This window comes from Cryptomeria japonica, chromosome 1 (genome assembly GCF_030272615.1).
Source record: "Cryptomeria japonica chromosome 1, Sugi_1.0, whole genome shotgun sequence".
In the NCBI taxonomy this organism is placed as follows: Eukaryota; Viridiplantae; Streptophyta; class Pinopsida; order Cupressales; family Cupressaceae; genus Cryptomeria; species Cryptomeria japonica.
This window is the reverse complement of record NC_081405.1, coordinates 57,062,644-57,134,732: the sequence shown is the minus strand read 5'-3', so window position 1 is coordinate 57,134,732 and position 72,089 is coordinate 57,062,644. Positions and strand designations below refer to the sequence as shown.

At 34.3% G+C, this 72,089-nt stretch overlaps 1 protein-coding gene and 6 non-coding genes across 7 annotated transcripts in view; 2 read left to right on the top strand and 5 right to left on the bottom strand.

Moving 5' to 3' along the window:
• The window catches only part of LOC131063202 (uncharacterized), a 3,715-nt gene extending 3,299 nt beyond the window's left edge, over positions 1-416 (bottom strand). Inside the window, exon 1 of the mRNA XM_057996991.1 lies at positions 1-416. This exon is cut by the window's left edge and continues 919 nt beyond it. The gene's annotated coding sequence lies outside the window, so the exon portion shown is untranslated.
• Positions 417-23,760: 23,344 nt separating this feature from the next.
• On the bottom strand, positions 23,761-23,841 carry TRNAL-CAG (transfer RNA leucine (anticodon CAG)). The gene has a single exon. It is a non-coding gene; the product is annotated as a tRNA-Leu (tRNA).
• A 143-nt stretch (positions 23,842-23,984) lies between these two features.
• Positions 23,985-24,058, top strand: TRNAV-UAC (transfer RNA valine (anticodon UAC)). The gene has a single exon. It is a non-coding gene; the product is annotated as a tRNA-Val (tRNA).
• A 4,461-nt stretch (positions 24,059-28,519) lies between these two features.
• On the bottom strand, positions 28,520-28,593 carry TRNAV-UAC (transfer RNA valine (anticodon UAC)). Its single transcript has one exon. It is a non-coding gene; the product is annotated as a tRNA-Val (tRNA).
• Positions 28,594-34,244: 5,651 nt separating this feature from the next.
• On the bottom strand, positions 34,245-34,317 carry TRNAR-ACG (transfer RNA arginine (anticodon ACG)). The gene has a single exon. It is a non-coding gene; the product is annotated as a tRNA-Arg (tRNA).
• A 489-nt stretch (positions 34,318-34,806) lies between these two features.
• TRNAL-CAG (transfer RNA leucine (anticodon CAG)) lies at positions 34,807-34,887 on the top strand. Its single transcript has one exon. It is a non-coding gene; the product is annotated as a tRNA-Leu (tRNA).
• A 30,739-nt stretch (positions 34,888-65,626) lies between these two features.
• On the bottom strand, positions 65,627-65,699 carry TRNAR-ACG (transfer RNA arginine (anticodon ACG)). Its single transcript has one exon. It is a non-coding gene; the product is annotated as a tRNA-Arg (tRNA).
• Between the last annotated feature and the right edge of the window lie 6,390 nt (positions 65,700-72,089).

Genomic DNA, 72,089 nt, shown 5'->3' with positions numbered 1-72,089 from the left:
GGCAGTTGCCTGCCACTCTTTCTTAATTCCTCCCCTTTGCTTTTCGACTTCCAGCATATCTGAAGGACAGCCGGTGGGAGCCATTGTGGAATGCTTTGGCAAAGATCTCGTGAAAAGAACAAAAAGGAAGTTGTGGGTAAGATTGCAGAAGAGAAAAAGATGGATTCGTTCCCACTCCAGTGGGGTCATCACTCAATTTCTTCCAGTTGTTTAAAGTTGTGTCGAAATGCTTGGATTGGGCCATCCAGATGTCTTACACGTACAGAGGAGGGAATCAGACAAATGAACCAGAGTTACTTTAATTTTGCTTTGAAATTTCACGTGTTTAGATTTTAAACTCAAAGCTGCCTGTAGCGTACGACTGAAATGAAATCTGTTTAAGACTCCTACACCACCCACCTGCTCAAGCGGAGCATTGCAGACATGAAATCCAGGCTTGCTCACATTTAGTGTAATTTTGAGTCGGGTTGCCAACATAAAAATCATGGGAATTTGTTATTCATTGGAATCATAAAAAGCGCACTAGTTTGATAAAAAACTAGAAAACTGTTACACTCAGAATGATAGCCAAAAAGTAATTGTAGAAACCAATAAGCAGTTATTATTTATCAATACCTCCAAAAATTCGTTAAAAAAATATTAAATTAACACACTATCCCAGTTCCCTTAATAAAGATTTACAAAAACCTAAAATAAAAGTATAGAATTTATAGCCGCTACATTTAATTGAGATTAAATATGGAAATTAAGATTAATTAAATTTGATAGTTCAAAATTTAATGATGGAGTTTACTCCTAAGAAGTAGATTCATCAAGGTGTTAGATTTTTGGTGCTTGTCAAAATAAAGACTCCATATTCTACGAAGTGAGTGTTCTTTTATAAAATTAAATATACCATTCATGTTGCAATGCAATCTAGATGTTAGTTAGAGTATAATGTATAATGAATTTAGTATTTGTATATCTAAAAGATCATGGGATGGGATGGGATGGGATGGGATGTTTATGTGATGGAGGTTCATATAAATGAAATATTTTTGCAGATGTAGCGTCGTAAATTGTCACCGGTCTAATTTACACCTCATGTTTGTGCTCCCACTTTAGCGTGTCTTATCTTCATCCCTTCTCTAGGTCCGGTTTGACCCCATTCTCTAGCTTTTAGGTCATGAACACCCATTGGTGGGTCCCATGGTGAGGCACCTCTCCCCCTAACACCTTATTTTGGTCATGTTTGTAGAGGGACCAAGGCATGAAACACCTTGGTCTGGACCAAAACGTCATGGTCCAAATTTGAATTGGGGCAGGTGTTGTATCTCCTCGCCAAGAACTAATCCCGAGGTTTGAATGAGGCAAACCCCTATCTTCAACATCTTTCCCTTTCTTTCTATGTGCAGGTAATAGGTGCAGAGTTGTATTTAGGAGGATCAACAAAGTTTACAGAGATGAACAGGTTCAACTTTCGATGACGGAAAATTCAGAGGACCATTGCAAATTGATACTATCTGGTCCTGAAAAATCAGGCCGAACTTCTAAGAACATATTTTAGACATCTTATTTTGCCCAGAACCAGGTCAGTGGCTCTGTGGGACATTTGTAGTTTACTGTTTATGCTAGATCACTTCAATTATCACCATTTTTGCCCTAATTTTAATCAATCCAATTCAACCCTTGGGAAAGAGGAAGTCAAACCCCAACCCAGATGAATCTAATTATAATTTTCAACCCTTCCTTAGCGAGATTGAGGCTAGATCTATTAGGTTCACCCCAATGTTTTGGTCAATTTGCGATTATTTGTGGTTTTATAATTGAAACCTTAATTTCCAAATTTGCACAGTTAAATTTTGGTGAACTTGACTTCTTACACTATTATTTCTGATTTGTGTTCTCGGATCTGATTTGAATGCATTTTAATTTTCAAGTTTGCACTCATAGCTTATATTAATAAATTAAGAGGTTAAATTCATAAAAACCTTAATTTATTTTGGTTAATTTGATTTGTGGGTTGCATAATTTGTAACTTTTGTTTTTAGATATGATCTTAGGCATTCATAATGACACTTAATAGATTTGATTTGTTTGCCTTTTCAAATTTGATTACATTTCTTTTTACTTACATTTATCAAAATCATGTGCTCGATAATGGTTTCTTTCACTTTACATTGCTTCTTTTCATTTATAACACTTTGGCATATTGCATTTTTAGAATTTCCAAAATGTTTCCTATTAATCTACTAAATCTCAAAGCTTTTATTCATGATGCATGTTGTTTTATGGTGATATTTTTAAGAAAATGCATTACATATGTAGATCACATAAAACCTTTTGTAGATAATGATAATCCTAGGGATGACATTGAAAAATCTAACACTTGTACCTCTCCTAGGGTATCTCATGTGAATGAAGAAAGAGCCAATACTCCTATCAATGAGATCTCTCTAATGGAGAGCAAGCATTAAAGAGAAAAATGACACCATCTTCTTCTCATACACATACCCTAGCACAAGGGGGGCAAGATCATAATATTGGTTTTTCAATTTCTTTAGATCCCCCTTATTCTCCTAGAGTTTATCTTAACCATCAAAACATTTTGAGGAAAAGATGATGTTATGCATTTCATTCATGATATATCTCCCCACATAACATTAAGTAAAGATGAGGAATTAAATGATAATGATCTTACTTCCCAACCTATCAAAGAGGAAATGAATGATGATAGAAAGGAGAATCTCCCTATAGAGGATATTCCTTCTTCATCTACTTCTCCCTTTGTTCCTTCTAGATGTACTTACACTACAAATTTTAAAGAAATTAATTATAATACTCCTTCTCAATTAAAACATTCATATAGAAGTGGCTATAGCATAATATTAAAACAATGTTATAGAGGACAAGGACTTGGAAAATACGAACAAGGAATTAAAGTCCCTATAAACCCTCCTACACAAGCTAGTACAAAAGGTCTAAGTGATCCTCATAATTCACCTATGGATGATATCCTTAGGGTATAAAATCTTAAGGAGTACTTTGCAAGACATAAACTCTATCATCAATCTCAAGGTGGTTCTTCATCAAACACTCCTTTTTTCTCACATCATCAAACTAATGACCATGATGCCAATGATTGTTCATATTTTCAAAATGGAATGCAAGGACTCATTGATAATGGCATAGTTAAAATAATAGAAAATAATCCATCTCCTTCGAGCAACCCTTGTCCTACATCTCAAGAGACAAGATGACCTACTCTTATTGATGACCAAGAGAAATTAGCCACTAGGATCTTTTGGAGATTGAAGTATGATAAGAGTGTTATATTTCCTTTCATTAAATTTAATCAAAATTATAAGCATAAGGAAGGTGATGAACATTGTCTTTTTCATCATGGTTATTCTCATTCTCTTTAAAATTTTAAATCATTTGTTCAAGACCAATATGATAGAGCTCACATATATTTTACAACTGATCTTGCACTCTTTCTTGGTGAAGAGGTAGTGCCTTAGCACTCCATTCACCCTATCATGTTGCTCCTCGCTCCTCACCCTATGATATTAGTAGTTAATTTCAGTGGGGCATCTTTGTCATGAGTGGTGATTCTTTTTCAATAACAAGCTACACATGACCGTTGGAGGTCGACCTAATCGGTAGTTTACCTAGGGAACCCTATATAAAGACATTTTATCAACCTATTTTCATCTAACAAGCTAAGCAATCTAAGACTAGCGCATCTGTGAAGAATTCATCAAGCATTTTCATAAATCTTCGAGGTTACATATTCATCCTTCAAGCATTCTGGAGCAAAATTACATCAATCTTATGCAATAATGTGTGTGATTAGGGTTTTTCATGTTCATGTGTTTGTCATGTCATTACATTCAACATTTGTGATTACATTCAAAGAGCATTACATCATCATCAATTGCAATATGAGCTATACCTATTCAACATTTATTTAAGTATTTACATTATTTCATTCAAGGTTAATTCCTAAACCACGATTTGACTCAGGCAAACCCCTATCCCTAACATCTTTCCCTTTCTTTTTTTTTGTAGGAAACAGGTGTGGAGTTGTATTCAGGAGGATTGACAGAGTTCACAGAGATGAACAAGTTCAACTTTCAATGATAAAAAATTCAGAGGACCAAGGCAAATTGATACTACCTAGCAAAATTTTGAGAACATATTCTAGACCTTATTCTGCCTAGATCTAGGTTGGTGGCTCCATGGGACATCTGTAGCTTACTCTGCCAGATCACTTCAATTATCTCCTATTTTCCCCTAAATTCAATCAATCCAATTCAACCCTTGGGAATGAGGAAGTCTAACCCCAATCCAAGTGAATATACTCAGAAATATCAACCCTTCCTTAGTGAGATTGAGGCTAGATCTATTAGGTTCACCCCTCTTTCCCAATGTTTTGGTCAATTTGGGATTACTTTGGTTTTTTCATTGAAACCCTAATTTCCAAATTTGCACCATTACAACAAACGTTTGATAACATTTGTTGTAAGAGGGCATAATATGGGAGGTTATATTGTAAGGCATCATTACATACTTAGTATTTGTATGTGATTACCATGTAAGAGGAATCTATAGAACATATAGTTCCATGAAAACAAATCATTTTGGGGTTTATATCTTTGAATTTTTAAATAGGGCATAACTGACCCTATTTTGTCTTATGCATGGGTAGGTGAGCCATGCATTGTTCTTTTACGATTATCTTGTCTTATCTAGAATGGGACACCACATCAAGAATGCCTATGAAGGGAGCATAATGTACCCTTAGAGTACTTTTTTTATTATATTTATTAATTGCATTGGGACTATAATGGCCCTGATAGTACGTTTTTTGCATTTATTAATTAAATTTAAAATCAAAATACAACTATATTTTGATTTCCACTCGAATTAATAAATGCAAAAAACAATCTAATTAGGGTGTATTATACTCAATAGACAATGTCCACCACACCACTTTTGGAGGGAAAAGTCTTGGACCTTCTAGAAATATTCTTGTAACTACCAGATATATGCTATGAGCTCTCTTTGCATATTGACCACTTTTCTATTGTTTCGTGTTGATGCTTTTGTAATTATGCTACTTGTTGTTTTTTGTGCCTTGTTTCATCTAGATAAGAAATCACATAGTTAGGTTAATTATAGATTAGTTAATGGATGTAAGGTTATGCTACATGATTTCCTCCATGATTGAAGAGTGTTGATCTCTTGGTTGGGACATTATAGTATGACAATGAATGGTTGCACGCATTTGTGATAATTTTTTATAGGGGAAGTGGGAGGAAGGTTTCCACTTTTGATTGATCCCTAAGCTTTAGGGGACCAACAACCATATGGTGGGGAGGTGTGATCTTAAAATCAAGTTAAGTGTGTTTGACTAGAGAGGTTAATTAGAGGTCAACTATCAAGACTTACACACGTGAGAAATATTTTGTAATAGAAGAAATTTCCCAAAAAAGAAGATGCTATGAAATATGTTGGAAATACTTGATGATAATATGCCACTTTGAGGGGATACCTCCAATAGTATTCAATAACAACTTAATACTTAACATGATGATAATAATTGGCCTATACCTCCTATGTATGCCATACTTATGCCTTGGATACCACCTAGGTAAACTTAGATACTCAAGTATAACTTCTAGGATGACCTAAACACATATATATGATTATGATAATTATTATGTAACCTATTTAAGAGTTAATGACTAGTTGTGTGACATGATTATGATCCCTCTTAGGAGGAAGTCCTTTAGGCATATCTCCAAAAAACATTGAGATGATCTATAATTTCTTGTAAATTTGGATGGGTAGGAGCATTTGATTCATAGGTTTCCAAAGAAAATAATTGGGCCACAAGTTTGTCAACTCCTTTCTAATTAAGACTTAAGAAACTTTTGCATTTGATGAGAGCTTACTATTTGTGGGGATTTTGCACATAACCCTCTTAGATCCAATGTCTTTCCTATTGATTTAAATATGATGATTAGCTCCTATAAGTTCATCTCAATTATTCCCAAAGGGTAAGCCATTGTACTCTTGAAACAATATCTACGACACCCATGGTAATAGTAAACATTGAGCAATCAAAATGGTAGAGGTCAGCTATAAATATTTGCACTAGGGAGAACATTTCATCAATCAAAATGGATTATATGTGGTGTATGCTAGTTGGAAAAGTGGACTATAGCCTATGTTTGAGATGATTTGAAACATCTCCATTTCATTTGATTCAAAATTATGAATAGGATAGTATGATAACAACACAAATGCACTTAAAAAATAACTCTAAATGTATTGTCCCACGCCTCCAATATGTAAAAGTGCCAAAAACTAGAAACCATCAAGTGGCATCCAAAACCATGAGTAAAAACCATAAGTCATGGATAAATTCAAACACCCCTATGAATATGATAAATCATCTCAAAATAATATGTTCTTCTTCTTCTATGTATTACATACTTCCTATATATCATAAATGTCATAAGTTTTATTATAATGACCAAGATCCAATCCTACACACTCCACAAGGGCATTCTATATTTGTGCCATAACCATCAAACTAGGAAGATGATCTATAGATCTCAATTTTGACCTTTTTAATGTACTCTCAATTCAATTCCTTTCTATTATATATATCAAGTACAGACACCTAAAATATTCCATTGACCACCTTGTACTAATTGATCCATCCCATCACCTAGGATATATCTCCTTCACCTAAGGTTTTGGATTCAAACTCGATTAAGACAAATTCCATCATCCTTACCTCTATAAAACTATATTTTATCTTCTATTTCTTATCATTTTCATTCATTTGGAAAGGGAAACATTACCCTTGAAACATGCCCCTCATTTCCTCAATACATGTCATTTGAATCATCTTCGCCCATTTATTTTAAATCTACCTCTATATATTGCAAATCATTTGCATATGCTTCTTTCAAATCATTGTCACCCAAGTCCATTGATTTCTCTCACTCCTCTATAAATTCCAAATGTCCCTTATCCAAGTCCTCCAACCAACCCGATATAGAGTTCACTCATTGATGAAAGATTGATTGGTCCCATGATACATCCACTAAAGATTTTGTCCAAGTACTTCCCACATTGGAAGTTTAGTCTAAACATTTCACTAAGTCTGGATCAAACCTAAAAGGTCAAAAATACATAAGCATTATAAGGTCCAAAGACATCCCACTTTCCCAAACAAATTATTAAAAATGACTTTAGGAACATAGATTGCACTAAATTATGACACAACAAGCTCCAACATAAATCAAGATCAAGTTATTGAGAAAACCCCCATAGATGATCATGGCATTCATGTCAATCCAATATTTGATCAAGATCTAGTAAATACTCATGAAACCCATGACAATCCAATCATTGATCAAGTTCATATCTATGACCATGACATCCAAAATCTAATCTTTGATCAAGAAATCCAAGACAATCACCTCCTCCACCTTTATTTCATCCATCACCATGAAATAAAAGATGATCCAATCCACATTCCTACAAATTTCACTTCCCATGATGAACAATTTTCCTCCCCTTGGACACATATATAGTCAAACAAACAATATGGATCCCACCAAGAATGAATATTTATGAGATAATATCGATCACATTGAGCATACCATTGATTAAGATACCATAATTGTAAACAAGGAGAAAACACAATCATCCTATTAGACGGGTTTGTGAGATTTTGCCAAGATCAAGAGCTCAATGAAATGTACAAATAGAGACAAAATGTAGGACAAGAATAAACTGTATTCTCATCAATAGATAGATGATCAAAAGATCAATAGTTGTTACATATAATGAATATGAGCCCGCATATATAGGCAAGGCTATATGGATATGTGAGCACACAAACATGACATGTGGCTCAATAAGAAACAAGGGTAGGTAGGATATAGGTGTGGTGGGTAGGAGAAATAATAAAATATTCCACATGAGGTGGATCACCCACCGAAGGTGGAATGTAACAACAAGACCACAAAAGGTGGAAATTCTCCTACACACACTATCCCAATGTGGCACAAACATTCAAGTGTCTCATACCCAAACTACTATGAAATGCATTTGCTAAGTAAACTTAAGTAAGTGTAATAATATCCATGATGAATAATTATTTACACCAACACCCCACTTAAGTGCAACTTAGGGGAATGCACTTAAGTCTACAATGCAACTAAGCAATGCAAGATGGGTCACGGCTACAAGGCCATGTTAGGTACCCATGTACAAAATGCAAATGCATTGCAAACCAATGCAATGAAATATCTCACAAAGTGGGGAAAGAGAGAAAAACCCAATGGGAAAAAACCCTCCCCCAAAAGAGAGATGAAATCTATACAAGAGAAATCTCATAGAAGCATGTGGGTAACAAAACCCATTGTGAGGAAAAAGTCCCCCCATATGAGAGAAGTAGAGAAGCTAGGAAGACCCCCCTCAATGTGGAATCTGCACCAATGATAGAAGCTTGATGATGTATGAAGAAACTCCTCCACGAATGTCGAACAACATTCCTCCCCTTAGGAAGAAACAAAACCAAAGGTGTATCCATGAAGTCTCCCAATCATGAAGGGAAGATGTATGAAAAAAACTCATGATGAAAGGAATCTCTAAAAATTGCTCAAGTGTCCCCATGTCGATGCTGAAAGTACCCCCTCCAAAGGTGGTAAACTGCTCCACTCTACTGAAAAAGGTACTCCAAGATCTAGTGGAGATGAATGTAGAATAAGTCCCAAAGACTCACATGTCTCCTCTAAACATAAAGAGACCTCCTCCAACTGCTGTACATAAATATCCACAATCATGTCAACCTCGAAAGAATGATCATGTAGAGAATGAACAAGAGGGTCAGAGTGTTCCCTGGCAACAATCGAAGAAGGATCATTTTCATCAAAGAGAAGATGAATATCATCAATGATGTCTCCCAAATCTACAATGTAGGATTCCACAAACATGTAAGGAAAGCACAGTGCGGAAAAACACTTCCCTAATGTCAGTTTGCACGGGAAACAAGACTAGTGTGTTTTAAAACTTTATAGAATACTAAGATTAGCATATATGAAACAGAGACAATATCAGAATTCAAACACACACATAGAGATAAACACCATGAATTTATGTGGGAAACCCCTTTTGGGAAAAAACCCACTACCGACAACAAGAACACTTTATTCACAACAAAGAATATTTACAGTAAAGTCTGCTATCACAGCACAGATGTTCACTCTGATTACTTCGCATACACACCACAATATACGACTTATCATTAGAATAGCTTCCATGTCTGAGTCTCCTCTTGGCTTCATATACATTTTCATGTCGATCGTTCAACTGTCAGTTTGCACCAATCGGTTAGACATCTAATTGTCTGCGTTGATTTGCATTCGTGAGAAAACAAATATCCCACATGCATCCGGGAATCGAACCGGTTCGTATTCAAAAACACCAGCTCAGACAAGTCAACTCCATCGGGTATCAGAGTAGCTTCAAAACTACATCTCCGATGGCCGATGATAGACTCGATCACCAAAGGCGATTCCATCGGGTATCGGCAAGACAAACAATCAACTATCCTGAACGTTAGATCTTTCTCTCTGCGCTCTACCACATGGCACCCCCTGATTGGTTATGGGGTCCCTTCTCTAACATCTTAGCATGACCTCACTATCCTCCCGGAATTATTCTTTGTCACTGGGTCACGATGGAAAGTCTCACGAGCAATTTCCCATCGTGACCTAGTGACCACCGTCAGATCTTCTGTGATCGCCGTCCAATCATTTTGATCTGCTTAGGCTTTAATTTTCCTTAGCCGCTCTCCTACTGGGTCCCACCACTTGGTCGCCATGTTGTGAGGGATATACTAACGAGCAGTTTCCCATCACGACATAACGACCACCATTGGATCAACCCTGATCTCCGTTCTATCATCTCCAATCTGCATGACCCTTATCTCGTCTGGACCACTCACTTATGCCGAGCCCCACCATGGTCGCCAAGTCGCAGGAAATAACATACGTGCATCTTTCCATAGTTATAAAGCAATGATCGTTGAATCTGGATCTAAACTGCAAGTCTTTTATCCTTTCATCCATCCGATAACTGATGCTACCTCGATGACCGAAGATGACTTCGTCGGGTCGTCGAGATGACTTCAATCCTGCTACTCTGAGCTCCGATATGTCGAGTTCATCGGCAAAGGTTATACTGATAGAGTTCATAGATTTTCTTCACACTATTTCATCGGGAAGAGTTAACCCGATCAGTATGAACAAAGGTCAAGTGAATTAGAGGCATAACTCCAACAAAACAAACCTGCAATGTCTGCCAAGTAGTCATCCCATGAAACTGAAGCTGGAAGACAATGAATATCCTGCTGCACTGAATCACATGAAGGCAAAACTGTCGCACTATCCGCATCATTAGGTGCAATAGGTGATGTGATATCAATAGAAGGAGATGAAATGCAAGGCTCAAGAACAGGGTCAAATGTGAGAATCCCCATGTTCAAGTACCCAAAGTTCTCCTCAAAATTTGAACCATCACAAGAAGTGTGATCATCATGTGAAGAATCATCATATGTGAAATCATTATCATCAACAAAATTTGAAAGGGAGTATAACCGAGATGCATGATCAACCACCCCAATCGCAATGATAGCTCTAGTCTCCAAGTCTCTAATGAAAATTGACTCAGGTGTGAACTCCACAATTCTCTTAATTGTGCCATGTGTGATTTGATAGATGGAAAGGAGATTGTTTGTCAAATGGGGTACACACAACACATCATCGAAGGAGTTATCCCCAATGGCAATATATCCTTTCCCAATCACATCCATGTATCTATGATTGCAAATCAAAATCTATGGCATGGCGCAAGGCTCAAATGTAGAGAACATAGACTACGAAGATGCCATATGATGAGAAGCCCCTGAATCTAGAAGCCATCTCCCTGAATCATGACTTGTAGTAGCACAAAGAGCTTTTCCTTTTCTTGTCCCAAAAGAGCGAGTCTTCCCACTTGTAGAAGCCATGAATGCTTGCCCTTTCCCTTTTGATTGTGAGGAAGTAGAAGTTGATGAATCATCTTTCTTGTAGACATTAGGCAAATCAATGTTATGCTTTTTGAGGATATGTGCGAGCTCATCAATCTTCTTAGAATGGCAACGACGCTCCTCATGGCCAAACTTTTTACAATAGCCACAAATAGGTTTCTTCCTCTTTGGTGAATTGTCCCTCTTGGAAGAGGATGAATCTCCTTGTTGTGGAGAAGATGATGCTTTGTCCTTAGCCTTTGATTACCATTTCTTCTTGTTTGAGTTGTCCTTTCCTTGATTTCCTTTGTTCCCTTGATTTGCCACTAATGCTTGAGACTTAGAAGCCTTAAGAATGCCCATGCTTATCAACTTAGTTTGTTCCATCATCAACATTTCAGCGAAAACATCAAATGTAGGCATTGTGTAGCTTGAACCCATTGTCATCCTATGGGTTTGGAAACTAGAAACAAATGCCGCATATTCTTGTGGAAGCTTGCCCATCAAATTGAAGATCAGCTGAGTATCCTTCTTATCAATGCCACAATCCTCGAGTTGTGCCCTCAACTCTTTTGCCTTAGTGACATAATCTTGTATAGTATCAAAGTTCTTGGGATCTAACATGATGAGATCACTATCAATTTGATATCCCCTAATCTCATCAACTTGACCATACAAGTCTTGAAACTTTTGCCAAACATCCTTGATTAGAGTACATTTCTCAATATGAAAAATGAGGTCCTTTGATACATACTTTCTTAAGCTACCAATTGCCATGATATTTTTAGTGAGCCAATCCAAGTGACCAACTGGATCAACCTTAGGATCAATGGGAGCAACAATAGTCCCATCAATGTAATGAGTTAGTTCTTTTTCCATAAGTTTACTCCATGCATCAATTTTCCAAGTAGCATAATTATGAGGAGTTAAGAGAGGAAACTTAGAAGAACCCATAGCAACAAGAAGGAAGGAACACAAGAGCACAAAAGCACAATAGACACCTCCCCCCCCAAAAATGATGATTTTGGCACTTTATATGTAGTGCGTGTACAATAGGCCACTTGCAAACAATGACAAGGTGGAATTCTGATTTTGTTTTACAACTACCCCAATAGGCTAAGAACTACAAAGCAAAAGACCAACAAGATAGATCTATGCAATACAAGTGCCAAATTGGCCAAAAAGGACCATATGATGAAAGTAAAATTTCTACCCAAAATCGCTGCAAACTGATATCATATTATGAGAGTAGACAAAAAATTATACACTTTAAAAAAAAGGCACCTGAAAAGGAGTTCATATGAGCCCAAATGGAGTCCTGGAAGTCGCATAAACGAGGATTGGACAAGTACAGTCACCAAAAACTGAGATTTCTGAAAAATTTGTCCATCAAAATCAGAAAACAATGCCACCACAAGAAAGTACACAAAATTGTAGCCCATTTAAAAAAAAAATTGAACAAAAAAAGGAGCAAAAATGAGCAAAATATGGCCATTTGAAGTTGAACTGCAAAATCAAAAAGCTCAATGAAGGGGGCCTGCAAATTTTTTTTTTTAAATGATGACGTCAGAAAACTGTGAGTCTAAATTTGACGATCGTCGCAAAAACTTCGCCTCCTCGCCTACGTGGCGTCTCTACATTATGGACGGTTGACATTTCCAAATCAGAGATCAACATGTGTCAGATGTAATGCTGATGCGGAGGTCCACGTGGTGCCCGAGAGATGTTTGGTGGATGTGCAGATGACACGTGGCAGGTCCGAAAGGTGATGACGTGGCTCTCGGAGTCCGCGTGGTAGGGGGCTCTGCATGGTTCGCATGGCGGGATGGTGCTGGCCAGCAGCCGGGAGGGAGCCGAAAGAGATCATCAGAAGGGTCGTGGAGGAGCCCAATGTCGGCAGAAGGTTGGCGCCCCGAAGGAGGAGCCGAGCCGGGAGGAGGTTGGCTGCCGGAAGGATGTGGGGGCCGACCGGGAAGACTGCGGGGTACGGTCGGTAACAGACTGCAGGGTACAACCCTACAACCAAAATTTGCAGTATGGCGGTAATAAGGGGGGGGTCTGCGGACCCCCCCCCCAAATTTTTTTTTTTGATGTTTTTTTTTTCAAATTTTAAAAAAAAAAATTTCCCTTATGCCTTTTGCAAATTTATTTTTTTCAAAAAAAACTTTTTCGAAATTTCGTTTTTTGCGAATGATGAAATATATTTTTTTTTGCAAAAAAAAAACTTTTTTTTAAATTTTTTTTCGAAATCCGTACCGTACCGTCCAAATTGGGCAAATTTTTTCCTCCAAGCCCAAAATTTGACTTTCACCAAAATAGGCCGAATTTATACTCAAAATTCATGGAAATGGCCACCCGAACGCAATGGAGAGGTTGGATCTAGTCTAGGACGCCTCCAAAAGATGGTGCTCCTCAAATCTGACTCTTGACATCACAATAATGCCTCTCAAGGACGAATCAATGACGCTCTAATGGCTCTGATACCATGTGAGATTTTTCCAAGATCAAGAGCTCAATGAAATATACAAATAAAGACAAAATATAGGACAAGAATAAATTGTATTCTCATCAATAGATAGATGATCAAAAGATCAATAGTTGTTACATACAATGAATATGAGCTTGCATATATAGGCAAGGCTATATGGATATGTGAGCACACAAACATGACATGTGGCTCAATAAGAAACAAGGGTAGGTAGGAAATAGGTGTGGTAGGTAGGAGAAATAGTAAAATATTCCACATGAGGTGGATCACCCACCAAAGGTGGAATGTAACAACAAGACCACAAAAGGTGGAAATTCTCCTACACACACTATCCCATTGTGGCACAAACACCTAAGTGTCTCATACCCAAACTACTATGAAATGCATTTCCTAAGTAAACTTAAGTAAGTGTAATAATATCCATGATGAATAATTATTTACACCAACAGGGTTCAAACACCTTTATATGGTTTTAATTTTTCTCAAAAGAACAAATAAACCTCTCTACTAAGTCATGATTTCCTAACTATCGATGTATCTTATTTGAAAAGAGAAAAATATCGTTTGGAAAATAAAATTTGTCAGAGCACAAGCTACAATGGTGAAGGGTTAGGTTTGCATGAAAAAAGGAATTCTAGAATCAATATTAGTATATGAAAATGATAGATACCAAGGTCTCTACCCTACACATCTCCAAGAAATCACTATAATGGTGAGAATCCAATGATAGTTGGGGAAACCTCATCCAATGAAAGTATTAAATTGAGGCCATTTGTAACTGTTCTACAAAACCTCTTTCTACCCATATTTTTCTTCCTTCATTCATACTACCAATGTAAATTTACACAATCATAAAGCCTTTGATTGACACCAAAAACCTCATTCATCATACGAAGTGAAGCATTTCCATGGAGAAGAATATCACAAAAAAATACCAAAGAAAAATAAATGGAAACCCTCCATGAATCCAAAAAGTGATATGCACCCAAAAATCAAGAAGAAAATAAGAAATCCATGTGTGTCTCAAAGAAAAATATATCGATGAGTTTATATAGAATGTAATAAAAAATAGTTCGTTACTCAAAAGTCAGCTATTATATATAATAGGTGTGTACTACCTTTTCCATTATGATACAAACCTTCAAATTCTACAAACATTATTAGTCCCAATCTGAATCCTAATACTAATTCCATATCCAAATTTACCACCAAATTCCAATGTCTCCCATTCCAATCAACATCTCATATCCTAACATCCAAAATCGATTGATCCATAAGCCCACAGGTCTAAAGTTCTATTTTTCAAGTCACCAATCAAAATTCCAATTCTGATGCGCAACATTTAATTCCATATATCTTCATCCTACATCCAACTTTAAACCTAGAATCCATTGTATCCTTACAACAACACTTTACCCCAATAGTTATGATGGTACTTTATTGAGATGTTTATCTTTGGAAAGTCCAACCCAACGATCAAAAAGCAACATTGAAATTGTGAATTGTATACTAGTGCAACAATCTTAACAAAGCACCTTTGTAAGGAAGAATACTATTGGTATACCATTATCAAAGCATCTAGATTAGCCATACATCAAATTTCCATGCATGTGATACCTAAAGAAAAAGAAATCAAGAGTTACCCATAGAGTCCAAATTCCAAAAAATTACAAAATAAACAAATTTCCAAAAAATATAAAAATAAAAATAAAAAGTAATTTTTTTTGGCAAGTATCACGATGAAAACACATTCATGGGCATCACATGAAAATTACCTAGCTATGCGAACCTTGCAATTGGGGGTAAGATGTTTTGAATATGTTTCAACTTACCTATGCATCCTATCATGTCATTCTATCATACCCATCCACCATATCCATTTAGTCATGTTTAATCTATCTTCTTTACCTTGATTTTTAACAATGATTAGGGGCACACAATTCATAATTTGGTAAATTATTGGCATAGACATCTTTTTACCATCACTTTGTTGCTACATTGTGTTACCCAACCCTTATCTTAAGTCAAAACATGGATCCTATGTGATGTATTTGTTGTAAATTTAAATCCGTCCACCAAACCATTACCTTTCTATCTCATCCAGTCCATCAACTATCTTATGTAAACCACCTTATACTTGTCTCTAGGCTTGAATTATCCCTTGCCATTGGTTTCACCATTAAGAGGAAAAAATAAATAAAAAACTTATATAAACACATTCACAATATATAAGCACAATCCACAACACACTTTATCCATGTTGAAGCCCTTAAATCCAAGCATACCCCATCCAAAAAGGTCCATAAGTTTTGTTACTTATCTTTCTAGAAGCTATGTTTTATCTAAAATTAATTTAATCAATCATCATCAGAATATGTCTTTCCTAATCCTTTCATTAATTTTGGGATACATCTTTCCCACATTAACAATGCTATCTTCATCATCATCAAAACAATTTATGGCTCATATCTTGAACAAGGGAAAAATTTAATCCAAGCCTCACCATTAATCCTCGGATCCTCATCATCACCCTTCCCATCTTTCCATATACACCTCGATTCAACATATCATTGGATACCAGCTCATGCTTTTTATATATTTTTTATTACTTATGTGTATGGGTTTGTGTTTGTTTGTTGCTTCTAGTAGTTACCCATGTTAAGTGTTGGACATAGAATGTAATCCCAATACAATTAATATCTTCTTTATTTATTAATAGATTATCCCATTGATGCAACTTGATCATAGTTCACTTTCTTCCACATGTGATTCTTGATCCTATGTTTGAGGGGAATCATAGGAAATGATTCTTTGGGTATGAATGAATTTAGGTCATTGTAAGACTAGGGAAACAAGTCCTTGTATCATTCAAAATATTCTCATTTTTTTTATACGTTAAGTTACCTAGATTGATGAGCAACACTTACCTAGATTCGTGATTTGATTCTTATATTGTGTCAATGTTTACTCAATCTAGAAACCCTTTATTTTTGGATGAGATCATTTATAGAAATATTTTCAAAAGAAGTACTCATATCAAGAATTATATTATCCTTTAGTGACATCATGCCATGGATAGTGTTTAACATTGTTAATATTGAGATCAATTTCATCATGGCTAGCACCCTATTAGCCAAGATGCATCCTTTAAAGAATAAATTGCAAATGTTATTTCAAAGAAATGAAAAAAATGGTCATCATTGATTCTTACAAATTCTTGGTGTTATCTAAAAGAAAAAATCATAAAATCATTTTGACCATGAAATATTCTTAAATGAATTCAATATGCAAAATGAAAATTGAAATAAGAATTACTGACACAACTATACATGACCTTACATCATATCACTCTCCCTCTCCCTCTTCTCCCCTGTCTCTCTATATCATTTTCTCCTCTCTCCCCAATCTCTAAACCTATCTCTCTCACCCTTCTACTTTGTATAGATTCCATAGATTCCCTCTCTTCTTCTCTCCTCTCTATCTCACCTCTCTCCCTCTCCCCACCCCCCCCCCCCTCTCTCTCTCTCTCTCTCTCTCTCTCTCTCTCTCTCTCTCTCTCTAATGCTCCCTCTCTACTTATATCACTCTCAACCTTTCCCTCTATACTAACCTCTATCTCCCCTCTCCCTCTCTCTAAATACCTCTACATCCCTCCCTCCCTACCTCTATTTATCTACATATTTCCCTCTCTTTCACTCCCTCACTCCCTCCTCTCCTCTTGATTTCTCTTTATCTCACTCTCTTTGTCTCCCCTATCTCTCAACCTACCACTTTCTCTCTCTCCTCACTCTCTACCTCTCTCTATCTCATTCTCCTCTCCACCCAAAGCTCTCTCTCTCTCTCTCTCTCTCTCTCTCTCTCTCTCTCCATGCCTCCCTCCCACTCCCTTTATTTTTGTACATAGATCTCCTCCCCTCCTCTCTCTCCCCTTCTATCTCTACTTATATCTATCTCACCTCTCCATCCTTCCCTACCTACCTCTATTTCTCTAAATAAATCTCTCTCCCACCCTCTCTCTCTATTCATACATGACTCCCTCCTTCCCTCTCTCTGCCTTTCTACTTATCCATCTACCTATACTCTATATCTCCTCTCTCCCTTTCTCTATTTATCTCCTCACTCTCTCTATCCATCTATCTTACCTCATACTCTCTTTATCTCCCATATCCCTCTCTCTACCTACCTCTCTACTTTTATCTCTCCCCTCTCTCTCTCCATACTCTCTCTAACTACTTATCTCTATCTACCCTCCCTCACTCCAACTCTCCCCTCCACTTTTTCCTTTCTTATATTATTATAATTTTTAAAAATTGGTGTTAAATCTAATATTAATTTGAATATAGTCAATCAAAGCATTTGCTAAGTCCCCAAAGGTAAGAATGGAAACATGAGTAGAAATTAAAAGTAATTAAGTATATAACCTCTAGAGATTTTTTCAAAAATAATTTAGAAATCAATGATTCATCATAAATATAGTCTAAACATGTTCCTTTCGAATCTCATTTATGATTGATGGGGTCACATTTACCATCATACGTTTCAAAATATAAAACGATAAATCCCATGGATAACAAATAAGCATATCATATGCCAAGGGATTGTGTACTAACTCACTCGATAGAATTTTTGGGGATACTTTTATAAATCATTCATATGTTTTATCTTGTCCTTCAACTTAGTCATGAAGATGACTAGTTGGTGGGTAATGTTGGTTGGGGTGAAGCAGCAATAGGAATATGAGTGCCCAAAGAGGGAGTAAAAGAAATAAACCTAAAATAGGTAGTAAAAAAAAAAAATTCAGTGTGTGGATGAAAGAAACCATGAGGATATTAGTGGCCAAAGGAGTATAAATGGACTCCTTGATGTAAAAAGTTATTAGTAGTAGATAAAGGTGTAAGAATGGAAGGTGTGGCTAAGAATTTGGTAGAAAAATGTTTAGAATAATGGGTTCCATTAACCTTGAAATCCCAATTATTGATTAATTATATTTAATTATGTAAATAGATGGTGTATGATCTCTAAACATATTGGAATGGAAAAAAATGGGATGCCCATGTGTGGTTGGAGACTTTATTTATTTTATTAGTTTTTCTCTCATATACTTGGCATATGAAATAATTTGAAACCCAAATAGAAGAAAATGCAAAGTACTAGATTCATGTTTAAAACTACTACAAACCTCTAGATAGACCTCACAAAAGAGACCAAAAACATAATAACATAAAAATCAACTCAAAATATTACCCATATATCCATTTTGATTTGATTGTCTCTAATGGTTCATCGATATGTGGATGGTCCTTAGCTTGAAGACTAAATAATTCAATAGCATGTACTTAGCTTAAATGATGATGGATTAGAAATGGATGAGGATGCTTAAATTTTATAGAATTTTGAAAGGAGGAATAGATGGTTAAGATTTTATGATGAGATCAACAATGGAGAGTGGATGAGAGGGTTTCCCCGGGATCTAGGAGGGAATGGAGGATTGATATGGAGGTTGTTAAAATGTGCATGACTTGGATGAGCTTGCTAATTTTAGTAAGTAGTTATGATGATGAGGTAAATGAGGTATATGTGCATCTAGGAAGGCTAGATTCTTAGGCTTGGTGGAGGGAATAATGGAACCATAATGACAAGTATTTATAGGTTCTCTTTATTCTTGGAATGTTTTGAGGGAATACAGGTATGATTAAATAATAATATTATTATTTAATTATTCTATCCATGTGTGACATGGAAAATAGGTGAAAAGGGAAATATTTATTTATTCATGATGTGGGATGAAAAAGGTGATTAAATGAATAATATGATTATTTAATTAAGTGTGGAAGAATTTAGGTGAAGGGGACTTATCTTAGGTGATGGGTTTAGTCGATAAGGACTAGGTGATCTAGGGAATATTTTAAGTGTCTACATTTTACCCCTCTTTGACAAAATGCAACTAAGTGGTGTTGTTTCAAAGAAGAACATAGAGTATGGTAGAGTGAACCTTTGGTGATAGGTTGCCAAGGTCATTTAGGGATGATGATGGAAGTGATGCCCCCTCAAGAGGAATTTGAACAAAATGGAGACCATACGATCTCTTGAAAAGAAAAGGGATGAGGAAAAGATGTGTCATGATGTATAAAATATGACTTGAGGTAGATCATATGGGATGATGCACATGCCATGAGGATAAAGTAGATGATGGAATATGATTGGGAATATTTATTGATGTCGCTAAGATGAATAGATGACAAGATTCTAGATTACATGGATGTACATGTTACATGATGAAATCTCGCAAGGATGTAATGTAACAAGATGACATGCGATTTTTGACCATGGATGAATGAGGACAAAGGATAAAATGGATGATGAAAACATGTTGCCTTAGTAATTTCACATGCAATGAGATCATATGCGATGATGCACATGCCATGAGGATAAAATAGATGATGGAATAGGATTGGGAATATTTATTGATGTCGCTAGGATGAATAGATGACAAGATTCTAGATTACATGGATGTACATGTTACATGATGAAATCTCGCAAGGATGTATTGTAACAAGATGACATGCGATTTTTGACCATGGATGAACGAGGATAAAGGATAAAATAGATGATGAAAACATGTTGCCTTAGTAATTTCACATACAATGAGTAAATTTTATTTTGTTTTATTACTCATGCACTATGATATAAGGTATCATGATGGTGATGCACTACGTGCATGTGAACTAACACATAATTAAAGAAGCTACAAATAGTATAGTGATCCAAGAGATGTGTATTTTGCACACTATCATATGAAGAATGAGGGTGGTCGTGACAATGTAATGTATGGACCATTAGGATTAGTTCCTGGCGGGGAGATACAACACCTGCCCCAATTCAAATTTGGGCCCTATTGAGAGGGACCATGGCATTTTAGGGCACCATGGTCCAAACCAAGGTATTCCATGCCCTAGTCCCTATGCAAACAGAACCAAAATAATTACTAGGGGAGGGGTGCCTCACCATGGGACCCACCAACATGGGTGTTCATGGCCTAAAATCTGGAGAATGGGGTCAAACCAGACCTAGAGAGGGGGTGAGGATAGGACACGCTAAAGTGGGAGCACAAATATGAGGTGTAAATTGGACTGGTGAATTTATGATGCTATATTTAGCCCCCACTTTAACGAGAGTATGAGCCTATGCAAATACTCATGGTAAAGTAGATGAAAGATGAGAGAGAGGAGAAATTAGGAGCGAGATCACAAGGAGTATAACATATCACTAATTTTGAGGAACCAAGCCCCCAATCTTAGGATCTTAACTCACACAATCACATACAAGGGCACACAAAACGAGACAAAGACACAATAGGCAAAAAAAAGAGAAACAAAGACAAAAGGCAAAAGACGCACAACACAAAAGCTAAAAACCAAAACAAGACCTCAAGTCAACTATTTGAAGGGACCTCGATAATCAAAATGTCTCAACCACTAATATCATTCTTGAAATGCCATCACAAGAAGACAAGTGATCACATAAAAAGAGGAGGTGCATGCATCAAACCATGAACCACAAATAGAAAAGCTATGAGCTCATGAGGAGAAGAAAGGGGAGACATGGATGCCATGAGCTACCTATAATTGTTAGGTGATACATGAGAGAAAGAGAAAGAGAGGACATGGATACCATGGGCTAGTTGTGTTTTGCTAGTTCCACTCATCTTGTTGTGTATGCAACCGTTTGGTTTCAGAAGTTAAGCACCTCGTATAAGAGTTTGTTTTCTCTAATTTCAAGTATGCAACAACTTGTATAAGACATGAAATGAAAATTAAAATGTGTCTTTGGTTTTGGGAATGAAGCATCTTGTATAGGAGTTTGTTTTATTTGGTTTCGAGTCTAAACACCCTGGACAAATATATGCTTGGTTTCAGGAACATCTCATGTAAGACTTTATTTTGTCTATTTTTGAGAATGTGTACCCCCGTATAAGACATATAAATGTTGTGTCTGGTTTTGGGCATGAAGCATCTTGTGTAAGACTTTGTTTTGTCTGGTTTCGAGAATGAACACCCTGTTTAAGACATGTAAAAATATAGTACAATATAGTACAAAGAGAGTGATATGCAATGCAGGGCCCTCCCCCTTAAGATGTCAACATTGCCCTATTTTGATGTCTTAAGGAAGTTAGAAACAAGGATATACACCTTCAAAACCAAGGAGATATCCGTTTTAGAAATCCAAGCTAAAAAGGCAATACTCTTACAAGCAAGGACAATATAGTTGAAAAAGAGATATCTTGCAACAAGTGTAAAGGGAATCCTTGGAGGAGAGGAGATCTTTGCTCCAAATAAATCTACCTCCAAGAGGAGTTCCTTGAACAAAAATAACATCATTGGCCAAAATAGAGGAAGGAGAACAAGAATGAATACCTTCACCTTATTGCTAAGTAAAAGGGATTCTTGATGAAGGATGACACACTTTTGACCCAAATCGAATGGTTTTTTATTAATAGATATACATTGCCAAGTGTAAAAGAGGTTGTAGTCAAGGATGCACACCTCTTCACACAAACATCCTTGAGAAAATACTTGAGCCAACAAACATCTTCACACAAGGAATGACAACAAATCATAAGAAAATACCGCTCAACAAAGGAAAAATGGATCATTAGAAAGGATAGAGAAAGAAATCAATAGCCCCCAAGTGTAGGGACAATGAGAAGAATTACACTACAACTAAGGAGAGAGCATACATAAGAAAATTTGCTACTCCAAGCAAAGAAAGGTCCTAAACAAGGAACAAACATGTACTTCACATGAAGGAAAATTCAATGCAAGAAAAGACATTAAGATATGCTTGCAACTCTAAAGAAGAGGTAATATTCAAGGAGAAAGATAGAATTAGATATGTATTGTCCTTGCCCCCAAGAGAGGAAACAAGGAAAAAATATGTTGCTGCCCCAACATCCGTTTTTTTTGCAAGAAGGGTGGCGAATAAAAAATCTATGTCAAAGTTGAATTAGCCATCATTTAAACATAATTATCGATTACCAATAATGGATCATATTTAGTGGGATGTGCTACGGTTTGAGATGATTCTTACGTTTGATGTGTTCTACTGATATAATCAGATCAAGGTCATACTAGAACACAAAATTATCTTCAATATGCCATGGGTAATTTTCTACTATAAGAAATTTCTCTTTGAAATGAATGATGAGTGATGTTCTAAAGAGCAATAGACCTTATAATTAGATACTTGAAAAACTAAATCATTCTCATGTACCTCGACGACTTAATTATTTTCTCCAAACGAGGGGTGATCACCTAGATCATCTAGATATAAATTCCAAAAGTTTGTTAGTCCTACAAGCTCTCCCTCAATACCAAGATGTTGGTGTTTTTCATGACAAAGGGTAAGATCCTATGTCATATTGCTTTAGAAAAATAATCGAGGATTAACTTTGAAAGGATGAAGACCATTCTATAACTCTCTTTACCCACAAATGAAACTAGAGTTCTCTCCTTTGATAAGATCATTTTTAGGGAGTTTTATATTTGATTTGATAAAGCTATATTGTTGTTACATAATAAGAAAGAAAACTAAACTTGAATTATAGTAATATTTTATAAAACAAAAAATGTTCTTCTAAAAAAAAAAGAATCTATGACAATTTAGAGCTTATATCAAGCATTGCAATTGAAATATACTTTTATAAACATTAGATTGTCATATGAAATTTTCTTTTTATAATTATAAAGTGAAAAATAAAGAAACCAAAGAAAATTATTCATAAAAAATTATACCTCTATTTTGAAATTTTCTTTTTATAATTATAAAATGAAAAATAAAGAAACTAATGTTTTTTTTTACCTCAATTTATATTTTGATATTCACTCACCAACCACTCTTTATAAGAATTATCATCCATATAAGACATAAAAAGAAACATTTTACTTATATGTGTTCATCATATAAATTATGACATAGACAAGAAGCATAAGATAAAGGTGGTCCACATGATCCACATGATATGATATATAAAATTTCACTTACACTAATCAGAAGTATAAAAGAAACATTTTACTTATGTGTTATAAATTATGACATAGACAATAAGATAAAGGTGGTCCACATGATATAATATATAAAATGCTTGGCTAGGGAGTTGATATGGTGGGGAAAAATTGCAAATGATTGCAAATGAAAATGTCAAGAATGGGATTTGAACCCATGCCCTTTCGGACCAGTACCTGAAACTGGCGCCTTAGACCAACTCGGCCATCTTGACCTATATGAAATTGATTTTAAATAAAACAAAATGATGATGACTTAAAAGAATCCTCCACTACATTCATTATTCCCACAGCAAATGCCTGCACTTGCAATGAGAAGGTTTCTAGATATTAATTACGCACGACGTTTTTACAAGGTGGTGCTGTGGTGTAGTCGGTTATCACGTCAGTCTTACACACTGAAGGTCCCCAGTTCGAACCTGGGCAGCACCAAGATTTTGGGAAGATGCGCTTTGGTTGTCTGGGTTTAAATTATTTTTGGTAGATTATGGTCTTTTTATTATTTAATATAAAAATTATTTAAAAATTTGAACAAAAAAGTGAAATTTTTATCATGATGTGTGATGAGTATATGGCTGGATAAGACGCCACGTACATTATCAGAGATTGTATAAATCCCCTTTGGAATTAGGATGTTTATTCCAATCTTTAAAGCTAGATAATCTTTTTTGCTTTAGTAATTTTTATTTTTGATTTTTGGAAGTTTTATTTTTCAGTCTTATTATTTTGTTTTCTATTATTTGTTTATTTATATATATCTTTTTATCTTTTTAGACAAATTACATTCTTTTTACTTATTTTATAATCTTTAATTTGTTTTATACTTATTTCTTAACATTTATATTCCAATAAATGTAACTAAACCTCTTAAAAAATCTTTAAGTTTGATTCTAAGGAATGAGACCATCTTATCATCAAGTTTCTATTATCCAAATTTAATAGAGCTTTGTGGTATAATTTTTTTATATATATCTTAAGTACAATATCTAATAAAATAATGATTAATATTCACACTTTATAGTTGATAATCTTTAAACACGTGTAATTAATTAAATCTCATTACAACCATTCAACAACAAAAAAAGATAATTCAATTAAATAGAATTTAAATATCTTAGAATCATAGAAAAACCTCATGCTTTCTTGATTTAAAAGTTGTTATGCATGTAAACCCTTCATATTGGAGCTACTTTCTTCCAAAAATCGGGAGAATCATCTTGAAACTCATCGATACCTTTCTTTACCCCAAAATTTACATAAACTTACAAAAGCCATGCTCAAATCATCTTATGGAGTAAGAATAAAATCTTGAGTTATTTGGGTCCACGTTTTTGTTGACTTGTCAACTTGATCATTGTTTGGGTTGATTGTTGGCACAATCGTGCTTGTCAATACTAACATCGCTTGGAGGTGCCTATTTGATTTTTAGGTACACTTACCTTGTGATTATACTAACATAAATGAAAACTCATAGAAGAAAATTAATTATTCATGGAAACTAGTAATTATGAATGATTTGTAATATACACAAGCCAATCCCAAAAATATGCATAGGTATATGTGTATTCACATGTAGTTGTGTATGTCCTAAATTGATATTGATTGTGAAAAATCTAAATAATTATTATTAAAAGCATGTGAACCGTTTAATTATCCCACATTCACAATAAATTTAAACCTTATTTTCTTATAAGTGTAAGAGTCACATAACAACCTCAAGTAGCTTGGATCACTTGCAAAATAAAAAAAAATAACCTTCACAAGATATAGCAATAAATGAATGCTAGATTACATAATGAATACAATGGGATGTGACAAAATAGTATTAGGACAAACTAATGCAAATATGCAAATATACCTTGTTCAAACCAACATCCCTTCAATTAAAAATTACAGAGGAACAAACTAATGCAAATATGCAAAGATGGGTCTTAGCTACAATGTCTTGTTAGGTATCATGTTTGAAATCTCTCTCACAAATGAAGTATAGAAAATTTATTTTTAGTAAAATAACCCTCTCCAAAAGAGAGTGATTGATGAATAACTACAAACTTAACAAGTGTGGATAGGACCTAGATGTGAATTATTTACGTAATGTACTCTATTCACTCCAAGAATAAGAAACTTCATGCACCAAATTTTTTGTATTTAGAGGATAGTTGGATCTTGTTACATGGAGTTTTGTTTTCAATTCCATGAGTATCTCTTGTAGTTTTGATTAAAATTATATTGAGAACTATTACAAGGTTAACTAAGCCATCCTTCCTTAAAAGAAAAATAATGAATATGAGAGATTAATATAATACTTCTACATCAAGGGTATAAACAATCACACACTAATTTCTCTCCCCTCTTGTTGATATAAAGCGCTTAGAGAATAGAGGGAGATCAACATATATGGTGATAGATTTAAGTTTTGATATTCACATTATAATTAAGTAATGAGACGTGGATCTACATGAGAGTTGGTGTATACCAAATGCTAAATATTTTATAAATTAAATAAGAAATATATCAAGGACGGGTTACAAAGTCACAAGAGTGGAGATTTTGACATATCTTTGAATTAAACAAAAAAATTAAAATTATTCTAGAGAGAAGAGAACAACTCAAAAACATATGATCTCTTATATAAACCTTAAAACTTGAATTCAAAAACTTAATAAAGATAAACACATTGGAAAATTTCTCATTCTGATAAGAACCTATGATAAAAATAAAATTCACATTATGGATCAAAATATTCCTTGGAGTAAGTATATACACCCCTATGCCCACCACTCAACTTTAAGTTTACTCAATGATCTACAACACTATTTGAGAAAGAAATTACTAACTATATTAATGATGAATAACAATAATTGCATGACTATATTTGACCTTCATTATTGTATGTGGTATTACTAGCATGTATACCATGAAGATGTTGTTTAGTTATTTGTGTAAATATTAATTAGATTGAAGAAATTGATTGGCTCCAAAATATGGAGAATGGCTATATCACCAACTAGACCACAATAAAACAAATATTTATAGTGGTATTTCACCCCATAAAAGATGATCGTGGTCTCCTTCCTACAAGAAAAAGGGAGTTCACAAATCCATCTTCATCTAAACAATAATATGATTAATATTGGTTCTAAATTCACTCTACCCAAAACTTTGCTTGTTCATCATAGCATAACCACTTGAGGTCAATTTCCTTGTTAAGTAGAATAGGGTGAAAACATTACCAATTACCATGAACAATCCATTAAGATCATAGATGATATGATTATAGTTAGGTATTTGAAGAGAGGGATTTGTTGGACACCTAGTAGGACTGAGAGGGTGGGTGATTAAGTCTGGAACTTCAAAAATAATTATTAATCAACTTATTTAACAATAGCACATTAACCATCAACACATCAAATATAAACACATGAACACTAGATTTATGTGGAAAACTCAAACTGGGAAAAAACCATGGTGAAAATCTAATTCACAATATGAATAACAATGTTTACATCGTTTTAGGCATGCAACCAAGAAGCACCAACACTTGAAGGACTTGCAGAACTAAGACGCATAACCTTAGGTAAGATACAAAGAGGACTTGCACAACTGAAGAGCACTTCTTCAGGACAAGATACAAATTGTTGCCGAAGGACTCATTGTCAATCAACAACGAATGAAATAGTTGAATTGAAATTGAGATGGATTTTCTAGATCATGAAATTGTTCTTGAACAACTAAATTAGATGACCAACATTATGGTAAACATCTATGATAATCTTTAATGTCACAACACACTGTCTTGCAAAATACATCATCTTCAAAGCTCTTCTCAAATCGTCTTTCACATCACCACAAACTCAAATCTACTTGCAAATCATTCACATACATTTCTCACACAATTCACTTCTCATTCACACTCAACTCATCCATCCACACATCTTAAATATGAAATACAATATTGAAAACCAATTGAGGGTCGACCAAAAACAAAATAAGCAATATTACACAAAATAAGCCACCCGGACCTAAAATACTTAGATCGGTCCACTCCAGGAGAAAGAGGGAACCAAAACATATCACAAAGCATCATTCCACGAATGATTAGACAATCCACACATGCTAACACATACTTCAAAGGATGTTACAAAGCATAACGTGTAGATCTAATCAACCAGTCGACCATATAACCATTTCTAATGCAAAATACTTCATGCAAATCTCCACACGCAAAGGTGAGATCCAAATAAACATCTCAACACATCTTCCAACACATATACAAACTAAAAGAAGATGATCCACTAAACCACAATGCAATTAACAACATATCTGGAGGGTACAAAAAGCATTCCAGACCACCTTGTATACAAGATGACACAACCAACACCAAAAGAATATTTAGACCAACATCCATCCAGATAACCAAGGTCTGACAAAGCATATTCGGATAACCAAGTTTGACATCAATGACAACCATTCAAGCTCATGCTATCAACAATCTTCAACAAGATTATATAGCCACACCAACAAGTGAGGTTGAGGACATGGTAAACAATTCTATAATCAAAATCATTAGTTTTGTTTTATTAATCAGTCCATAAAACACAATATTTAGAAAGAATGCAACACAAACTTAGAAAATAAATCTTCAACTGAAAGACAAGTCAAGTTGCAAAATAGAGTTGACAATATGGGGTGGTTTCTACAATAAAGAAAACCAACAACTATAAAAAGTGTGCAAAAGAGATGATAAGAGTATATCTTATAATTTTATTTATATTTATTAATATTTTAAAATTTGATATTGAAAATGAAGTTGTGCTTTATTTCGGCCGATTCAATAAAAAACGTAATGATTGCGAACCCTACTGGAAAATATAAAAGATTTAATAGAATTAGTGGTGCTGCCCAGGTTCGAACTGGGGACATTCAGTGTGTAAGACTGACGTGATAACCGGGTACACCACAGCACCACTTCGTTAAATGTTTAGAGAGTTAGAAGTTACTCAAACTAAAACCGATGTTTTTTCGCAAACGCAAAAGTGGTTTTGTGTTCTTCTGTAGAAACCATGAATAATACAGGGCAGCAAAGATTTTATGGATGTTGTTTTGCGGTCCAAAAGGGCACGCTTCTCATTAAATTTGAAGGCTTCCATTATAAATACGTAACGGTAGGTTTTAAGTATCAAGTCTATCCAATATTCACATTATTGTACTCACAATTTAAAAAAATAAAATCAGATACATTCTTTATTATAAAGTAATTGAAAAATAATTAAAATTAAAATCTATATAAAAATGTTCAAAATGATTTAAATCATTTTTCTACATAATTTTTGCTTTGTTAATCAATTTGATTTCTTATAGTGAATGTTAGTTCATTCAATATTTAGGAAAGCAATGTATTTCATTAATTACCACTTTTTAGTAAAGATGAAGTCTAGAATTTCTATTGACTATTTGACCATTAGACCATTGGATAGAGCATAGAGAGATGACACACCATGTGGACAAAGCTTCTTGTAAAGTCTAATATGTTTGTTTCATGATTTACATCATAACATAAAATGAATAAAGAAAAGAGATATCCCCAAAAAGAGTATTTTAATCTCGAAACAAAAAATTCAAATAATTATATTTCATGTTTTTTAAGAATATTAAAGTCGAACATAAAATTAATATAAAATCAAAGAATTTTGAAGTTGAAAATGAAATTGGTATAATATCAGTCAAATTGTGACAAATTTTTTATAAAAACCAATTGTAAAGCTAAATAACAATACAATTTTTTCCACCATAAACTCATATTTGTGTTGAATCAGTTTTACCAGACAAAGTTTATGAGATCTCTCATGAAGTCAATGAATTCTCATAATGTCAATTTTGAAATAGAAATAAAACTAGCACTTGCACCTCAATGAGGTGCAATGGTTAGGTTGATAGCAAGATATGCTTAAGGTAATAGATGGAGGGAGACAAAAGTTGGAAGAAACAAACATTGCCTTTTTTAGGAGTAATTAGTTAGAATACAATTGACTTGATCTTGAAATGTGCAAAAAAATAAATTTAAAATTTGATTTGGTGAAGTTTAGACCCTAAATGCATATCTTTTTTAAATACCTAAAATAAATCTACAACTTTAAAATAGCATTTAGGGTTTAGAACTTGAATATATATTAACATATCTTAGAAAGCATTTGAGAGTCTAGTGTAGTAGACCCAACTAACAATTTTCCAAAAGATGTAACTTTATTCCTCAATTTTGAATATGTGAGAATCAAGTTTCACCCATCCATATGCACACCAATCTCTTATTTGTCAAATAGTTGCTGGTGTAGCATCAATTACATATCACACTTGTCTAGACATTTCTCAACAAGAATTCTCACACTATATTATAAATTTTGAAGAACTTGTAGAATATTTAATAACTAGAAAAAATGTGTAAGCTTCTTATACAAATCTACCTTAGTATAGAGACTAACAAGATGAACCTTACATTGAGGATAATTTGGGCAAATAGTTCCTCTTTTTATATCACCTATAATGTGTACACGCTCAAATTTTTGGTTGTGTGCTTATACATGTCATCATCACAAGCCATCATTCATGTACAATAGAGTGCAATACAATTATTTTCTTGTATTTAAACCTTTTACATCTAATTATGAATAAATATCAAAACATCTTGACAAGACCTTTTAGATAATTTTTACTTCAAACTATTTTTTCCTATTTCCTCTAACAACAAACTTAGTCATGATGAAATATATCAAAAGTGACATAGTACAAGTAAACAACTAATAATCGAAGATTCGATTTGAAGGTCCAAAGGGGCATATCCTTAAGATTGTGTCGCTACAAGGCATGGCTACAAACTTGTATGATCAACAATTTTGTATTTATTATGAGTTTGAAAATTTAAACTCACAATTCTTGATGGTTGGACTCCAAAAATAATTAGAAGGGTGCAAATTTGGTTTCAAGGTTTGATAATTATAGGAAACTTTAGATTTCAACATTAATTTGCAATTTTTAAACATATATATTTAATCTTAATGTATACAAAATATTACAAACTCAAGATATGGAACTCACTTAGGTAGCATCCTACAAATTGTAAAAATAGTTAAAATAGTTTCAACAAAACAAAAAGGATGAAACACACAAAGGTAGATGAATCCATTCATTCTAAAACCATATCTAGACATTAAAATACAAACATGAAGAAAGGCATTGAAAATACTTGGAAAAGAGGAAAGATCCAATAATTTATGAAAACACTACTCGAATCTAAAACTTGACCAAGCGTTGAGAAACCAAACGCTAATGTAATGCTCAAGAATGCTTGAATTAGAGAAAAAATGCACTATAGGGAAAGACAAATGGGAAAAAATAAATTGATGTGGGATTTAAAGGGGACTTGACACATTTGAAGATTAAATTTGAACCACCTTGGAGTTTGGGATCCTATTATGAATCTACATATGTAATAGATTGAGAGAGGAAGCACAAAGTAGTGTAACTTTTAGGTTTGGACTTTGGATGTGAGCTTACCTATGGTGTGTTGCATGGAGATGTATGTTGCCCATCCTTTCATTTTTTTAATTTTTGCACATTTTCTTTCCTTGGTGCATTTCCAACACTTTTATTCCACATGTCTTCAATATCACATGGCTTCGCATGTGGTGACAAAACATGTGTAAATTACTTTATTGTTGTATAAAACATTTGTGTTTTAGAAAAATAATTGTGTTCTAAAAAAATGTTGCTTGCGTTTTTAGACAATTATTACATTTACATACACATGTCTAGAGCTCAAGTCTATGTGTGAATTTGAACTTGGTTTGTGAATCTAAACTTCACCAATTTTTTTGCCTAAAATATGGTTGTCTTAATGTCCATGCCCTATCTAAAGAGGGGTGGTGTCTATAGACAATGTTGGAGAGCTTTTACCAATTCAACTTTATAAAAACAAAGATAAAAGATAAAAGACAATCATGCAATATACCTAGATGTCAATGTAAGAGACAATGCAATAATGATATTCTCAAATGATAATGTTATGACACTATTAGACAATTTTTAGATAATTTATCTTTATTTAAAAGCAAATTAGAGTTTCTTCTTAAATATAAAACCTAGAGCACAAGTTAACAAATTTAATGCTCAAATTGACTGATAACAATTAGTTGAAGAGTGTTGATAAAGACCTATCTTTTAAATTTGAATATTTTAAAAATTTCAAAGATTATTTTACAAATTAAAAAAGTGAACTAAATTTATTTTAACATCTAAATATATGAAAAAATAGAATTAAAAATAAGACTATTTTTGAAAAATATATATAAATAAATAAACCCAATCAAAATGACACAAAACAAGGGAAAATCTCTCACTATGTGATTTTCACCGTTACACTTAGTAAATGGAAATAGAACAGGAAAGAAATATTTTGATAGAGATATTTTCAACAAATCTTCTTACTACTCCCTTGTTTTTGATTAAAAAAGCAACGTTAACTAGGGTGCTGACCCTTTACATAGCCAAAAGGCTATCAAATTTAAACAAACCAAGCAGGGGTGCAAACCCCAAACAAACAAAGTCGAATAGGCCAAACAAACCTGTCAAACCTGCAACAACCCAACCCAACTCAAGAGTGGGGAGAAATACCCAAAACTTGATGAAGGGGGGGTTGGGAAAGGGGGATAGATTTTCCCTTCCGTGTGTGACAAACAACCATCCATGCAACACTGCCAATAGGAACATTCAAAGAAAAATCAGGCGGGGAAGACCCTGCATAGTCATTGTCAGAATGCTGCTGCAGAACAACAACAAGAGCATAATCCCCAGGAGACGAGAAAAGCTCTGGAGCAGGAGCAACATATGTAGGAGCCAAGGGGGCAGAATAGTCTGCGGCAACATTAACATCAACAGTAAAGGGCACCTCATCTTGAGAGGATTCACCCGAAACAGAGTTTGAAACATTATTTGTCAAGTGTTCTTCAGTAGCATCCTTCCACCAAGTAGCAACACCTCTGCGGCAAGAGAGAGAACAGTTTGAAGCTAAGTGACCCGTTGAGAAGCACCTTCGGCAGCGAAAGGGGAGACCCTCATAATCCAACGGTTGAGTCCATGGCCTATCCCCAACCATAAGAACCACATCCCTGCGGAGGGCCAGAGATATGTCAACATCAATTAATAAGCGAGCAAAGGTAGAATGACCCATGGAGAACGTGGCATCATCAACCTTCAAGAAGTTGCCAATGGAGTTACCAATGGCCTCGAAACAAGAAAGCTCCGAAATGGAGAGGGAGATTCAAACAAGAAGGCTCCGAAATGGAGAAGCAAACCCAAACCAGATGAACAAAGAGAGATTCAGTAAGGGGGTTGAAGGAAGAAGTCCAAGGCTTAATAGAGAGAGTGATCCCCCAAATCCACAACTTTCCCAAAATCAAATCACTATCATGAATATAAATAAAAGAAAAAACGAGAAAGCTTTTAGCTCAAGGGAAAGGCTTACTACTCCCTTGTTGAGATTAATAGAACATTTTTCCTTTACACTGCATCCCCCATCATTTAACCTGGTCGAATTAAAATATGTTCGTGATTAAAGTGAAAAGAACAATATTTTAAGACAAGTATAAAAGATTTAAGGCGATCTAAAATTCCTTTATTTTATAGAGAGTATGGAATTCATATCTTCCTCCATTGGATCTTTCCTTCTGATGTCTTCTCCCTCTGTTCAACACTCTTCAATGCTTAATCAAATAACAATGGTTTTCAGTGCCGTAATTTAATTTGTTCGATTTCTCATCTTTCGCAGATCTATTGAAAAAAAATCCTGATGTCCATACCCTGTTCCATAGTTCCAATTTTGGCAGACAGGGAGGTGCTGGCAAACGTTGTGGAGTTTGGCTTTGTACCTCCCAATTGAATTTTCTTGAAAGTTTGTAAAGCCTTTTCAACGAATCCATTATGTGCTCATCGCGATAATGGGATTCCACGAGATCGCATTTCTTTCATGCATTTTGTCAAACACTTCGCGTGCCCTGTCGATGCTTCCACATTTTGCATACATGTCTACCAGAGCATTTCCATTTTGCTTTGATGGATGCCAATACACTATTCCAAAGCTCCCATTTTGGTACAGGCGAAAGTGGTGGAATTTGGCTTTACCCTGCCAATTGCATCGGCCTCCTATTATCTCAGGGGTTCGCTCACTCCTCCCCCTCGATCCCATCCCCCCGGCCCCGATCTAGTGCCTGTTGTCAGCAAATGACAGAATAGAGTAGAGATGGGAGGAGGACGAGGACGGCTATATATAGCATAGTTGGCGGGCGCCAAACAGGGAGGGAGGGGGCCAGTCGGAATTTGGCTTTACCCTGCCAATTGCATTTCCTTGAATGTCTCAACGCCTTTCCAACAAATCCATATTGTGCATAACTTCCAATCATTGCAGTCCATGAGAACACATTTCTTTGAGGCATTCTGTCAAACAATTCCTACAGCTGTTGCAACTACGAAATCTCACAAAAATAAGCCTATCAGCTAAAAATGAGACAAAAGTGATGTCAACACGAAAATGCGTGGCACAGATTTCCAAAGCACCATCCAAACCTGACGACTCTGCTGGGGATCGAACCCAGAATCTCTGGTTTCGTAGACCAGCGCCTTATCCATTGGGCCACAGAGTCACGCTGTTACCAAGCTTTACTGCATGTGTACCATTTCTCTTGTTTACTCTGTTTCTATTTTCCCTATTAAAAATTTTCCACCTCAACACCCGATTACATCTGACTGCTTGCCCAGTCATATGTATAGAATTTGGCTTGGGATTTCCTTATGTTTTGCTTGGTCTTACGAAAGAAAAACTAGAATTAAGTAAAAGGATTAAACGACGACTACCATATTTTCCGCAATGGTTGCCCAGGTTCGAACCGGGGACCTTCGGGGTGTAAGACTACCCTACAGTACAGCATCAAAGTTTTCATGACGGTAAAAGATCTTTTAATCTTAAACCTCAAAATGCAATGCATCAATCGGGACGGTAACATAAGAATCTTTACCGCTGAATACAAGTGTAGTCTTCTTCAGTACAAACGATTAGTCTTACAAAGCGGTAAATTTGTTTCCCATTAAAAAAACGAATTAATAAAAATCTCAAACTTAACAATATCAGAAAAGTCAAGATGGCCGAGTTGGTCTAAGGCGCCAGTTTCAGGTACTGGTCCGAAAGGGCATGGGTTCAAATCCCATTCTTGACAGGAATTTTACTTGTGTTTTAAAATGGAACATATAGAGCAAGATAACTCTATAGCTTGCATTTTCACTAATTTTTATGGTGGAGCATGTATAAGGAAAAGTGTTTGATGTTCAGTACTACTGAACAAATCTGGCATTTCCACATATTATCATTTGTATTTGAAAGAAAAAGAGGTGCAATATTTATGTTATAGTAAAATATATGTAAATAATTGATATTATTTTATGTTTTATTTAATAATTATTATATAGAAAATATTTAGAAATAAATATATTATATTTATAATATTGATCTTAATATATACTTTTGGAAAGGACAATAAATTTATAGAATTTTTAACATAATATAATATTGATGATCATTTATTACACCGAAGGCATCTTCTTATATGAGATGCACAACCTATTGAATGAAATCGATGGTTAAAAATTTGTTAGAGCTTTGCAAGATGATTGAGAAAAAATGGGCCATAAGATTTTCCATGGTTTGAAAGTACTATCAGTCATAACATTTTATGAACATTTTCTGAATACTTAACATTTAAGAAATGGACTAGTCAGAAGGCATGTCTGTTTCTCAAGGTATGTCAAGTTGTACATCTCTGCAAATGTCGACTTCCAAATTGCAAATTTCGAAGTGATTGAAGTCAAGCGGACCTATTTTTGTTCATTTTTTCTTTGCCCAGTCATGTCACGTTCTTTCATGTTCAATGACAGCCAGATTCTTATTAGTCTTTTAATCCCACTAGTCGTGTCATATTCGATGAGAGTGAGTACAGTCGAGGGTTGGATTCTTAGGTGTTGCCCTCAAACTTTACGACAACTAGAGTTCACAACTTGGACAGTCCAAGCCAATAAGAAATGAACAAATCTAGCAATTGAATATAGTTAAAATGAATGATTTTAACAGAGTGACAAATATGCAGGGTTCAGGTATAGACCTCCCAAATATGGGAAAGCTAGATCACGAGCTTGAAATAAATAAAGAGGAACTGCAACCTTGTAGTCCTAAAAAGCTCTCTCCATTGATATGCTCAGAACCTGATACCTCTAATAAGGCATGCCAAACTTCCAAAAAGTCAGCTACAAAATCACGCTTTAAGGTCCGAGCTTTGGGTGGTCGAACATTGTCAGGAGGGAAAATTTGTCAAAATCGTTAGAAGATGAATCACAAAGTGTGATTCAAAATATTGGTGGTAAAAAATTGCTCACATAATCTAATCCAGAAACTTGCATACAAGATTAAAATAGATTGTAGAAATCTGATAGCTTTGATCGTTAGAAGATTCTTACCTCCCTCTTAGTTTCACATGCAATGCATATAGTATGTCATCAAGTGAAAAGAATTCAAACAATGTGAGTAGAAAAAACTGGCAAATGAGAAGCACACCTAAAAGGATTCCTTAAAATTTAATTTGCAAGCATAAAGTAGATATTTTCTATGAAAATAACATCTATCTTATCTCAAATCAAAGTTGTAACAGATGAAAAAATAAATTTTACAGGGAAACAAATCAAGAGCACAGATCGTGAAGATTGCCAAGATTTTTCTAGGTTGCGAATCCCTCTTAGAAACAAAGAAACAACAGACATTTACCAAAGTACGCAGAGTGTAAGGATATTGCGAACAACTGACACCATCATTAAAGAGATTAATGGTTGGAGCATACAAGCTGGAAAGGACTTGTACTGTCTAGGTTGCACCAAATCCAACCCTCTACTCATATCTTTAATTTGCCGCACCAAATGAATGCCCGAATTCACTACCGCCTTTAAAGCTATTATGTCAATGTTAGATCGCTCTAAGGTATAAGCTCTATGTATTTCATTTTACCCAAGGAGACATAGTATTGTTTCTTTGCCGCTTATAATGGAAGACAAGAGCTATGAAGCTATGAATGTGCGTCATTTTCTCATAAATATTCAGACTCAATGTATCGTATGTTAGGATAACTAGTGGACAACTGAGAGGGGGGGTGTAAATCAGTTGTCAACAGATTATACAACTTTAAGCACACAAAATCTTTTACTAGAATACATACACCAAATACCAGAATATCAGATATAACAATTAAGCATAGACATAAATCATAGAACAATTACCAACCATCCATAACACATAACACCATGATTTGTATGTGGAAAACTTGGTAAAGGGAAAAACCACTGTGGGAAGCCTACCCATAGTCAGATAATACTTCTGCAACAAGTATGTGATTACAATAAGAGGGGCCCCCACATGCAGGAAGGCTAACAACCAAGAGCGCACTACTCATCACAAAAGGAGTCTCACTGACTACAAAATAAATCCATACTACAATCCGGAAAGATGAATGAACTACAAGAATAACATCTCCTATGCCTGAGTACAGTTCCAGTTAAGCTCAATATCAAAGGTCTTAAACCTCTTTTACAAACCCAATTCGATCACCTATGATCGACCAAAAACTCTGCATACGATTACAACTTTATCTGCACACAGATAATCCCATAACCTTTTCCTACCCCATATATGATCTACAAAGAGATCTTACATTATATTTATACCAACCCGAGACCTAAACAATTAGGTCGGCCACCTAAAAGATAATACAATAGATCTGTTACATAATCCCGCAAACCAATGATAAACCAGGTCGGCTTAAGACCGAAATAACGTAAACTAAACAAAAAATCCAACCAGTGATGCATCGGGAGCATCAACCAACACGTTACATAAACCAGTCCATAACCTAATAGAATAACCATTGGACCCAAAATAGGTCGCCATAAGCCAAATGAAACACTACAAACAACAAAAACACGAACATGATAACCATCTGATAACCTTCTAGAAGCCACACCAACACCACTTATCGGATTCATCAAAAGATCTTTAACAAAGCGCTGCCAGTAAAACCCTTACCGATAACCAAAAGGCTTGCTCAAACATATGATAGCATCCAGATCATCAAATCCTGAACCAATTGAAAGTGATACACATCAGGAACACATGAATAACCAATCCAAACCAATTCCAACAGCCCGACCAAAACTAGAGACAAATCTCCAGATCAACATCAAAGACCAACCACTCTACCGGAAGCCAGTAGACAACAAAACAACTAGTGTTGACATCAATGCAACACATAATCAATTCCTCCAAATTGCCAACATCGTATATGCCGAAGCTGGAAAAGGGTTTGTTGATTTTTTGTTTAGTTTTCTTTCTATGCCCATTGGTTCCATCCTCAAATTACTGTATGAATTAGAATCAAATAGGAAATTTGACTCTATTTCAAATGTGTATGATAGCATGGAAAAATTGCCCCCAGTTTATGAGCACGAACAAGTCCCAATTGCTTGACCTCAAATTTATAATGAGCTACTGTAATAACTCCTTTAAGATTGAAAGTGGAAATTATTATATATGCTCTTATCCTTCGTATAATAGAGGCATAGCTCACAATATGAGCACCAGAAGGAGACAAATGTGTATTTGTGGAGAGGCTATGAACAACCTTGTTCAGCTGCGACAGAATGTCAATGGCAATCAACCCACTAGAAGCAGCTCCTATAGGTGAAGGGAGTAGCGGTTATGTGAAAAAAATGCTTACACTTGTAATCCTTCAAACTAATGTTGTCAAGAAGTAAACATTGCATCATGCTTTAAATTCCAGTCTTGAAGAATAGCGGATATTATGAGCGATCCTTAAAAAATAGTAATTTTTTTTTTATTATCTCCTAGCATAAAATTGAAAGAGTAATTTTGAAAAAGCTTTTTTACCCCATAGTAAGCTTCTTTATTTACAATCACAACAATAGTACAATTTTGTGGTTTATCCAAGTTAAAGAAATGAATATTATGTTTTTTTCTTTCCAGTAAATCTTTTCAGCCTTGTTCCAATTATGGTTGGATTTTTTTCTTTCCAGTAAATCTTTTCATCCTTGTTCCAATTATGGTTGGATTTTTTTACAATAGCTTGCAAAATGTTGGTGTATTTAATAATTGATTAGTGTTCTCTAAATAGATGAAAGAAAAAAAAATGTTTATTAAAATCAATTTTAATAAGAATATTGATTAACAATTTTAATATAATTATGTTTTGTATAATGTTCAATCTAAATGAAAAATAAATTAATACAAAATTTAATACATTTTTATAGCATAAGATCATGCTTTTAAGTGAGTAAATTAATATTTTATATAATCTTTTTATGTTAGTGTTCATTCTTTGTTCATCTCCTAATTATATTTATTTTCTATTTACTTTTAATATTGAATTATTGTAATACTTCATAATATCAATTGTCCATGGTTAGAGATAATCCATGCTTATTTGAATGCATTCAATAATCTACATCATGCTAAAGAAATAGGAGAAACACAAATAATAGGAGATAGTGTAATGCCCGCCAAAATACCGTAGAGAAGTACACTAACTAACATGCAAAATAGAGATAACGAGTTTTTTTTAAAACAACACATAAGCTAATACAACATTTATAATCAAATACTCACATGCTTTCAACATTCATTAACTAAACATACAATTACTCATCATAGACATGATACACAAATCATGATACACAAGCAGAATTAAAACACATTATATCATTTAACTTTCCCTAGGGTTTCTCAACACCACTACTTTAACTACACACTTAACAATTCCTAACCATTAGTATCCATTCCTAACATGATATTATATAAATTTCCATTAACCAAGTGCAACCTAAACATGTTATCCTTCTATCTCTACATACATACACATATGATCCATCACTTTAACATAGATTAATTACATCCATCAATGAACATTCTAACCATCCCATTACGTTCATTTAAAGCACCAATACCAAATGTTTCTAAACTCAATCAATCATTTCCTTTAACATCGAATAATTTTTTTAATACCAATTGCCACATTAATAACCATAGCAATATGAACTAATTACATCATCTAAATACAAGGTACACATCCATATTTCAATGTCAATATTTTCGATTAAAGAATCATTCTCAATATACATGATACACCATTTTTCCTAAGTAACATCTACTAGATACATGAGTACACTGTCCTTTACAACAATGAGCATAGCTCTCAAATACAATTACATATACATGTCTAATGAATCATGATCAATAAGATGTTACAAATATCCATCCACGAGTTGAAGAGATAAGAGATCCACATACACACAAAACATATAAGAAAAACATCCACTGAAGAACATCCCAATGGTTGAAAAGCACCAACCACTCGACCATGTGGAAGCAAAGGAACCACCCCCCGTGCTAGGAGATGACACAAGATCCCACACACACTCTAGATCTAAGCTGACACCTAACAACCAAAGGGGAAATAATACTAACAAAACCAATGAACACATACCAAACACTTCGAAATCTCAAGAGGTGACTCATCAACAAGACATAAGGAACCGGGACCAACATGTAGGGAAAGAGTGTGATCACATGCTACCACATAGGATACACATGTGGAACTGTCTCAACCTTTGAGGAAATCAAGGTAATATGGTTCACCCAGTTACCAGATCTACCAACTCACTCCGGTTTTCTGATCCATGAGATGGGTACCACAAACACATTTATTATCTTACTTAGATGAGTTACTCTACCCAACCCACCTAGTATTAACTATTAAGTTATCACTTATCAATTACAATGGAAAAACTCCAATGAGCTATCCAAACAGTCTAGACCCCGTCTCTCTTACTCAAGAATCCTAGCAGTCTATTCCTCTTGACCTCGACAGACTCATGAAAGCCCACTCCCCCTACTCAAACAAAAATGGCTCACAAACACAAAATCTGACTAACCAAGATAGAACATCATATAAGCACAAGAAACAATATCATATACCACATAGGTTACATAGACTACACAACATCATAGAGAAAAGAATCCATATAAAGGCATCACTCCTCTTGCAACAATACAAGTGATCAAATAATGCATCAAAATCTTACACTGAACATCCACGAGTATTTAGAAATCACAATAGCCTCTGGACCAGCCCCTGGAAAAGACTGACTATTGGAAAATCCAAATTGAATTCAGATAAAAACTGGAAAAGACTCAAAATATAGAAGAAAAGCCAGAACAACGCTTTTACTCTACAATTTAGTGCTTATGTCAAATAGAACAACACATATACCTTGCTATTTAGCGCTTATGACAAATAGAACAACGCTTCTGTAATGCATATTAGCGCTTTCAAACTGAAACAATGCATTTAATGATTAAGATAGTGATTTCGACAGATATGACATTGCATATGAAAAATAGGATAACGCAAAAGATCAATGGGTTAGCGCTTATGTCGTTTTAGCGCAAATACCAGAATACTCAAATAGAAACATTAAACTTACAGGAATAAAATAAATTCAAAGGCTTAACCAAAAGACTTGAAAATACAATCAAGAGGAATGCAAACACCATACAAACCTAAAGAACCAAGTATCAAGCTCAAATAGAAAGCATATAAGGCTCAACTAAGATTTTGAGAAAACTACTTTTGACATTATGCAAACATGAAACTCACAGACATATTAACCGAGACTCCCAACTTCTACACAATAAAGAGGCTCAAAACAAAGACCAAACCTTCAAACTTAAACAAAAATCATCATATAGGGAGCCAACAACATACAAACAATATTCACAGTGGTGACCATTCACGGCTATGGATAAAATCGCATACAATAATTTCTTTCCTCAACTATAGTTAAACTACACAATAAATTTCATAAATAAAATTATACAACTATACAAAACTATATGAATAAAACATTTTTCCCCAAGGCACTCGAGAATACACAGAGAAGACAATCTTTTCAAATCTGAAAATGCAAGGGTAAGAAATCCCCCGACCCGGTAAAAGCTGATAATGAAAGGAAGAATTTGCTGAAGACAAACCAACAAGCCACAATCCAAATCCCTCCAAGCAATCCAAATCGAAAATCGCAGAAAAATACTTTGGAGCCAACCCCCGTGAAATCACAGGAAAGCAATTAAATAGAAAATCAAAAGCCAAAAGGTCATAGAATATGTCGGCCAATAAAAATAATAGACAAAAATTAATATTCCCTACCCATATCAAACTCCAAGGTAAAGTATGAATAAAATTATTGTTAATTTATTTACCCAATAATTCAACCAATCACATGAAAGGGTAGGTAAAGTAATATATAAACAACTCAAGAGGTAAATAATAAATCAATTAATTAAAATAATGCTCATGGGCATGATTAACTATTGTGTGGACTTGAATTTCATCATCAGAATACTACCTGCAACATATTAATTTCACGAAATACAAAGGAAATGCTACATGAAATCCAAACTCAACCAATGAAACTACATGAAATTGATATTAAAATAAAAACATTATTTTTACCTTCATGATTTAAGTCTCATTGTGTCCTAACTCCACTATTCCTAGTTGCAGATGGTGTGCTCTCAGACAAGCACTGGTAGCTTCCAAGATGGCATATGAAGAATGGACTGATAACTGGTAGTTAACTGATACTATGATATGCAATACTAAATGATTATGCTAAATTGCTTCAAGATTAAAACTCATAGATGCATAAGTTTTCACAAATGGTTAGCTTGAAAACTCACTTGAAGACTAACTCTTTCTCAACTCAAACTCCTGATTTTATAGACTTTGAGAGGATAAGATGATGTGGCCTGGATCAATGGTCATGATCAGATCTGCAGATTTGGATGGCTGTGAGAAAAAGTGAAGGTTGAGAGAAAGGGGGAAGGAGAAGACAAGTGTCACTCATCTCACCTTGATTGGGTTGCTGACTGAGGGAATCTAGGGATGGTTGGAGAAGATTTAGGCATGAGAGGACAAGTGGACTCAGGTCTTTCCTAAGATGTAGGGAATATAGAAGAAAATTTAAGAAATATGTATACGTACACAATATTTCATTAAAGTTGGAGGTTGGAGATAAATGATGAATTAATATTTAAGAAATATTAATATCTTTAGCCACATGTTTGATGAGTTGGCAAATGAAAGACGAAGTGGAGATGAAAGGTGAGTTGGAAAAGAGATTAAATAATTTAGAAATTATTTAACATTTGAAACTATATGATAGAAGAATAACCATTAAATATTAGAAATTTAATCGATTGATTAGAGGAATAATTAAATATTAGATATTTAATTAACTAGAGGAATAATTACATATTAGATATTTAATTAATTAGGGGAATAAGATAGATGAATTAATTAATAAAATATTTCAATTAAATTAATTAATAGAAAGACATGAAATGAATTAAATAAATCAATCTTTTCAAATTAACTATTTAATAGAAGACTAAATATTAAATAAATATAAAATTTATTAATTTCTCATAGCCAATTTTTATGTGTATACATTTTGCCCCTCTTTGAAATGATGTCGAGACAACATTGTTTCAAAGATTAAATCAAGTCTCGATAATGTGTTTGACGAAGATAAAAATCCTGATTGTGTGCCCCAAATACTGATTTTTGGATATTGATTTGATGATGATGCCCCCTCGAGATATCTTTTGTGCATTAAGGGCATGAATGATCTCTCGATACAAGAATAATTTTATATGAAAGATAGATGAGTGGATAGATTGCAGATTGATTAGATGAATTGGATTGATAAGATTTATTGGATTGAGATCCAGTCTAGTTTCAGGAAGGACTCATCCCATATAAGACAAAAGATGATCAAAACGTCTGGTTTCAGGAAAGATACATCCTGTATAAGACATGATAGATGATCAAAATGTTTGGTTTCAGGAAAGATACATCCTGTATAAAACATGATAGATGATCAAAATGTCTGGTTTCAGGAAAGATACATCCTGTATAAGACATGATAGATGATAGTTGAATGAATGATGAAGATATTAAAGTGAAGAATGATTCCATTGGATGATGATGCTGGTGTAGATGCTGCAGGTGATCCAGGTGTTAGACCCATAGGCTCGAGAGGCAGTCATGATTCTTGACTTGATTTGTATTGATGGGACACTTGTACTTTTGATTTGATATCATTGTATACTTGGACTTTTATTGTTTTATGATGATCTATATGCAGACACAGACCCTATATGATGATCTTTTATTGTGCATGTTATTCTATATGATGATGATCTATATGCATTGATTACATGGATGATGTTATGATCTCTTCTCTTCATTATGATGATGCTTTATATGATGATGCAATGATACATGATTTTGATTTTTGATTTTGATGAACTTGGATGCAAATGAAAATGATTACTAACTTAAATGATATGTAGCACTTAAATGATGCAAATGCAATGATCTATATGGGACTGTAAATAAATGAGTGATTTTATTTCTTTTCTTAATTTTGTATGATTGTAAATGCAAATGATCCACATGAGATGTTTTTGATGCTTATAATGATTATGATGAATGATTCTAAATGCAAAGATGCAACTAAATGATCTTTAATGAACTTTAATGATAATGTAAATAATAATGATGATACACTACATGATTAATGAAATGCACTTAATTGAATGCAAACTAATGCAATGATTAAAATGCAACTAAATGAAATGGACGATGATTAAAATGATTCTAAAAATGAATGCACCTATAATGATCAAATGCAAATTGTTTTTGTTTGTCCAAGTATACTCAATCTTTATTCATAACCGTTGATCTGTGAATGAAATGAAATGCTTATAATGCAACTGACATTGAATACTTATAATGCAGATGAATAATGAGCTAATCTAAAAATGATATAACTAAAAATGATACTACCATTCTTCATATGTTATCTTGTAACAATGCTTGATTTCATCATTGAGCTTTAAAATGTTGTAAGAAAATATAATCAAATTGACATAATGATTCAAGCTAACCTGAGCATTTCTTACATGGATTTTGATATAGAAAGTTTATATAAGCCACTTGATATAATGAATCAAGTTGACCTGAGTATTTCTTGCAGAACAAACAAGGATTATCCCCTTTCATGCATGACTCAGAACGTCCTCCTTGATCTTTTGCCGATCATATCCTTAGACAAGTACATACCTTAATAAGAGATAAACCACAGACAACAATCAAAGAAAATAATCATGCCCCATCATAGCTTCTCTAATCATGGACATCCTTGAGTCACATAGAGTACATCATTAGCAATAAAATCAAGAAATAAACACTAAATCTAGTAAGTCATTCACATGTTCTCATGGTCATTAACTGATATAATCATCTTGATGAATGATCTTTGATAATCCTTTATTAATTGTTGGTTGATTCTTCATTTTTTGAGTTTCACGATTCAGTTGTTATAAGATGCCTTGATCTTCGTTGCTTTGTTTCTCGTTATCTGTTTCAAAATCCTAGGTGTTTTTGGTTTTTCTAAGTTTTCTGAATGTTTTGGATTTTCAAAGATTCAAAAGATCACCCTAGCAAAAGGAATTAGGATTTTGCCCTCAGCAGAAACAACACTTTATTATGGATGTATGAATTGATCAAGATCCAAACCATGGAGGGATACAAATGCAGATTTAATGATTCTGATAAAATGTAAGACAGTGACTACGACAAGTATGTCAAAGATTGATAACTATTGGTAAGCTACATATTTCTTGCTAAATGGTTCAGAGCAATAGATGCGAAAGATGGAATGGATAAGCTAAGATAGATGGAATCGATAGATGCAATAGGATGGAGTGAATAGGTGTGCAAAGCGATCTCATAGATGGAGGAACTCACTTTTTAGATAACACCTGTTTATTAGGTTTTTACCATCTAAATTTATTGCATTTTTTCTTTTCTTTTTTTGTATTTTGATTTTTAATGCTTTTTTTTTTCAGGACTTTATATGCTTTTTATTGATGATTTTCCAGGACTTTAAATTTCAAGCATAGAATTTCTTGAGATGAATAGAATTGATAGGTTCATCAAACCAATCACCTTCAAGGGTAGATAACTTGTATGCTCCTGAGCCATATGTGGCTACTATGACAAAAGGACCTAACCAATTTGGTTCAAATTTACCCTTCTTTTCTCGGTCTTGCTGATTTCTTGGATTCTCCCTTAGAACTATATCTCCAATCTGAAAATTGTGTGGCTTGACTCTGTGATTATAACTTCTTGCCATTATTTGTTGATATACTTTCAAATGATCCGTTGCATTTTGGTGACGTTCCTGGATCAGCTCAAGTTCTTGAAGTCTAGAGACTTGTTGATCTTCCTCTAGTATAAGACCTTTCAAGGAAACCCGTAGAGAAGGTATCTCTATTTCTATGGGTAATATGGCTTCTGATCTATAGACTAAGAAATATGGAGTTGCCCTCGTTGGTGTGCAGATGCTTGTTCGGTATGCCCAAAGAGAAGGATTTAGCTGAATGTGCCAGTCTTTTCTAGCTTCATTGACTGTTTTCTTCAAGATTTTCAAGATAGTCTTGTTTGATGCCTCAACTTGACCATTTCCTTGTGGATAATATGGAGTAGAAAACCTATGTTGGATATGAAATTGCTCACATAGTTCCTTCACATCTTGATTCTTAAATGTTCTTTCATTATCAGTGATAATGTTCATAGGAACTCCATAGAGACAGATTATATAATTCAAGATGAATGATGATATTTGTTTTCCTGTCACTTTTATCAAAGGTACTGCTTCAATCCATTTAGTGAAATATTCAGTAGCAGTCAGAATGAACTTATGTCTATTAGAGGATGAATGATTTATCTTTCCTACCAAATCAAGGCCCCATTGAGAAAATGACCATGATCTGGCCATAGGATACAATTCTTGTGCTGGTACGTGAATGAGATTCCCATGGATTTGACATTGTTTGCATTTCTTGGCATATGTGAATGAATATCTCTCCATAGTAGGCCAATAGTAACCCATACGAAGAAGTTTCTTAGCCAGTGTTAATCCACTTGAGTGTGTGCCACAAATACTTGCGTGAAATTCGTTAAGAACTTTCTCAGATTCTTCTTGTTTAAGACATCTCAATAAAGTGTTATCTAGACCTCGCCTATATAAGGTATCAAAAATAATAGTATAGTGAGATGACTAACAGATAAAATTTCTTCTTTGATCATGGGATAGGTCAAGAGGAAGGATATTATCTTTTAAGTACTGACAAGTTTGGCCGTATAAGGATTGACTGGTTCTCGATATATGGTAGATCATGTAGGTATGCTGGGATTGAATGGTAGGGGTTAAGATATCTTCCACGAGGAATTCATAATGCTATTGGTTCTCCCGATTCTGCAAGAGATATGCTATTATAGCCATTGCATCTGCTGCTTTGTTCTCATTTCTTGGTATTTGAGTGAATGATACTTCTTCAAAGTGTTCTTTAAACTCTTCTACTAGCTGTTTGTAGGGCATGAGCTTGTCATCCTTAGTTTGATAATCATCATTTATTTGGTTGATGATAAGATGTGAATCACCATATACATGTAATTCCTTGATATTCCATTCAATAACCATTTTGAGCCCAATAGTCAATGCTTCATATTCTGCAGTATTGTTTGTGCATGGAAACCACAGTCTATATGATTTTGGAATTGTGTGTCCCTGAGGTGTGATGAACAAGATTCTTGCGCCTGATCCATAATGTGTATAAGAACTATCAAAGTACAATTCCCAAAATTTTGTAATTACTATCAGAATATCTGCATCAGGAAATTTAATGTGCAATGGTATGTCATTTTGTAAAGGTGCTTACACTAATTGATCAACAATGACCTGTCCTTTGATAGATTTTTGATCAACATACTCTATATCAAATTCACTCAATATCATAACCCATTTGGCTAGTCTGCCTATCAAAGTTGACTTGTTCAACAAATACTTTAGTGGATCTATCTTTGCTATTAGTTTCACATAATGAGTCAGCATATAATGTCGCAACTTCTGAGTTGCAAATACAACTGCTAGACATGTCTTCTTTATTGATGTATAATTCAGTTCATAGCCGATAAGTGTTCTATTGATGTAATACACTTCTGTTTCTTTTCCTTCTTCATCATGTTTTGCCAGGAGAGCGCCTAATGATACATTTGTTGCTGAGATATAGAATAACAATGGTTTCCCTTTGATTGGTGATACTAGTACTGGAGGATTCATGAGATATCCTTTGATTTGCATAAAAGCCTCTTCACATTTCTGATCCCATTTGAATGGAATGTTCTTATGTAGAAGATTAGTGAATGGATGACATCTATCTTCTAATTGAGAGACAAATCTTCTGATTGATTGCAATCTTCCTTATAAGATCACAATTGACTTATGTTCCTAGGTGACTCCATTTCCATGATGGCTTTGACCTTTTCAGGATCTACTTCAATTCCATGAGCTGATATAATGTACCTAATAAGTTTTCCAGAGGTTACTCCAAATGCACATTTCTTTGGATTTAATCTCAACTGATATCTTTCTAGCCTATCAAAGATCTTTCTTAAGATGTTCAAATGTTCTTGTCTTGTATGAGATTTTGCAAATTGTATATGATCTACATAATCTTCCATAAATGTATACATCATATCATGGAAAATTATTGTCATAGCTCTTTGATAAGTTGCTCTTGCATTCTTAAGCCCAAATGGCATAACATTCCAGCAATAAGTACCCCATGCACAGGTGAATGCTGTCTTTTCTTGATCTTTAGGGGCAATTCTTATTTGATTGTATCTTGAGAATCCATCCATTAATGAAAACATCTCATGCCCTGCTGATAAGTACACAATTATATCAATGTTGGGTAGTGGGAAATCATCTTTGGGACATGCTTTGTTCAAATCTCTGAAATTAGTGCAGACTCTTATGCTTTTATCTGGCTTTGACACTAGCACAATGCTTGAAACCCATTTTGGATAGGTAACAGGTCTTATGAAACCCACATCTAATAGTTTCTTTAGCTCATCTTTTACAAGAAGAATGATGTGTGGATGCATCTTCATTAGCTTTTGTTTAACTGGTTTTGCTTTTAAATCCACATTGAGATGATGCATTATAAGATCTGGATTAAGTCCCGACATGTCTGCATAGGACCAAGAAAAATTTATTTGTCTTTGTCTGAAGAATTCTATGTATTCTTTCCTCTCTTTATTTGATAATGAGGCAGTAGAATGAAGTATTTTGGGATCCTTTGATGTGCCAATGTTTATTGCTTCTATTGGTTCTATTAGAATAGCAGATCTCTCCTGAAAATATGCAGGGAGGATGTCAAACTTTCCATCTTTTGGCGCCTCAAAGAGGTTTTTACCGTCAGATACGTCCTTTATTTTTCCTCTTGATTGATCTAGTGTTGCCAGGAAATGGTTTTCAACACTAGGTCTCTTTCCTTATTTTATTTCAGTTTTGCGACTGGAAAGTTTGGCATTCTCCTGACTGCAAGAAACATTACTTGAATCCGCAATGGAAGATATCTTAGGTGTTATGGGTTCAACAACATTAAGATACACAACTAAGTCACGATGATTGGAAAAGACATCCAATTCAGGGTTTTCTAGATTATCCCAATCAATTAGTTCTAGATGAAGAAGGGGTAAGTCATAATCATGATCATCATTGTTAGGTGCTTCAAAGTTCATGATATAATGGTCATAATTTGGTGTAGAGTAGGTAATGTCATAGATAGAATGATCTTGAGGATAGTCTCTACCAAGTGTTCTCCACTTAGTTCTAACAAAATTAGTATTAGTATTTTGTAGTTCACACTCAAATGACTCTTCATCTGACATCTGTCTCTTAAACAAATGAATTATATCAACACACATGTCTTTAGTACTGCAAGTTCCTTCTTGATTATTTTCAATAAATTCATTTGTATTTTGAAGTTGACATACTTGTGTACAAAATATAGAGGATTCTTTTGCTAGCTTTTGTCTTCTTTCAAATTCAGCTTCTTCTGGATTAATAGCCAATCCTACTTGACTATCTCTTGGTTCTTCTATGGTTCTGCCATATCTTGGCATTTCTCACTCCTCATTTGATAGAAATATGATATTTCCAGATGCTTGATCCATATCTGTTTGTGCTTCTTGTGGTGTTACTTCTTGGTCTTTTTCATCCCCTTTCTTTTGTTGTCTTGTATATGCCTCTTTTCTTTGGATTCTGAGTTCTTGTCTTCTTTCTAACTCTATCTTTTGTTTTGTAATAGACAAGTCTTCCTTTGTGATAGCTGCCTGCTCTTTATTTTTTTCTTCACTTGATATACTAGATGAGACATCTGGACCCCATTCATATTCATTTGAATATGTCTCTGAACCATTGTCTAGGACTGCACCACTATACCACACATGAATGTTGTATGGTGCAAAAGGTTCCTTGATTTCTGCCATCTCTACTTTCACTGCTTCTGGAATATCTTGTTTAGATTTTGCATTTGCTTGTATTCCTTGAACTTGTTGATAAAATTCTTCTTTTCTTTTGATTGCAATCTCCTCTTCTTGTTTCTCATGTTCTTCTTGTTTCTTCTTATTGGCTACTATTTCTGCTGTTTGATGTAGCTTTTCTTGCCATTGTTCTTCTTTAGAGACTGATTTCTTTCTCCACTTTGGCTATTGATAATTATGGTGCTTTTGATTTGATTTTAGATATCCAAGTCCTAATTTATCTTCTTTAGATTGCAAGTGAGGAAAAATAGGTTATGAAATACCTTGATGTCGCTTACCAATTGGTCCTTTTCCTTCATATTCCATTTTTTGCATGATCTTATAACCATTTCCATATTGTTCTATGGGAATATTGACTTCTGCAGCTGTTGCTATAGTTTCATTTTCATCTTTGTACAACCAACCAAGAATGTCCTTGTCTTCAGTTTCTTCTTCAAGTGTTCCAACTCTAACAAATGCTCCATTAAACATGTCTTTTGATTTCTCTGAGGTCCGTGATTGGATATTTGTAGGCTTTCCATATGATTTAGGTGAAAGTGGAAAATTATGCAAAGAACATTTTCCCATTCCTTCATCATTTAATTTGAGCTTTTTCTCGAAGGTTTCCCATAACTTTCTTGAATTTATTTGGTAGGATATACTGATTCTCTGTTATGTGGAACTCTTGTATCTTGTGTTGGCTTCAGATTATTGCAATATTGGCTAGAGTCTGCAATTATAGTGACCTCTTGTCCTTCATGATGAAACTTTACACATTGATGATATGTAGAAGGAACTGCTTGCATGTTGTGAATCCACAGCCTTTTGAGAAGAATGTTATAAGAGAGGTTCGAATCTAAAACTTGACATAATGTATTCCTTTCCACAGGTCCTATTTTGATTGGTAACACCACAGTTCCTTTAGAAGAACACTCTGCATCATCATAAGCCTTAATGGTTATTTTCCTCTTTAGATCTACTGCATTTTTTGAATATCCCAAAGCCTTTATTAAACTTAATGCACAAATGTTTAAGCCTGCTCCACCATCTATGAGTACGCTATTGACACGAGTTTTATTAATGGTGACTTAACATGTAAGGGAGCATTGTGAGGATATTGCAAGGACGCGTCATCATTTTCAGGAAAATGATAAGCGATGAGGGGCTATCAGGTGTCCCACCATGTTTTGGAACTGGTCCACATCCAAGTCTTTTGAAACTATTGTTTCTACTAAAGATTTTTCCAAAATTTCCTTATGCATAGGTGAAACTTTGAGAAGTTCCAAAATTGATATTTGAGCGGGTATTCTTTGTAATTGCTCTACTAAATTGTATTGTTGTTAAGTGGATGTTGAGTCTTTTATTATACCCGGAAAGGTGACCTTCGCTTTGCTTCTCGTAATGACATTGATTGGCTCTGAAGGTGTGTTATCTTTAACAATGATAATATTTACCACATCATCATATGTATAAGTGTAGTTCACTTTGTCTTTTCCTTTGTCATCTTTTAATTGGGATTGTTCACCTTTTTCATAATTTGGAAGTGGAGTTTTGAAGGCTAGGTGTGATTCGTTTGTCTTATGGCTATCCACTGTGATAGTTCCATTATCGATTAGATCTTGGATAAGGTATTTCAATCTCTGATAATCATTAGTTTGGTGTCCTTTATTCCGATGGTAATTACAAAAATGATTGTCATTCTACCAACTAGGCTTGACTTGAGGTTCATAACTTCTTGCTTCTGGTAAAACAATCGGTTTGTTTGCAAGAAGAGTTTTTAAAGCTGATTCCAAGGGTTCTCCAACGTTTGTGAATTTCCTGTGAGGATTGGAGAAGAAAGACTTGGATTTATTGCTTTCTTGATTGTTATTGTTTGGGATTTGACTTGATAGATTAAAGATTGGTTGTTGTTTCGTAGCACTATTGTCATTATTTCCTCCATTGATGACATTCCTATTCTTTGACCAAAACTTGGGTTTGTCATTGTTGCCATTGTTATTGTTGTTGTTGCTGTAAGAATTATTGTAAAGTTTTAGCTCTCCTTTCTTTACCATTGCATCTTCTATTTTCAAACCATTCTCAATCATCTTGGCAAAAGAGGGAGGACATTGCATTTTTAGTCGATAACTCATTTCACTGATAAGATTATCAATGAATATGCCCATCTTTTCTTGATCAGGTACATCTCTTGGATACCTATTAAACATCCGTTTCCATCATTGCAAGAAGATCATAAAAGATTCACCATTCTTTTGTTTAACATTGCATAAATCCAGCATTGTTATCTCATTCCTTACATTGTAAGAGTATTGTGAAATAAATCTATTCACGAGTTCTTCAAAATATTTGATTCCAGATGGTAATCTTGAAAACCATTCCATTGATTGTCCATTTAAACTCCTAGTGAAAAGATGCATCAGGTAAGTTTCGTCGTGCACAAATTCCATACTCATAATACAAAACTCCCCAATGTGATCCCGAGGATCAGATTTTCCATCGTATTTGTCATATTTCGGGATCTCGCAATGCTATGGAAATGGTATCATATTCAATTTTTTATCGAAAGGATACGGGCAAATATCTTCCAATGAATACTTCTTGGAGCTTGTTCCATTTTGCATATCTTGTATTTTTTGTTATAGAGTTTGCATTTGTTGAGTGAGGTTTAACAACGGATTATCCATACGGTTTCTCCTTATTTCTTTGTAAGTTCTTTTATCACTACACTCTCTTCTTGTGTCATCGCATTCTTTTCTTGTCTCTTCATGACTTTCTTTGTTTCCATCTTTGTTATTTGGATCATCTGTGTTTTGGGTGTTACTTGCCTTCGCATCTTGTTTCAAGCTTTCTATGTTAAAGTCTTGTGGCAATTCAGCTCCTGATTTTGCCAACATCAAAAGATATTTCTCTTTTTGCTTTGCCAATAATTTTTCCATTAATCTATCAAATTTGAAACCTTGCTCAAGGTCTCTAATGGTGTTATTGACCGCTTCTTCATCAACAACCGTATACCCAAAAGTTTGGAACATCGGATTATCTTCTTCCTCCATTTGTTTTTGTTGTTTTCTAAGTTGTTTGTATTGAGCTCTATTCCAAACTGGCATGTGATTGTTTTAATTTTTTTGAAGTTTCCAAAAGACAACTCCATAGGTTATTATTGGTTTAGGAAGATATGCTTTGTTGATTTTACCACTATTGTTTGTTCATTGTGATAAAGCATCTCTTTGTTGAAAAGCACATCCTTGCAAAATTTCTCCATCAAATTATGTCCCACAGCCATGTAAATATTGACAAAAACTGTGTAGGAATGTCCTATGTTTTAATAAGATCTTGCGATTGATATACAAGAATCTTATTCTTTTTTGAGTAGCTTTATATCTAAGTTTTCTTTTCTTAAGGTGATACTTAAAAGTCCTATAAGCATCTGATAGTTTACAAATTTGTTTGATTCCAATGTTGGTGCAATTCTGATTTGGATATGGCCTAGGTTCAAAATAAGAAAGATATATCCAAGATAATGAACACAAGATGAATTGATCAAGCTTCATGATAGAGGATTTGATATATCCTAATGAGAAACTTGACAATGATGTTGATTTTTGCACTTAAAATGTTTAAATCAATAGCTTGTTGAATGTTTATGCTTATGGAAACCTTTTGGAAATAGCCTGTTAGATTAGTGACCCAGTTATTGAACTAGTTTGAAAATGTGTGATAGTTTAAAGACAAATCTACTCAAGAAGTGTTTTGATACTGATCTTGAAATTTTGGTTTGATATTCTTTGTTTTAGATGTGAAAAAGACTTTGTGCTAACTCTTGTGGTAAAGAGTGTTAATTTATGGGATAAAATCGCTATTTTGTTGCTTGAAAGTGCTATTCTGAGTATATTTCAAGGATTCTTTTCAAATCTTTCAGTAAGTTGTTGGATTTTTGTTCATTTTTAGTTGATGATTTTCTTCAATTTTTGACCATTTTGAACATGTCATAGACACAGAAGACACAATGTTTTGAAAAAAAAATGCATAAGCAAGTACAAATCCTATGACAGGTTGAGACAATAATTGTTGAATCTCACATGGGGTTTCCCCCGAGGCTGCGCTATTCAAAGCAAATATTTAGATGCTTGACCCCAATGGCTCCACCCTTGGCACTCACTTATTTGAGGCAGCCAAGCACTAGTTTCCATGAAAACTCCCCATGGCAAACTTTATATCTCTACTAAGAACTGTATGTGTGTGAGTCGCTTCAGAGGTCCAACCTCATGCACTAACAATTAGAAGGATTTTGGCAACTAGTACAAGTGGTTTTTAGTAAAGGCTTCCGATCATGTGGCCATACATGCGACACTTTCAGCTCTGTAAATACAGAAGGTTCCCAGCCTATAGAGGTTACACTCCATAGGGTTTATTAGGAAACATAGTGTCGATATGAACTCATCAACACATGTTTCTTGTGACTTTCGTCACATACACGATTAATTTAGAGTGGATTGGAAGGACTCGATATTAGCCCGTTTCCACTTTGGGTCATTCCCTTCTCACTGGCCCCCTCAAGGCAGCTCGAGAAGGCAGGCCTTCTAAAGGTTATACATAAAAGAAAGTAGGTTTGGTTTTCTGATCACCGTATGAGGGTGAGATAATACTTACCTAATACTTCATCAAGCATGGAAAACACAAGTTTATTTTAGCCTTCTAAAATCTATGTGCAACTACTTTAAAGAAGTCACTCAAAATGCAAGTTGCATGCTATCAATTTATCCCCTTAGTTAAGCTAAATGAGCAAGATATGATGTGTTACTTTCCAAAATAGAGCTCTTAATTAACTAGGTGAGGAAATGCATGAAATTTGCTTAAAAAGAATCCTGCACGTAAACATTTCAGTAGTTTGAAAATTTTAGTTCTTGGACATTCGGACTTGTAAGAAAATTTTGTCAGTTGCAAATAAAAGTGCCATCCTAACAAATGTGTTGTCTTTCACCTATAAAAGCGCTAACCTAAATGACAAAAGCACTAACCTAAAATACAAAGGCACTGCTCTAAGAACTAAGAAGCGAGAATTCACTGACAAAATCATTAACCAAACTGACAAATGCGTTAACCTAAAGGACAAAAGCACTGTTCTGAAGATTAAATGCGTTGATTTATAGACAAAAGCGCTAACCTGCAGGACAAATGCGCTAACCTGCAGGACAAAAGCGCTAACCTATCAAATAAAGGCGTTGTCAGAACTCACACAGGCGTGAATTTGTATTACAAATGCGTTAAATTTGCTTTTGCGAGAATTAGATAAGATATTAGAAAGAGTATGCGAGGCTCTGAGCCGCACGGTGTGCACCAAAATGTGTCAACTTGAATTTCATCATCAGAATACTACCCACAACATATTAATTTCACAAAATACAAAGGAAATGCTACAGGAAATCCAAACTCAACCAATGAAACTACATGAAATTTATATTTAAATAAAAACACTATTTTTACCTTCATGATTTAAGTCTCATTGTGTCCTAACTCCATTGTTCCTGGTTGCAGATGGTGTGCTCTCAGACAAGCATCGATAGCTTCCAAGATGGCATATGAAGAATAGACTGATAACTGGTAGTTAACTGATACTATGATATGCAATACTAAATGATTATGCTAAATGAGAAATGCTAAATTGCTTCAAGATTAAAACTCACAGATGCATAAGTTTTCACAAATGGTTACCTTGAAAACTCACTTGAAGACTAACTCTTTCTCAACTCAAACTCTTGATTTTATAGACTTTGAGAGGATAAGATGATGTGGCTTGGATCAACGGTCATGATCAGATCTGCAGATTTGGATGGCTGTGAGAAAAGGTGAAGGTTGAGAGAAAGGGGAAAGGAGAAGACAAGTGTCACTCATCTCACCTTGACTGGGTTGCTGATTGAGGGAATCTAGGGATGGTTGGAGAAGATTTAGGCATGAGAGGACAAGTGGACTCAAGTCATTCCTAAGATGTAGGGATGTTGGAGGGAATATAGAAGAAAATTTAAGAAATGTGTATACGTACACAATATTTCATTAAATTTGGAGGTTGGAGATAAATGATGAATTAATATTTAAGAAATATTAATAACTTTAGCCACATGTTTGATGAGTTGGCAAATGAAAGATGAAGTGGAGATGGAAGGTGAGCTGGAAAATAGATTAAATAATTTAGAAATTATTTAACATTTGAAACTATAGGATAGAAGAAAAACCATTAAATATTAGATATTTAATCGATTGATCAGAGGAATAATTAAATATTAGATATTTAATTAACTAGAGGAATAATTAAATATTAGATATTTAATTAATTAGGAGAATAAGATAGATAAATTAATTAATAAAATATTTTAATTAAATTAATTAATAGAAAGACATGAAATGAATTAAATAAATTAATCTTTTCAAATTAACTATTTAATAGAAGAATAAATATTAAATAGATATAAAATATTTATTTAATTGCTCATAGCCAATTTTTATGTGTATACAACTATAAAGCCCAATAAATGAATATAATGAACCAAGGGCTATAAATAAATTAAAGCCACAATAAAATATAATCAAAGGCTATTTAATTGATTAAATATCAAAGCCTTATTATTACAAGGCAATATTAATATTAATATCCATAATAATTCCAAAAGCCTAAAAATAATAAAAATTAAACATCTAATGGCTATAAAATCATTTACCAAATATTTATTTATTTATTAATGCCAACTATATTTATTTCTTTTATTATTATAAACTATGTAAATCTATTAATTTAATTTAACATTAATATATTAATAATTAAATCAACCAATACATACAACACTCTAAACATACCAACAAGACACAACTCGAGAGATCACTTGACATTGAAACTACAACTCTCACAAGATTGACAAGGGTAATCAATCTTAAACCTAGAGTGTAGAATAGGATTTTATGTCATCTCCGACCAACTTGCCATTGGGATAAGACACGCTTAGACCTGTGAAGCCAGGTGGAGTCGATATCTGGTACCTGCAAATCCTACATCCAAAAGTCACGATACAACATATATAATATATAATATAGGCAAGTGATAGAGAATCGCAATGGCACATCTTGCTCGCAATGAGTGATGTGACATCGTCCCTATCATGAAGACAATAGAAGACTCTCATAAACAAACAAGCAATATCATAATCAATCTCAAATCATGAATTAGGGTTAGCACATCATAAAATATCATCAAATCATCGTAAAAGAGTATAAACAACACATATAAGGAGATACATATAAGTCATCAAATGAGCACCTATCATCATAATAACCCATATAACAATCCATAATGTCACCACCCTCATGGAATAGTAATGTCAAATGCAATATAATATGCCCGATATCCAAGATAAAGCATCTAAATCACATGTAAATCCACAATAGTCTAATCCAAGCATCACAAAATAGCCTATGCTATGACAAAATAGTCTATCGAAGCACAAAAAGGAAAAGATAAATCAGGGAGGGACACTACAGATAGCCAAAAGCATGATCTCATTATTATTAAGTCGAAGGCATCTCCTATATGAAATGGAAAACCTCATTTTAAACATCTATGGTTGATATCATATCTAAGGTAGTGCAAGATGATCAAAGTCATTAGAGCCATCCATTTTCACATGCCACCGATTTGTATGCCAATGCTTATTTTCATGTTTTTTAAAACTGTCTTCGCTGGAAGATTTTTTATTATTATTGTCATTTAAAAGGAAAGGATGTACCATTTTCAAAGTACTTTATAAAACCATGGGACAACAACATTTTCTAAGCGACTTCATCTGCTTTAGCAAAATTTGGCCAAAGGTAGGATTTACTGCGAACAAAAAAGAATCTGTCTATCAAAGCTGAAAAACACCGGCCAAATTTGATGCTTGTGCAGGGGTTGACTAATGCAAGAAATAATCTTGGAGAAAAATGCCAATCAAGGGAGAGCACATAGATTTTGCCCCAAACGAGATTAAAGTTGCGGTCTATTAAGAAATCTATTAACAACTAGCCATAAATTACCCACAATCCCAACAAGAAGAGACTATTACCACCATCTATTATACATTCAACCATGGTATAAAGCCTTAAAAACCTTAAAGTGTTTCTTCTAAAATGTCAGATAATTGCTCTAAAATTTTCATCTATTTGCCCAACTAGAGGAGCCTTGTTGGTTTCAATGATAACACAAAATGACCATATCCATCATATGTTGGGCATAAATTTGTACATGCCTCATCATATTATGACAAAACAAATCTCTTTCAACCAATCTGAGAAAAAGAAGTCTGGCCATGGAATTCCCGTGCCCCAAACCCTTCAAATTTGTAATTAGAGGCATCATTCCATTAGGGTATAACAAGTGTGCATTCATTGATACATTTAATCATTTGAAGATTTTAATGAATATTATAATATAATATACAAATTAATAAATATCATACATATATAATAAATTATAAGTTTACAATATCTACATTTTTTATTTTATTTATTTTAATAATTATAATATTATAATACATAATATTAAAAGTTATATATAAGAATAAATAATAATATTTTTTAACAATATTTTTTTTGAAATATTAATATTTTAGTCATATTTGGATCCTTGTAAGTAGATGCTTAGTTGATTTGAAGCTATCACTTATTCATTGAGACCTATTTTATACAAACAATATCATTTGGTAAATGGCCTACCAATTCACATGATGAACTACACAAATGTATGCAAACAATAGACAACAATCTTCCTTCTCTCTATCAATCCATATCTCTCCCTATCTCTCACCCTTTCCATCTTCCTAGACCTCTATATCTAAATTTCTTCGCCTCTTTATCTCCATCTCTCCCTTTATTTGTTTTGCCCCTCTATTTTCGTCCCTCCACATTTCTTCTTTTATCTCTTCCCTTATCTCTATCTTACTATTTCCTAATTCAAAGATTTTATTTAAATCATGTTTGGATTTGCTTGAGTGGATACATAGCTGATTTGAAGCTATCACTTCTCCATTGAGACCATTGTTGCACAACAAACATCATTTTCTAAAGGTCCTACCAATTGACCTCACGTATTACACATATGTGTACAAAAAGTAGACAAAAAAAATTGAATTGCCCTTTCACACCTTTTTGGCGTACCCATTGCACACCAAGGTGCAATTGCTAGTAGTAGTCTATGATAAACATAAATCAACAAATGAAGATAATGCATGTCAATCTCATAAATTTTATAATCAATGTGACACAAGGTTAAGTCTCAATCTTTCAAATAATTTCCACATACCATTATCGAAGATAATTTATTTTACATAATTAATGACAAAGCAAAATAAATTGTATTGAAAGTTTAAATATTGATACTCATGCATATAGACTATGAAAATAATTTTGTAGCTTTTTTAATACAAGACAAACTCAAACATTCATTTCTATACATTTTCTTTAAATAGTCTCTCTACACAAACAAATAATATAAAATAAAAATAAGGAAATATGGTACCTATTTCTTCTACAATTATAATATAAATAAGAAAAAAATTCACTCATAAAATTCTACTTTATAAAGTTCTAAATTATCAAGTTAAGACATTGTTGTGATTAAATTTCCTATTGATTTGAAAGTATAATAATCACGCTTTCATCTATAACCTAGCTTTTCTAGCCTTAAATTACTCCACCTTCATGTTTCACACAACCATTCATTCTAGATGTGGCCTTATTAGCTTCTTCAAGGACTTTAAATATTGATAACGATAACCCAATGCTTTGTCTATGGACTTGAACTTCTTTTATATTTTTAGAAAAAAAGTGTCTTTCTTGGATATGCTTTCCTTATCTTCTACTTGGTAGAAGTTGTCAAGGACATCCATGATCCATAATTCACATTATTTTTAGAATTGGTACATGCTTATATGATTATATTGAGTATCTATTTACAATTACTAGATTGGTTGGATTTAAATAAAGCTTAGTTTGGACTTAGCTTTTTGGTGATGAATTCATTTATTGGCTAACAATATAATTAAGACAAAGAGACATAGACCTGCAAGAACCAAACAATAATGATTACAATATTATAGTTTCTTTAAACATTACAAATAATATTAATATCGTAAGTTTTAAAAATGTTTGTAATGTCAAAATACAACATAAATTTATTTACTATTTTATTACAACATCCCTCACCAATTTCTTCATAGTTGTGATAAGTGATAGTTGAAATAGGCATCTAAGAGGAAGCCTACATGATGCAGGAGTATCCCCAGTCTATGAGCAATCTCGCATCAACCAAAAATATTTTCTTTTAGTTTTGTTCTTGTTGCAGTTTCTATGTGACTTTCGGCATATACCGGTAGTAGTTCATTTTTTTTGTTGCCGACCAGATTTCTGGTTTCTTGGCATGTCCGTGTTCCTTGTTCCAGAATTCTAGCTCATTTAGATTCTTTTCCAACAAGTTATTCCTTTTGGAGTATTTGTTTCTTGGTTTTGGAGCAGTTTTGAGCTTATCGTCTATGTTGGAGATGGCCTCTCGTGCAAAGCGATTTCTTGGCTTGTAGATCAATTTGGCACCACCCACAATGTTCTTAGGCACATGACCGACCCTCCTTTGTGGTCTGCAGTTCATTTGTGTTCTTGGCAGAGGAGATCTTCATGTTCTGGGGCTGACCTATTTTACACGTTTCATTTTCCTTTCTTGGTAAATGTAATATTTTGTGGCTGACCAAGATATGTTCTAGATGGTATATATATTGTTGTATGTGATCCTTTGAGACAGTCAGAAGTAGTATGATGATCTAGATTCATATTGTAATTCAGATAATTCTTGGAGGTTTGGATGAATTGTATTCTGGGATGTAATCTGTAACCGGGCATGTTAGACTACATGTAACCCGGATGTTCTATGATGAATATATGATGATGTAGATGTCTGATTTTCCATTTTCTATATTCTGTGTTGTTGCTTCCGTTGTGTTACTCTTGCTGCATGATCTAGAGTGTTCTCTTTGAGGATCCTTTGGGTCATGGTTGCGTCAGGTGGTATCAAAGCTGGTTGCGAACCTCGAGGCATTCCTTTGGGTGAACAAAATGCCGATTTGAGGTAGGCTACTTGTGTGTTCAATAGATCACTGATGGAGAGGCAATTGAAACCTTTTAGTCAGATCGCCGAATTGAGGTAGTTGCACCATAGTAAAGGAGGAGATGCCGTTGAGAAGGATGAACCCTCAGAGGGTAGAGCAGATAATAGAGGATTTCAAGAATGAGATGAGGAATGAGATCTGAAATGCGTTGGTTGGTTTGCAGAGGAATCCAGAATTAGAGGATGAGTATGAAGAGGTAGGAGGAGAGCTAGATGTTGAAGAAGCTGAAGGATCGGTGGATGAAGGTGAAGAATGATTTCTTAGAGCAATGGTACAAGTAAGAAAAGTTCATAAAGTTGAGGTTTCTAACTTCTTGGGTTCACTGAATCTGGAAGACCTGATAGACTGGATCAGAGAGTTGGAGGACTACTTTGAGTTTGAAGATGTTAAGGACCCACAGAGAGTCCGGTTAGCCCAAACTAAGTTGAAAGGGCATGCTGCTTTATGGTGGAAAGAGTTGTAGAGAGATATAGTGGAGAACAGTGAGATGAAAATCACCCGGTGGAGATAGATGGTTGCAAGATTGAAGGCTAAATTAATTCTCAGAGACTACGAGTTAGAGTTGTTCAAGAAGTTGTAAAACTTGAAGCAGAGGAAAATGAGTGTGAAAGAGTATATTGAGGAATTTTACAGGATGATGATCAAATTTGGACATAGAGAGATGGATAGAGAGAAGGTGGCTAGATACATAAATGGAATTCGATTTAACATCTAGGATGAGATGAGTATGCTAAATATTTCTACAGTTGAGGAGGCTTACCACTATGCTTTGAAGGCTGAAGATAAAGTGAAAAGGAGACAACAAAATAACCCTAAGGGAAGAGAGAGGCATGCAGATAGAGAGCAGATGAGTGGTAGTATGGAGAAGCAGACTACTAGAGAACCAAAATCTAAATGGAGTAAAGAACTAGCTCAGAAGACATAGAGAAAAGGTAATGGCAGTAGCAGTAGAGAATATTTAGGTAGATGTTTTAAGTGTGGAGAAACTAGACATATATGTTTTGAGTGTAAGCAAGGAATGGCAAGGAATTGCATGTCAAATGAGGATTAGGAAGCTAGAGTTACCAGAGAGAATGTGTTACAATCGGAGCAAGGAGAGTCCCTTTTATTCAGAAGAGTCTTGATGGAGCAAAATAGTGAAGATACTGGACCTACTCAAAGGAATAATATTTTCCGGACTGTTTGCAAATCATGTGGTAAGTGCTATAAGGTTATTGTTGATACTAGAAGTACTGATAATTTGGTGCTAGAGGAGATGGTAGTGAAGCTTGGTTTGAAGAGGCTTGAGCATCCTAGCCCTTACAAGGTGAGTTGGTTGCAAGATGATCATAAGGTGGAAGTGAGGGAGCAGTGTTTGGTGAATTTTAATATTGGACCTTTCAAGGATGAAGTCTTGTGTGACGTTTTTTCTATGAGTGCTTGTAATGTTTTGTTGGGTAGACCTAAGTGGCAATTTGATAAAGGAGCTATTTATGATTGTAGAAGAAACCTGGTCACTATTGAGAAGGATGGGTATAAGTTTACTTTGGCTTTTTTGAAGGAGAAGGAGAAGGAAGCGAAGAATTCGAGTCTTGACAAGAGTTGCAGTATTGAAAAGCACGTTGTAGATGATACACCAGATGGTGGCATGGATTTGCAGAAGGATCTAGTGGACAGGTCTGATAGCAAGGTGGTACTAGATGGCATAAAGGTTAAGGTGATGGTGGTTCAGTCCGGATGAAATCTTGTGGAAGAAATAAATCAGAGTTGAAGAAGAAAGAGAGAAACAGTTAGAGACAATGTGCAGGTATGAAGCAAGTAAAGGGAGATAAAGAAAAATAGAAGCTAGAGAATCTAGCTGAGGTTCCGGAAGAGGTTAGGAAGAACTTTGCAGACAAAGAAGACATTTGGATAAGAAATGAGCATGGGGTCTATATCTTGAATCCTTTTTGATATTCATGAGTTGCCTCTCATGGAACATCTTTTTCTACCTTGGGTGTCTGATGCAGGAGCATCCCTGGTCTATGATCAATCTTGCATCAAACAAAAATATTTGCTTTTAGTTTTGTTCTTGTTGCAGTTTCTATGTTACTTTCAGCATATTCCGGTAGTTCCTTTTTTCGTTGCAGACTAGATTTTTGGTTTCTTGGTGTGTTCATGTTCCTTCTTCCATAATTCCATCTCATTTGGATTCTTTTCTGGCAAGTTATTCCTTCCAAAGTATCTATTTCTTAGGTCTGGAGCAGTTTTGAGCTTATCGTCTATGTTGGAGATTTCTTCTCGTGCAAAACGATTTGTTGGCTTGGGGATCAATTTGGCACCACCCACAATGTTGTTAGGCCCTTGGTCGACCCTCCTTTGTGGTCCACACTTCATTTGCATTCTTGGTGAAGGAGATCTTCACGTTTTGGTGCCAACCTATTTTACACGTTTCATTTTCCTTGGTAAATGTAATCTTTTGTGGTCCACCCAGATGTGTTCCAGATGGTATATATATTGTTGTATGTGATCCTTTGAGATAGACGAAAGTAGTATGATGATCTATATTCATATTGTAATTCAGATACTTCTTGGAGGTCCGGATGAATTGTATTCTGGGATGTAGTCTGTAACCGAACATGTTAGCCTGCATGTTACCCGAATGTTACCAGATGTTTTATGATGAATATATGATGATGTGGATGTCTAATTTTTCATTTTTTGTGTTCTGTGTTGTTGCTTGCGTTGTGTTACTCTTGTTGCATGATTTGGACTGTTCTCTTTGAGGATCCTCCAGGTCAGAGCTACGTCACTACAAATTAAAAAATCTACTAGACGTCGACTGTGAAGGGGACTTATGAGGAAGATCCTTATGACCCCTAGTCTCTATTGCTCAATGAGCTATTATTCATGGATCCCAATACCAACCAAACCTTGTACTTGCAATTAAGGCTTTATCACAGGTCTTTTAAGCTTTAATACCAACATATAAGAATATAGCCAAAGTGCATGGCTTTGAAGGTGTTAATGTTTAATAGTGCCACAAACCATCCAATGTGTGAGGTGTTGAAAATGATTTTTTAATTTTTTTTCACATCTTGACATTTGTTTGAAAACATGTTGACATTTATCTTTTAAATCACCTTTTCCTTCTATATATTGTTGCATGAATTATCCTGCATTGGAATCATTTCAAACATTGAAAAATCTAATAAACTAGAAATTGTATTGAAAAAGATGTCACCACAATCTAATATTGATAATGCATTTTTACGTAATTTAGACATTGCACCTATTGACTTGTCTTTTGCAAAACTATTTTTTAAATTAGAAATTGTCTTAAACAATGTTTACATTGACAAATTTGTGGCCCAAGTAGGATTTTTATTTTGTTAATACGTGGTTTCAGATGCCCACGAATATGATTTCGAGCATGGAACAAGAAATAATATGTATTATTTTGTGAAATGTCATTGAATTGTATGTACATTGATTTTCTTGCTAGAGACCAGATACATAGTTGAATATTTAGCCATTTGACTAGCCACTTAATATAAAATGTCTCCCTAAAGACCACACTCATTACAATTTGGCCTTGGAGCTTCTGACAATTGCATATGCCATACATACTATTAACATCATTCAGTTGATGCAATTCATATAATATTTGGGGGTCTAGCTTATATCTGTACAAAAAAAGCTTCAAGATCATTATTTTTTAGACAATTTAGAAAAAGGTCATTGGTTCCACTGAATAGTTAGATACAAAAGAATATTGCATATGTAAGAATATTTGGAAAGAGTCAAAAAAAATAATTGCCCATGTTATATAGAAACGGTATTATTCTAAACATGTTATTGTTTTCCAATATTATGTTAATTGTTTGATCTATATGTCTATTAACAACAACCCAACAATTAACAACACAAGTTCGATAATATCTTACTTGTTACATTTTATTAAACTATATATCGTGAATACTCTTTATCTTTTGAAATGCACACTAATTGCAAATTAAACACATCAAAAAAAAAACCAACAATGAAAATTATATCAAATTAGTTAATTCAGGAGCATAAAGTGAATATGCGTCAGAGGAAGATGCAACTTCCCTTGCAGATATCTATGGCAGATTCCCAAATAAACTAAAAAAATTATTGGTTTACAGGCACTAAAATAAAAATACTTCAAATGAGATTAGCTTCAAATAGGTCGACTCTGCTGGGGATCGAACCCAGAATCTCTGGTTTCGTAGACCAGCGCCTTATCCATTGGGCCACAGAGTCCCGATATGGCTTTTGTACTCCATTTTAAATATTATACCTTATCACCTATTCACATCTCAATTTGATTTTACTGCTTGCCCAGTCATATGTATAAAATTCGGCCTGGATTTCTTTGTGTTTTGCTTGGTCTTATGAAAGAAAAACTAGAATTAAGTGGAAAGTATCAAGAGTTGGCTAGAACATTTTCCGTAATGGTGTTGACCAGGTTCGAACCGGGGACCTTCGGGGTGCAAGATTAAGCTTTATAGCTGACTACATCACAGCACCATGTTTTCATGACGTTAAAAGATCTTTTAATCTTAAACTTCGAAATTCAATGCATCAATCGGGAGCAGAAAACAAATATCGTTTGCCTCCTATCATATTTACTGCCGAATACAACTGTAGTCTTCTTCTGTAGAAACGATAAAACTTTCACTTGGGTAAGTTTGTTTCTCGTTAGACAAGGAAATAGGGATATTGCTCAAACTGACTTTGATTACTAAGGTCAAAATGGTTTAGTTGTTCTAGGGCGCCAGTTTCAGATACTAGTCCGAAATGGCATGGGGCCGAATCCCATTTTTGACAGGACCATAAATTTAGTTTTAAAATGGAACACACTCAATAGATTAGTTCTATAGTTGATCATTTTCACATTTTTTTCACAAATACATTGTAGGTATAAGCCTCCAAATTGAAGTGTTGTTCTATAGGAAGGAGGTAAATCAGTTGTCTAACAAATTCAAACCAAAACAACTTTACCAACTTAATGTTTAATACCGATAAACCAATCTTTAATGCCGGTAGACAGTTTTATCAGTTAATTGTAATACTGGTAAAGATTAATGCATGAAACAAAAAGTCAAAGTCATCCACAACACATAACACCAATATTTGTACGTGGAAACCCTATAAGGGGAAAAGCCATGGTGGGAAACCTTACCCACAATCAGATGATACTACTGCAGATAGTATGTGTACACAAATGGGGTCTGCACATGTAGAAAGGCCAAGTGTCTAGAGCTCACTGCTCAAACACAAATAGGAGTCACATTGACTACAATTGGATGGTTAAATCCAATAAGGATGTACTGCTCAAATTAACATCTTTCTATGTTGGATTCAGTACTATGTAGTTCTGATTGTCTTCACAAAAACCTTCCTTCAACCATCAAATGATGTCTGCGTGTATAGCTCTGCTTAATCTCGCATATACCTTCACACAATTATTTTTCGCATTCCACTTATGATCTTACAAATAAGATCTTACATTTATATCATAACCTAAGACCAATTTTAGTAGGTCGGCTCTAAAGGATATTACAATAAAATCAATTTATAAATAAAACAATGTCCGATGCAATGACCGATTCAACATGTCGGCTTGATGCATTTACAACAATAATAAGACATCTCCATAGCGTGTCGTGCTGATCTGGAAAAGATAAACCTGCCGGTGTATATCCTGGACCTATTTACCGGTAACAACAAATATGCAAATATGAATATGCCAATGAACAAAACTCCAAGACAAGGTGTCCAGACGATGTCTTTGATATAACCAGGTGTTTTCCATGCTATTTCAAGTGTCAGTGAACATTATATACTATCGGTGTGCTAGATACCGGTGACTGTGCATAAGTCACTTGCTTGCCGGTGAATGTTGCTGATTCTCCAAAGTGCCAGAGTTGATAAGTGTTTAGTAGGTGTTGACATCAATGACAAAACCATACCAAAATACCAACAAGATTGTTGCAAGAGAAATTATTGTGAGAGATGCAAATCAGTTCCATCATTTCAAACAGGGTCAATGTTCTTATGGAGATCATTGGTAATGCTAATTGATACAACCCCTAAACATAAGGTTGTACTGTATCAATGTTCATTGTATTAGACTTACAGGAGAAAACCCTATGACTCTTGAATGAAAAGATAGTGGAGGTAGAAGAATGAAAGCTATACAAGATAGTGGAGGTTCTTTTACCTTCACATGCTCTTGAATGAAAATATATTGGAAGGAGAAGAATGAAAGCTATAAAATATTATGGATTCTTTTGCCTTTGCATGAGCATTACTATTGATATTTTTAACCATCCTCATTTATTTATTTATGTGGTCTTATAGGATTTACTTAACTTTAATTTAGGGATGAGCGAGCATAAACATAAGGAAAAAAATCAAAATCATTTTGAGAATTAAGATCAAATAAAATGTTCCATCAAGCTTTTTTAACAATTTACAATCACCCAAATGAAGACCACAATAATTGAAATTTCCCAAACCACCTAGATTACTTGCTAACTTAATCCATATCAAAGCTAGATTATGATAGTCATTGCAACTACATTATCGCTGAGGAAATATAACTATAATAAAAGGGATAAAAACACAACTTTCCAACCAACATATGTGCATAAATGACAACGCACTCAAGGTTGGAAGAAAGATGAATAACAAAAGAACTCATAGTATTCAATTTTATAAGATTCTATTCATAACACCTGATTAATTTCTTCATATTTCTAACACCTCCTTCCACTTGTCAAAATATTTTAAGATGGTTAATAGATGATATTGTCATGGTTGATGTTCCTTCTAAGTTTAAATAGTATTTAGAATTTGTATTTTTCTCCTTAAAAAAAAATATTGCTTTTATAAAAGTAGTTAACTACAATAATATAATCTTTTTTGTTTTAATTTTGCTTCTTTCTTTAAAAAAACATTGTCTTCATAAAATGTTATAGAACTTCTATTTCTTTAGTTTTTTAAATAAAACACATTGTTTTTATAAAATCAATAAAATAAAATAAAATGTTTTAGTTTTTCTTTTTGTTTTTATTGGAGAGGTTTTTTCATTCATTTGTGACTATAATACGCCTCTTGGTGTAATTATCACTATTTATTAGCATTTCAATATTATTGATAAATATCGGTACACCTATCTTTAGAGAAATATAGGTAAAGTATGTGGAAAGATATCATATTTATTCATTATTTTACTTAAAAAATAATTATATTATTTATTGTAATTATATTAAATTATTATTATATTATGATATTGTAATCAATATTAAATTATTATTAAGATATTACTATATTTTTATTTGTAGAGGTGGGAATTCGTTACCTCTAAGATGATGAATCGCAGAGAACAAACTATTTGTTGCTACCTCACTGAAACTGGTGCTAAGTGTGAGCCAGGGGATATGAGATATAGAACTAAGCTAATGCAAGACATACATGCCTTCTAGATAGTTTTGGTATCTCTTTGTGACCAGGATGAACACGCGGAACTAGGACTCCAATGTGGCTCACTAACGTCCTATACAGATAGAAACACAGAACCATACCGAGAAGGGACTAACAGTCGTATAGATAAATGAAAGAAGTACGATAATATAAAAATATAGACAACTAGGAAATAAAGTGAAATACGAGAGAAGGGGAGAAAATAGACAAACAATAGGTCCATGCTATGAAGCCTCCAGCCAGATAAATCTTCTCTAATGCAACTTGCACACAAGCCAAAAAAGAAAAATGTTTGGGGCTTCTTGGGGACTTGCCTCAGTCAAATCCCTATTTTTGTGTTTCCACCTCCACATACAACCATATAGATTGATAGAATAAAAGATAAATGCAAGATAAGATAAGTGACAAATTATAAATGATAAATGATAGAAGAGGGATGTGATAAATCCCAAGATGCCCAAAGATAGGATAAATAGATAGAGAGGCTTGAGAAAGCCAAGAGAGTTTCAAGAGAAATACTGTGAGAGCTTGAGAGTGTTGTAGCAAACTAAAGACTGTTGTAGCAAGCGAGAGAGAACCAAAGGAAGTTGTAAGAGCCCAAAGAATAAGAGAGATTGTATGGAGGAACTAGAGAGCTTGAATGAAGAGAGAGGATATATTTCAAAGAGAGAAGAGGAGGGACAGAAGAGGTCGACAAGCCATTTAAAGGATTTTGAGCCGTTTCCACCAACCAAGATAGGTGACAAGTGTCGAAATGCGCAGAACCAACATTTGAACGTTAAGATGTCGCGGGATGAATGTGTGATGCACAGACATCCGCGCAACGTGCTAGTGTCCAGACAAATCATGCTCAGAAATGACAAGTGACAAGAGAAACACGTGACTAACATGAAACAAAAGCAGAAGGATAACTGCTGAAAGGGTGTCTTGAGCATCCCGAGAGGGAAAAGATTGATGCAAGGGCTGAAGTGAGCCTACTCAGGTGCTAGGGGAATGAACACCAAAGTGGTTACAAAAGATGTAGGTCAAATTACAAAGGGGTATGCAATTTTCGACACTACATTATTGAATTCTTCAACAAAGTAAAAAATATATTAAGATTAATTATTATATATTTATATTATTATTATATTAAATTGGCATAATTATAAAGTTAACTGTTACTATGGTGGAGATAGACAAAATTGATTAATAGTTAAATCAGTGTGAGTGGTAGTTGAGAGGACAAAATAAATAAAATATTTTGTTTTGCTTTTCATGCATGTCACAAACACATCAAATTTATGTAGAAGATGTCGAGATCAGGTTTAATTTTATTTTACCTTTACAATAGATTAATTAATTTCATATGGTTAATATTTATCAACTTAGTCTTAGAATATGAAAATGCAATAAAATAGAAGTTTCTTTTAAATCTAGATTTAAAAATAGAATTTTCAAAATTTAGTCTTAATGAAATGATTTGGATGCAAAAATACAAAATAAAGATAGAAGTTCCTTTTAAGTCTAGATTTAAAAACATAAATTTTTAGATTAGAAATTTCTTTTAGATCTATATTTAAAAATATAATATTTTTTGCATATAATAATAATAATAATAAGGTGTTTTTTTAATTTAGATTTTAGTCATTAACTTAATGTTAAATTAGCCATTATCTAGTCATTAAGATGACGTGGATAAGAAAGCTAGGTGGGTGCCATTGTAGTGTTACACCTCTTGGCATAAAGAAATGTAGTTTTTTGCATTCAACACACAAAAGTATTTCATTTAAAAATTATATAACAATATGGTAATAATAAAGAAAATTAAATATTTTTTAATTTTTTTCTAATTATTACTTTTATTTTATATTATATTTTGATTACATAATTTTTTATTTTTTTTATAGATAAGTGTTATCCAAGGGGGATGACTCCCGTACATTTCTCATACTTCCAGAATTCATAATCTTAAAACTATCCACACTATGCTAAACAAACATTAAGACAATGCCTTATACAGGGTGCCTAATTTGCAATTTGTTGGAGTATCACAACCATGTTCTCTCCAATCTCCATTATTTTGACAACGATAGATGTAGAGAGCCAATTATCGTCAGAATTGAGCAGTCTATGGAAGGGATCCAGGTTCCCATTCCTAACCCCCACCCTGGACACTTCCCATGCATCCTGAATGAAGTTCTTTCTCCTCTGCATTGTCGCCCTTTTTTGGGTAGTTTCCTCATCTTCAACATCCAACTCCTCTGATTTAGGGGAGACGTAGTTGGCATAGTTGAAGTAAATGCCGAGGGTGCTTACCCAACAATCAGAATCCAAATCCAACATGGCATTTTCTAAGGCTTCTCCATCAGACGGGCGGACAAAGCTATCGATCCTCTGTATGCTCACTTCCTTTGAGTCAAATATATCGATCATAGGGAAAATAACGACCTCATACACAAACCCATCACACCAATGTTGATCATCACCCAAGCTACCATTAGCCACCCGCCAAACAACATTCCAAACCACATCATTTGTTTGAAAATAATCGACGACATTGAGCCTAGAGCGATTCCTCTCTACACAAGCAACTGAGACCAAAATGATGCACCATTAATCTAGATCGATACTTCCAGGGTTAAAACTACACTCTTGAGCCATTCCTTAAATAGAGTTGCAATCTTTCTAGAGAAGTCTAGAGGCTAGAACAGGTCCAACTTCCAAACTAACGACACCCGAGAAAGTATGATTCTCAAATCTTTACTATACTGAGAACATGTCAAGTCGCATGTCATACCTTTTGTGACCGGGATAGATAACCATAGGAACTCTGCCATAGCTCATGAGACACAAAAGTATCCAGTTTGTCCTTCCACAAAAGCATGGCCTACCACTAGCTAGATCGAAGATCCCTTGGTTGACCCACCTACTCCATCTTCCAATGCACAACTTCAGAGAACGGGATCAGCATTGGTCATGTCTATACCCTGGAACGTCGGATTACCCATTGTTCAAAAAGACTCTAGGACTACCCAGGTACCATCCTTGTGATCTTATCTGATCCTTGACTTGACTTTACAGACAAATTTAGCAAAATCGTCCTTTGCAATCTGCTTTAGCTCATTCTGCCAGCCATCCGTCGAGATTTTCTCAATACCTTTTTCCATTGAAACACTAACA